We start from the raw sequence: 72,089 nt of genomic DNA on the forward strand, positions 1-72,089 counted from the left end.
TAATTCTGCCTTTCTCACCAGATCTCCTTGTTACCCAGCAGCTACCAATGAGCAGAGTAAGGCAAGGCAAAGTCACAAGTGTTCTTTAAATTACTTTAGGGTCTTCTTGGAATTACTTTCAAAGTTGCTGAGAAAGCAAGGAGCAGTAGTTAATTTGTAGAAAATAAACAGAAGCAAAGGAGCTAATGGGAAAATATATCAAAAAGAAAGGATTAATGGGACTAACTCTTGACAGGGTCCTCTGAGTTTAGTGTGAACCTAGGAATTATGGCTATAAGTGTTTCCATTTGTCTGGGAAGGAAATTACCTTTAGTTACATTTCCTGCACACTAAGGTAACTTCTGACCAGCTATTCGCCTTGATGCCCACATTAACATGAGATTGACTTGTAGATGAAGCCCACTTAAATAGGATGGCCACCATGACAGTTCTGGAGAGGAACAAGTAAGGTCCAAAAGTCCACTGCCCAACAACAAGAAGGAGAAGTCGAACACCTGATTGACCAAGAGTGTGCAGACTGTGGTTCCCAGTTCTCCTTGTAAACATCAAACAGTGATAAATTTGGAGACAGCATCCTCTCCTTTGTCATTCTCTGCTTAGAGACAAGAGACACATGTCTCTCTCTCTCTCTCTCTCTCTCTCTCTCTCTCTCTCTCTCTCTCTCTCTCTCTCTCCTTAAGCCTCACTTTGCTTTTAATTAATTTTCGTTTCTTCTCAAGTTCTCTCTCGTGGCTTATGGTGTCTGACTTTAAATTTTCTTTTGTCAGAACACAGGATTGAGGTTTAGAGTTTCAGCTCCCTGCTTTCCTATGACGTTCTCCCTCTGGATCCCCCAGTGGAACTTTGGCTCCAGGTACTCAGTGTCTCTTTATTTCCTCCCCATTTTTACCTGTTCTGCACATTATCACCAACTTGATATTTCCTATCACTTTTATCATAGATTTCTTCTGCTTAGCATTTTGAATTTCCTACGGTGTTCATATTATAATCTCTACTTGGCTCCTCACGGATCTTTAAAAATATGTCTTCCTTGACTTATCTAAGCCTGTTTACCACTCAAAGTCATGGTAACATAAAACTCTTCATCAAATTCATACACATACTAGACACCAACTATTTGGCCTAGACAGCTGATGTGATGCCCATCATGCCTCTGTCCCCCTGTGATTCCCAGTTTGAACTTCTGTTTTAGTCTACTGAGCCAGTTCTTCAGTGACCAGTCCAGTTCTCCTCTTTAACAGAAGACTTCTGTGGTTGCCAGAGTCCTCAGGATCTTCCTTTCTTATGAACTTCTGCCAGTCTTTTCATCTGGCTCACATAAGCTATTTTATGCCAAGATTTGCTCTTTACTACAAATAGGCACGTTAAACTTGATTCTCTAGTTCTTTGACGGCAGCAACTACATCTCCTATGTCATCATGACACCAATCATACCATATATTTAGCATACATCAAGCACATATCTAGTGCTCAATGAATCCCTAATGATCATGTGTTGAACCCTGGTAGAAATAATACTAGCCAATGATTCATTGTTATTACATGTTTTAAGTTCCAGCATTTCTGAATAGGTAGGCTATGGATCAGCAGTATCAGCATTATCCTGGAATTTTTTTTTAATGTAAATTTTCCGACTCCACCTCAGATCTATTAAATCACAAACTCCAGGAGTGAAGTCCAGAAATATGTTTTTCAAGCTCTGTGCATAAATCTCACTCTACCATTTGAAAACCAATGTTATAGATCTGTTATCTAGAAGTTAAAAAACAATTTATCCAGCTAAAATAGCACTGGCCAACACAAACAGTAAACTCACCAAGCTTTCTTTTCTGAGAATATCCTGACCTTTTTAAAAAGAGACAAATGATGATCACCAATGTATTTTCTGATTCACAAAGCTTAGACAATAAAGAAAAACAGCCTTTTTGAGAAATCTTTCCTTTAAGTGACCCCAAAATGTTTTTCAGTGAAGGCTAATATTCTGCTTTTCTTACCTTGTACCTTGTACCCCCCAAATCTGGCATCTTGTGTGGTTCTGAGATTCTTGAAACCTCAATCTAGCTGCCACTTACTTCTGATATTTGGGAAAGATTTAGGACCCCAATATTAGCTTTAAGTTTCCAATTCACCGTCTTTTATGGACAATTGCAGTTTAGGGACTGTGAATAAGGGTGATATCAGAATTAGAAATTGCAGACTCTGAACCTGAGGACCCCAGAGAGGCCATTATGTGCTCATAAGATCTTCAGGGTAATTCAGGGAACACAATGTTAACCTAGAAACTGTCCATAATCAGAAATTACCCAAGGGGAAGCATGAACTCCAGAGACTGAGCAGTTAACTCTACTTCCATTTAATTGGATGGTGTATCAGTGTTCTCCAGAGAAAAAGAACCAGTAGGATATGTTACACACACACACACACACACACACACACACACAGACACACACATATATTTGTGTATATATATTTATACTTTGTGTATATAAATTTATACTTATATATAAATATAAATCCAATTATATATATATATATTATATATGTATATATAATTATATATAATATATATTTACACCTATAAATATAAATAAGAATATATATTTTTATACAAAAAACATTTATATAGGGGCTGGGGATGTGGCTCAAGCGGTAGCACGCTCGCCTCACATGCGTGCAGCCCGGGTTCGATCCTCAGCACCACATACCAACAAAGATGTTGTGTCCGCCGAGAACTAAAAAATAAATATTAAAAATTCTCTCTCTCTCTCTCCTCTCTCACTCTCTCTTAAAAAAAGACATTTATATATATAAAAATATATTCTGTATATTTATACATAAATTTCATATATAATTTTATGTCTATCTCAAAGACAGAAACAGAGAGTGAAAGATTTGAAGGAAATGGCTCACATGACTCTGGGACTAGCAAGACCCAATCTGTAGAGCAGGCTGGAGACCCAGGGAACAGAGGATACTACAGTTTAATTCTGAAGTCAGATTAAAGGCAGACTTCTCTCTTTCTCTGGTGGAGGTCAGCCTTCTCCCTTAAGGCCTTCAACTGCTTAGATGAGGCTTCCCCATTTTGAAGAAGGTAATATACTTTACTCAAGCATGCTGCTTTAAATGTTAATTTCACCCCCCAAAATACTATCACATAAGACCTAAACTGGTTTGAGCAAACATCTGGGCTCCATGGCCTACACACATTGGCACATAAAACCAGCCAGCCCAGATGGTGAACGGTCTGAGTTCTTAGCAGTGATTGTAAATTCATTCCTCTTCTCTTCCTCCTCGTCATCCTGCTGAGTTTTAAAGTTTGGGGAGTGGTGATGATATTGACTTAGGGTCCTCCACAGAGATTTTACCTTGCTCACTACCTCTAAGTTTTGGAAGAACGGTTGATCCACCCAAAGAGTCAAAGACACTAATGGATGCTGAACTGTAAAGACCCAGGGGAGGAGGGGACTTCAGGGACTTGGGACGCACGTCATTGGGGTGGCAGGAGTGAAAGGGCGTGGAGGTTGGGCAAGACTCAGGCTTCTTGTGGAGCATAGTGTGTTATGTTTGCAGCTTCACAGAGGAGAGGACCATCAAGCATAGTTAGGGAGAGGCAGCATGAGGGTGGTTTGAGAACTTAGGAAAGGCACATCCACACATTTGGAAAAGGGGCCCACCAACATGTGTTTGCCCCAGCAACACCAGATGAGTACCATGTGTGTCTATGATATCTAAGCAACACTGCTATAGAATAAACAGAGAGACCCTGGCTCTCCTTACTTCACCCATTTTTATCTACTTTCTACCCAATTATGTTGATACTTATCTGGTTATATTTATTTACAACCAACTCCCAAGAGAAAAATCATTATTTATTTTCAATATTTTCTAAGTGGTTCATTTAGGTTTTCTGAGTTAAGAGGAAACTCATCTGTAAATTATATTAGTGATATACATTATTTCATTTTATTGCCTTAGGTATAAAAATGGTGATAGTCTACCATCCATGGACATCTAAGGGAATGTTTTAGGGTTTCAACAATAGATTTACTGCTGGAATTTGTTTTGAGAAAAATAAATATTATTCACCAATTTTATCAATAGCATCTTTGTTACAAATAGATGTTGATTTTGATCAAATGTTTTTGCAACATAGATTAATAATTTTCATTTCATTTAAGCTAATTCTATAAATTCAAAATAGGGATTATCCTCATAATTCTATGCTGAATACCACTTAGCCAAGAGATATTTAAAATACTATTACAGCTATATTTAAAATACAACTGAGTTGGGCATTGTAGTCCATACTTATAATCCCAGCAGCTCTGGAGCCTGAGGCAGGAGGATCACAAATTCAAAACCAACTTCATCAACTTAGAAAGGCCATACACAACTCAGTGATACCCTGTCACTAAAAACAATATAAAAAGGGCTGAAGATGTGACACAGTGGTTAAATGCACCCCTGAATTTAATCCCTGGTAAAATAATAATAATAATAATAATAATAATAATAATAATAACAACAACAACAACTGATTTTTTAAAATATTTTATATTTTTGCTTCTATAGTTATACTGAAAATGTTACTTTTGTGCTTGAATTGACAAGTTTTAAAACTTTCTTGCCTTTTTCTTTCATCTGTAGAGTATTCAAACACTTCAGAATTGCCTCTTTCTTTCTTTTCTTGAATACCTTTGAAGCTATCTGGATAGTTTTCAAGGGAAAATGCTGAATAATTTCCTTAAGGATGTCAGAGACACTAAATTATGCATAATTCCTATCTAGTTTAGCAATATAGAATAATTTAGATATTTCCACAAAATAACATATTTTCCTTCCATATTTTAGAACTTTTAACATAAATCAGTATAAAGCATAATAAGTTCAATACATTTAACTTCTATGTCTTCTGACTAAATCATATTTTCTCCTGCTTATGCTTGCTTTGGTCCTTTTATAATTTTTTTGAAATTCAATAGATTTTTTGTCTATTTTCATTCTTACCTAATGACTTATTTTAAAAGGTAAAAAGTGATGAATTCAGTAAACTTCCCACTAAGTATAGCTTTTGCAACATCTCAGAAATGTTTATATGTACTCTTCTAATTTATTGAATTTTATTATAACTTAATAATTTTTCTTCTTTAAATACAAAATTATTTTTATTTTTACCTTCTTTAATATGATCTTATATTTCTAGCTTTATAATAATGTTGTCATTATCTGTAATGTACACTACTTCTACCCTTTGGAAATTAACAGAAGGAAGGAAGGAAGGGAAGGAGCGAAGGAGAGAGGAGAGAGGAAAGCTACTTGTACTGGGTAAAACTTGCATTGGTCATGCCAACTACATTAAGAATAATTTTTAAACTAATGGATAAACCTAAGAAGTTTGCAAGGCCCACAGATTTATGAATATTTGGTTGAGGCACTTTGAGAGAGCAAATATTTCAAATCATATCATGGCCACTTCGATCTTGCTTCATCACCAGTCCAAGTTCTCTCTCTCAGCTATTATTTCTGATCATAAAATCTGCTAATAGTGAAGAATAACACATAGAAAGAAACACTGTTCCTCTGTTTCATGAAGCTGTTATGAGTACAGATGTATGCATGCCTACTTCTAAGAGTCAAGAATTAAATGTAACTGAAATGTTTGAGAATTGATGTTTCCTTTGACCCAAATAAGCAATACTACAGTTGCTTAATTTACAAAAGAAAATCTAAATATTATAATCAATAAATATTCTAATACATAATAAAACAAACTTTCCATTACAAAAGAAATTAGAAAGATTAGAAATCTCATTCTAATCTCCTGTTCTTATGATCACAATAACACAATAGAATCAGCAAATACAAATGTTTGTTCTGAATGCATGAAAATTTCCAAAAATAAAATGTAGAATTTAAACTGTGAAATCTCTTTGTTCATGTATAAATACATAACACTAAAATGTTTGGAAGTGATTGGAATGTTTGGAAGTGTATTGAATAGAAAAATATTTTTATACAAGCACAAAGAAGAAATATTAGAAGATGATGTCAAATAAACGGAATGTGCCAGATGTCGCAATCCAGAAGAAGGATAAATGGCACTTTTGGTTACTAGAACATTTACAGCTAGAGAAGCCAGATATAGGGGCAGCAAAAGAAGACCCCTTGCTGACAGACCTCTCAGGAGCCAGGAATTCTACTACTCCCAGAAGCTCTGCATGAGTGGATCCCTTCCATATCTCCAGTGCAATCAAAGACATAAAAACTGTTGCCTATCTGATACAACAATATTTTTAATTTTTATTTTGAATTTTCCTAACCATTAGTGAATTTATGTACTTGTTATGTGTTTACATATTTGTATTTCTTTTACATGGAGTGTATCTTATATGTGTTTTATGACTAATATTTTTATATAAGTATCTTCACTTTTCCAGATCATACAAGGACATAAACACCAAAACAATTACTTACCATTTCTCGTGTTTGTGCTTATTTTATTTTCTTCTTTCTGTACACTTTATAATAACAATTGCCACATCTGTTTGCTTCCTAATTTTAACTGAAATTGTGTTACTATTGGCTGAAGTATATAAAATGTTTTACTTTTATTTTTGATCAAATGTATTTATTATATTCAAATAGTTTTATTATGTTTTATTTCAGATATTTTCAAGTAAGAATTATTTAATTTCATCATAGACTTTTCTTACCATGGAATATAATTACAGCCAATTTCTGAAAGCTTTTATATCATCAGCATTTTGAGAAAGGTTTGGACACATGAACTTCCTAAAAAGTGTTTGTGTTCTTGTAAAGATTCTCACTTTGATCAAGGATGTCTGAGTTTTGTTTACCATGTAATATTTATTTTCCATATAATATAATACCATACAAAATGTTTGCATTTTTAGCGCAGGAATCTACCTGTCTCAATAATGTCCACATGACAGGTTTTCATGGTAAAATTTGTTAACAATGTTTTAGTATATAATGACACTGATAAAAATACTATTTCATGTCTTTTAACCTTAGAGTAAAATAACTTTATGATTACTGGTGTTGACTCTCCTGTCTTCAAAAGATCCCAAGTAGATTTTTTTTTTACTTATTTTAACTCTTCATCTGTCAGTATTTGCCATAATTTTAAATTTAGAAAATAGCCGATATTTAAGGAATACACTTTTTTTTTTCTATTTTGGTTCTCTTGGTTTTTTTTTTTTTTCAGTTATAATCATTTCCCAATGAGAACTTGCTTCTCCTGCCCATTTCAATATTGCAAAATTAAGTTTTCCTAAATTGGTTTTTCTATTTTCAGGATTCAATTTATTTCTGGAAATTCTAAATTCAAAATTTAAACTAAATCCATCATGACTTTGCATAGCATTTTTGTTAATGTAAAAATTTTTCAAGGTTCTTTAGAGTCACCTTAAATGTAGTTATTTAACTGACAGAAAAAAGCTACAGAAATATTCTTTCATTTGGATCCCATGCTACTTTCTACAGCTAAACTCTAATCAAGTTACTGATTCCTCTTTAAAAACTGGATTAAATTGCTCACTCACAGATTAATTCTTGAATATTTATAATATGTGAAACCTTTTAAATTGGAGAAAACTGGGTCAGAGTCTGGCTTCACAATTTGTACACTCTAAGACTTTAATAAATATTAAGTTAATTGAGTATCAACAGAAAATGCATTTGATGATACTGTGCATGCCACACATTTGCTCAATTTCTACTAATTGAATGTAAGTGAAGTTAATGAAACCAAATCTGGGAAAATTAATTATCCTGATATTAAACTATGCTAAGGAATTTTGTACAATAAATTACTACTTAGAATATTATATCAATTCATGGTATTTGGCACTGTAACATATTTAATTCAGTAATTTTGGATGCATACATCTTCTACCTATAAAATGGTTGTATTGAAAATATTCTATGATTTAAATGTAGAAAGCAATTGTGATACTCATTTCAAATTTGATGCCACCAAAAAGATTTGCATCATAGGAAAGAGATGATCTTGAAAGTGTGCCTCTTTTGAATATATTCAAATTTAAAAGTCTTGCCTCTGGAGAATTAACTGAATATAAATATTAATTATGAAATATCTATCACTAATAAAGGACTACATCTTAGACAGTCATGTGAATAAATATGTTAATTAATCTCTTAAAGTTCTGATTACTGCTTTCCCTTTGCAGACTCCCTCAGTGTAAAAAAATTCATTATTATGACAGGTTCTTACAATGGTTCAGATTAGGCAAATTTCTTTTGTAAACATTACTAAAATGAACCTCCCAACAATATTGGAAAGATATTTCATGCATATTTTTATACGTAAGGAACCTGAATTTTAAGAGACATTGTATTATTCAGCTAAAATTTAAAAAAAAATACTAATAAGTAGCAAGGTACTATATCATTCTCCATATGCACCTGGCAAATGACCATCTCACTGGTCTTTGAACATTTACTCGGACAAGATGGCTATTCCCAAAAGCAACTGAGCTGTTATTGCCATATCACATCTCATCATCTCTCAGCATCTCACAGTATGTAACCCCCAGTGTCTCTCCGGGAACTGACATTGACTCTATTCATTATTGCATCAGTCTGATGACTTCTGTACTGATCTGGGCTCTCTCTGCTTTAAGGCTCATCTTCTGCACAGATTAATAGAAATCCAGAAATATTGACTCTATCTATAGGTATGATGCATTAAAGCTCAGTGTAACTATTATATTATTCTTCCTCATTCTACAGTGAAATTGGGGATCTGTTTTTTGGCTTTCCAAGCCATATTGGTTTTATCCAAGTTACCTAGACTTCATCTTCAGTTATTCTTTACTGATAAAATCACTAAACATCAAAATAAAAGTGAATGATATTGTTCAATTAGTTAAGTCTATGTTCTAGACACATAGATTTATTTAGATTTTTCTAAGTGGCATCCAAACATTTGAATAAATTCATGATAGGGATACCAACAAAATGCCCAATTTCATTTTTTTTCTTTTTCTTTCCTTTTTTTTTTAAATCAGTGTCCTTAGTTCTTGTTTTTTTTTTCTTTTTTGAGCATAATAGTTATACAGTATAGTAGGTTTGATTGTGGCATATTTGAACATGTACATAACATCTTTGATCAGTTTCATTTCTCCAGTAACTCTGCTTTTATAATTCTCCCTCCACTGATCATCTTACTATACCTTTCTGATCTCCTGGTTTATTTGACTTAACCTGATGTCTCCAGTTTCATATATTTTCCTGCAAATGACATAATTTTGTTCTTCTTCATGTCTGAATCAAACTTCAGTCATGAAGCCTGTTTCCATAGTGTGGCTATTATGAATTCTGCTGCTATAAATATAGGGCTGTATGTATCTCTATAGTATTCTGAGTTTAACTCTTTAAGGTAAATCCATCGGGGTGGTATAAATGGATCACATGCTGGTTCCATTCCTCATCTTTTGAAGAAACCCCATACAGATTTTCATATTGGCTATACCATTTTTTTTAAAGAAAAGGGTTTTTTTTTTGAGAGAGAGAGAGAGAGAGAGAGAGAGAGAGAGTTTTTTAATATTTATTTTTCAGTTATTGGCAGACACAACATCTTTGTTTGAATGTGGTGCTGAGGATCGAACCCGGGCCGCACACATGCCAGGCAAGCACGCTACCACTTGAGCCACATCCCCAGCCCTTGGCTATACCAATTTTTATCCCCCAACAACAACACAGGAAAATTCCTTTCTCCCCATTTCCTCATCAGCATTTACTATTATTTGTATTCTTGATGATTTCCATTCTAACTAGAGGTAGATATAATCTCAGTGTAATTTTGATTTGCATTCCTCTCTTGCCCTGCACAAATCAAAACACAAAATAGATTAAAAAATCCAGGAATAAGATCAAAAACATTGCAATTGCTAGAAGAGAACATAGAGGAAACACTCCAACATGTAAGGACAGGCGATTACTTCTTCAGCTCCAGTTCTATAGCTCCAGTAATAATACCAAGAATTAGTAAATGTGACAGCATCAAACTAAATGCCTCTTGCATGGCAAAGAAAACAGCATGAAAAGAGAATCTCTGGAATGGGAGAAAAATTTGCCAACTATTCATTTGACAAAGAATTAACTCAAAAACTCAACACCAAATTTTTAAAAAGAATCATTCAATAAATGATTTAATGAGCTAAATCGACAATTCTTAAAATAATAAGTACAAATGGCCAACAATTACATGAAAAAAATGTTCAACATCTCTAGCTATCAGAGAAATGCCTCTTCCATTTTCATACTCCTCTGACCAGTAGAAAAAAAAAATCTTACCTTATGAACTGTTTATCTTTAAATTGTTCCCTTTGGGTAAAATTCTCCTCAGTGAAAAAACAAAGTAAAATAAACCTAATTGTCTATCACCAGAAAAATTTTCTGAAAAATGTGAAAGATCGTGAATGGAAAGAAAGCTTGGTGATAGTTCAGAAAGAAACTCATGTGATATGAAAATAGCATGACGGCGTTGAAAGTGGCACCACCAGTCCATGACAAAGGCTAGGTCATTTAGTAGGTGGTGTTGGTGAAACCTGACCAATATGGTGAAAAATGAAACTGGAGCACAACATATTAACCTATACTCTAGGTGGACCAATGGCCTAAACATAAAATATAAAGCTTTAATATTAGAAAATGAAAATATAGAATTTCTTTGTCAGAAAGCTAGGATAGATCTTTCTTTAAAAATTGCAAAATCACTGCTGGGGTTGCAGTTCAGTGGTAGAGCACTTACCCAACATGTGTGAGGAACTGGGTTCAATCCTCAGCACCACATAAAAATAAATAAATAGCTGGGTGCAGTGGTGCATGCCTGTAATCCCAGTAACTCAGGAGCCTGAGGCACGAGAGGTGAGAGGGAAAGGGAGAGAGAAGGGAAATTGCATGGAAATGGAAGGAGACCCTCACTTACCTCTTTTTGTTGTTGTTGTTGTTTGGTGTGGGGGGGGGGGGCCTGGAACCTAAGCATGGTGTCGGCCATTCTCAGCAAATCACGTTGAAACCATGATCATGAAAGTCAAAAAAGCAGAGTAAGCTTTATCTACTTACACCATACTATGGTTTGTTTGAATGCTCCCGCTAAAACCTATAATGAAATTCAATTGACATTATAGCAGTATTAAGAGGTGGGACCTTTATAAGATGATTAGGTTATAGAAACTCTGTCCTCAGGGAAGGATTAGTGCCAGTATTATAGCAATGTGTTAGTTATCGTGGGAATGGGTTCTTGATAGCAAGGCATATTCAGTGAGATTTTTCCGTTTCCCAAGTGCTCACTTGTCCTTCCACCATATTATAACACACACCTTCCCTACTTCTCAGCCTCCAAACCATCAATCAAATAAATTTCTTAGTCTGTGGTATTTTGCTACAATAACGGAAAATGGACCAAGACACTAAAAGATTTTCATTTCACTTATGTCAAAAACTGTTAGATTTGGTTTTATTTCATATTTATTAAAACACAAGTTCAGAATCAAATCCGTCACATCTGTACTAGAGCATTAACCTTATGACTAAATTCCCTGTCACACAGTTCTTCCTATTGTAATCCTTTATCCACCAAAGAAATTCTGGGTATGATATATATGGTTATATTTAGGTAGAAATTCAATAAGTTTACATATTAAGAATTAAGAAATGTATAAGATTCAATGTTTGGATTCACTCAATGAAAAACATATTTGTATCCTAATTTGTAGTCAACCAGCTTTTCAGGAGGCCTTGACCCTGAAATCAATGGCAACAGATATAAAAGAGGCCAAATCCTTAAAGAATAAGTTATTTTATTAAGAAACTGATATTTTGGTCCATTTTTTATGATCCAATTATATTGTCTTGTTATGCTCCTGTAGATAGCTACTGCACAGAGAGGGAAAAAGAGAAAAGAATGTATACCTGAACAATGAACCAGACAAGATCTTGTGTCTTCAGTGGCATGACTGACTAGGTAGTCTTCATCAAGTGCCAAGTATTCTTTAATAATAAATCAGATGCCCAGTAAACAATAATTGACTTTTATTTTAGTTTAAAGATAGGGATGAGGGAAGTTATTTCAATTTTACTTAATCTGGGAGGGGTCACATCAATGGCAAAGGATTAGCAGCAAGAGGAATAGCATCTTCTGTAACAAAATGGCAGGCAGCCACAGCAGCCAGAGGTGTATCCACAGCCATAGCGGGAACCACAGCCATATCCACAGCCAGAGCCATATCCATATCTAGAGTCATAGCCACAGCCATATCCATAGCCAGAGCCACAGCCACAGCCAGAGCCACAGCCACAGCCATATCCACAGCCAGAGCCATATCCATATCTAGAGCCATAGCCACAGCCATATCCACAGCCAGAGCCATATCCATAGCCAGAGCTGTATCCACAGCCAGAGCCGCAGCCGCAGCCTCCACAGGAGTCCCCGTAGTAGTTGCTGCACATGGTGTCAGGAGGTGAGGTTTCAGTTGAAGGGTTGGAAGATATTTCTGAAGTTGAATGTCACCCAGTCCTCCAGGTCCTTTATATACTTACAGGGTTGGGTGTGTCATAGCTCACATGGGCTCTCATTTTACAAACATGTGCCTAAAATGAACCTATTCTGTGTACAATCATTTTGCTAGGAATTCATAATTTACTTATTGCTTCCTTAGGAATTTTCACAAGGCTTAAAAGAAAATAAGATACATTAACTAAACACCCAAGCTTAAGTGACCATATGTTACTTTTATAATTGCATTTTATGAACATGACATAGTGCATCACCAAAATATGTTTGGCCTCTAACTATATGTTTACCATTCTGCTCTTTCAAAATCTTGGAAATGGTCTATTATGTAAGATGTAGATACTATTAATATTTTTCTCCTAATACTCTTCTTTTTTTTTTCTTATTCTTACTTTTTCCATTCTTCTTCTTGGTTTCTTTATCTCCTTTCCTAAAACTTTGGTATTTCCATCTCAATCATTCTAAAACACTATTCATAGTCTTCAGGCAAAGAACTGAGTAATTTAACCTGCTCCATTCACCTCCTAAAACATCATTCTTCTCATTGAAGAAGGCCTGTCTATCACATCCTTTTTCTGGCACGTTGTGACCATGCCTGCCTTCTTTAGGAAAAGTGATTTTGTTCACTCCGGATGGATCACTTCTGGAAGAATTATTGTTAAAACAAAAAAACAACAAAAAATGGATTTTCCAAGATTTTTGTGTAGATGCCACAGGCCAAAAGCTTTTTTGTTAAAGTTCAATACTTGAGAGCAAGGGCATTTCTAGTTTAACTCAGAGTACTCAATAGGTCACTCTCATATTTGTGCTGTATAACCATGTTTCCCACTAACATGTAATCAGTCAGTAATTAAGGTGTTCATTCTCCACAATATTTTCTTTATTTGAACGTAACCTATTTTCTCTTAAAAGCATATTAAAATAACATCTACTTGTTATACTTTTTATTGAATTACTTACAATTATAACATTTAATAAAAGTTAGCTTTACTATTTACATTAAAATTTTTCTATAAGCTTTTATTTTGATGTGAATATATTACCTTCAATCTGAACTTCTCCACGTACACAAAAAGAACTTAAACTAAAAATCTCTGAACTAGTCTGTATCCAATCAAGAACTACTGTAAGTTATCATTAAATTCTGTGAGGTATTCTAGAACTGTGGGAGAATCCTCAAGAAAGAACAATCTTGAGTGTCAGACTCACTTGATGATTATGTTGGAAAACTGTTGTGCTATCGTAAACAATAGTGTTATGGTTTAGATCTGGATTATACCTTAAAGGCTCATGTGTTAAGGCTTGGTCCCCAATAAAGCAATATTCAGGGGATGAGGAGGCTTTGGGGAAGTGATTGGATCATAAGGATTCTGACCTTCTCAATGCATTAATCCATTGATAGCTGAATTGACTACAGGGAGGTATGGAGACTGTAGAAGATACAACTTGATCAAAAGGAATGGTTCCTTGGGGTGTGCCCTTGGGGACTGCATCTTGTCCCCATACCCTTTTTATCTCACTCTCTCATTATCTCCCTCTTTCCTGGACACCATGAAGTGAGGAGTTGCTCATTATGCCCTTTTACCATGATTTTCCTGGCCTGGAGCCAGATAACCATGAACTGAAATTTCTGGAACCTCTGAAACTGATCCAACGTTAATCTTTCCTCCTCTAAGTTGCCTTTCTCAGTTATTTGTCAGAGCTATGAAAAGCTGACTAACACAAACACTATATTGTGCACTTAAAAATTTGTGAAGAATGTAGCTATCAGGTTAATTATTTCTACCTCTGGGGGAAAAGCAAATAGAATACTAGGAAACTTTGAAAAGTGATAGATATTTTTATAACCGTGATTGTAGTGATAGATGGTTTCATAGGTATATATTTGAACACAGAAAATTGTATATATTAAACATGGGTACTGTTCTGTATATCAGTGATATCTCATTAAAAAGTTTTTTTTTAAGAAAGAAAGAAGAAAAAAAGAAAGAAAGAAAGAAATCATGTTCTGTGGTCACAGAGAAAGCAGGAGCAATGTTTGGAAGACAGGTGGTAATTAAGAGGTCATCTCCCTCCTCCACGTCCTGCCTCTTCTACCTCCTTCCAGCACTGCCTATGAAAATAACAGAAAATCTTTTAAATTTCACCATTTAAAGTCCTATACCTGTGCCTTCTTCAATGTTCAGGCACATTCTCTAAGGAGAAAGCTGAATCGTGTGCTCACATTTAAGGAGGAATGCTGAAAAAATCTTATCTATTATCACAAGGCACATGTTGAAGGGTGAGTTTGGACCAGAAAGGCAGTAATTTGGTAACTGATACAGTCTATCTTCTAAGTTACAGAGGCTCAGTAGTACAAAAAGCTTTCCCCTGAAAACAGTTTTCATGATATGATTGAGATTTGTACTAATTGTATGAGCATGGACAATGTTCTCAACCTTATGACCCTCAGGTTTTTGTTTCGTTTTGTTTGGTTTGGTTTGTGGTGCTGGGGATTGAGCCCATGGCGTTGTGCATAGGAGGCAAGCACTCTACTAACTGAGCTATAGCAGTTGATACAGCTAGAATTCAGAATTTTTGTCAAGAGGCCCAGAGAGATTACATTCTAAATATAAAGGATGAAACACATATTCTCGTTTATCACTGACAAAACATATTCTATTTCTTTTCCCCCCTTTCATTTATTCAGATATATATATCTCAATACTTTTCATAACAAACTTTCAAAGGTGACCAGATTCCCCCAAACAATGAACTACAATGTTATCGAGCTCATTAAACATTGCTAAACCATTTTATATTATCCAGTGTTTTATAAATATAAATAATCAAGAAATTTGTCTAGGGGTTGGCTCTAGCATATTTTAAAACTTAGTAACCTCATGTAAATCCCTATTACGAACTGAAATTACTATTGAAATTACCTGTAGCTAATTTGAGAACATACCTCCTATTAAATAGAGAGAAAATACTTTTTTTTTGTTTGTTTGTTTCCAGACAGTCACAGAAATGCTATGTAAAAGCTAAGTCAGGCCTTCTTTTCAAGTATGTATACTATGAAGGAGTTCAGTAGAGATAAGTAATAAGTTATTGCAAAGCAGCCCTCCAGAATCACGAGATCATACACTAAAAGTACTCCAAGAATCACACTGATGGCAAATATAGGTTTCCCCTGTTTACTCCCTTTCTGTTTGTAAGATTTTATACTTTAATTCACCATTTAAAATCCTATATATTTATGATGTGCCACATGATCTTATGCTCTATGCATACATTGTAGAAACTCTAGATTAATCTAGTGAACACATGCATCATCTCAAATATTTATCATGTTTTAGTGGTGAGGACACTTACAATCTGCTTTCTTAGCAAATATCCAGTATATAATTCAAGTTGTTAGCTCTATTCACCACACTAATCAATAGATCAGCACAACTTATTCATCTTATGGCTGTTGGTTTATAATCTTTGATCAAAACCTCCTCTTTCTCTTCCAACAGCTCTAATTACCACCATTCTGTTCTCTGTCTCTATGAGTTTGACTTTGTTAGGCTGCACATCTAAGTGAGATCTTGTATGTTTGTCTTTTTTCTCCTGGTTTATTTCACTGAATATTTTTTCAAGTTCATCCATATTACCATAAATAACAGAATATCTTTATTGTTTACAAAACTTGATAAATATTCCACTCTGCACATTTCATTTAGTCGCTCATCTACTGATGGGCATTGAGTTTTACTCCATACCTTAGCTCTCCTGAACATGCTGTAATGAAGAAGGAAGTGCAGATAAACATGCTCTTAGGATCTGTACCCAGAAGCACGCCTCCTCAATCATATTTTAGTTCTATTTTTATTTTCTCATAGAATACCTGCTCTGTTATCCATCATGACTCTTCTAATTTACATCACCATGAACTGTGTAGAGGGTTCCCATTTTTAAATATCTTATATATTTTTTTTCTTTTTCATAATAGTCATTCTAGCAGGTGTAAAGTGATATATCAGTGTTGTTTTAACTTGCCTTTCCCTGAAAACAAGTTATATGTCTATTTACCACTTTTAAAAAAATCATTATGATCCATTGTCCATTTTAATTAGGTTATATTTTTAATATTCACTGATTAAACTTCATGTGTATCTTGGATACCAACCACAAATCAGATGTATAGTTTGCAAACAACCCTCCCAATCATTTGTTGTTATCTTCATATTTTATTTTTTCCTTTGCCATGCAGGAGTTTTTTGGTTTGTTTTGATTAGAAAGTATAATCCATTTACATTTAAGGATTAGGTATGGACTTCCCGGTGGCATTTCTTACATTGTTTTCTGCATCATTTTTGTTCCTTTTATGTCTGTCTTTGTGATGAGATGATTTTCTATGATGGTATGTGAATCCCAGAGTACTTCCTTATATTTCTTTGAGAAATGAAATAGACCCTATTTATTATTGCATTATCCTTGACCACACCCATGAATTTTTCTACCAAGAATTTACTAATCTGGCCTCTCTCTTTCCCTTGCTCAGGGCTTCATTTTTCTACATGCATTCACAGAAATACTAGCTCTGACAGCAGGTAGATTAGATCAAAGCTCACCATGAATGCGATACTCTTCTGTCTGGTGTTACAAAGGATTGGACATTGTTTTCCTGGATTTCCAGGCCATAGTCGAGTTAGGTTCCCTAGACTGTATCTTCATGTATTCTATACTTACAGAATCATTAAATTCCAAAGTAGAGGTGACTGATAAAAATCAGTTAATTCAGCATTTTTTCTGAATGTGTAACTTGGCTCTGTATTCTTCGTTAAGTAGAGATCTCAACTTTTGGACGGTCTTAGACAGTGGAAACAAAGGAAGCCTAGTCCATTTTCACCCTCCTCTAACCATTCTTTTTAATTCTTGCTTTGAAAACGTCTTTTTTCTCTTTAAATTTTTACCCATTTTTTTGTGTGTGTTCTCTCTCTCTCTCTCTCTCTCTCTCTCTCTCTCTCTGAAAGAGAGCTGAACAAACTTAATTCCCTGTTGTATATAACAAGAACATGTTTATGATACACAAAGGGGCATTAGTACAAACAGAAGAACTCAGAAGAGAAGACAGAGACAAGCAAAGGTATTGTGATACTAACATGGAGACGCCACATACAGGCAGCATCACAAAGAGAGGTGGTACAGGAGAGATTTGCTCAAACAATGAAGCAAGAGAACCACATCAAATAGTGGCTTCTAGACGGATTAACATTCCAAAATGAAATGTAAAATTAAACCTTAATAAGTAAAATGTAGAATGTTGACATAAAGCTAGAGTAAGTCTCCTTTTCTGAAAATACATTTAAAAAAACACAAATAAAATTATCAATATTTGTCTTATTTTATGTACACCATGGACCAAGATAAATGACAGCTTAGGAGATAACATTAACAATGTCTAAATATGACAAAGGAGTTTATCAAGAGTATAATATAAACTCCTACTAATCATCAACACAAACAGTCAGAAAAATTTCAAAAGGGGCCAAAGGACATCAAAGAGAAAACTCAGATAGAAACATGTATTTGAAGCAATAAAAAAAGTTTCAACCTATCAAAGCAATATAAATATTAACAAGATTATTCCACTTTTCAATTTTCAAACAAACCATATTAGAAGGTTAGATAATGCCATGTGTTAACAATATTGATGGGAAAATAACTGCAATGGTATAGTCTTCACTGGTGGGGACCCTCCAGCAAGATCTGGCTGTACTCACTGTAGCTGAGTGTACATACACCCTTCATCACAGCAGTTCAGATCTTGGGTTGATACTCACAAAAGTATATAGGGAGCATGTGTTTGTTGCATCAGTGTTACAGTGAAGAGGAGCTGGAGGAACACACATGCCTCACTGTGATAATTAAAGGGGAAAATCTTGTGTACGTGTTTTCAGGAATCTGTAAAGCAACTTGAATTAATATAAAGATAATAAAACTCAATTGTTTTCATCATTTTTTGTTCCTCCTTTTTCATGGCTATAACGTAATCCTTAGAAATAATGACATAAATATACATGTAGTAGGACAGAGGGATCCTCCAACACAAATCATTCTGAGAGGAAAAGGTTTTTTTAAAAAGACATATAATAATAATTTTGTTTCTTTGAATGTATATTATAAGTGGAATATCTCTTATCCTAAATGCTTGGGACCCAAGTGTTGTAGATTACTGATTTTGCAATATTTACATATACTTGATGAGATATCTTGGAAGGGTACCCATGTCTGAACATAAATTTATGTATGTTCCAAACACACCCTTATGGTTTAAATATGAGGTGTGCCCTAAAAGCTCAATAGATAAATCAAAATGATAGAGTTATGAGGGCCTTAATCAGTGTGTTAATCTCCTGATAGGGATTAATTTGATGTTAGCTATAAGCAGGTAGGGTGTGGCTGGAGGAGATAGGTCATGTGGATGTGTCCTTGGGGTTTGTAATTTGTCCATGAGGGGAGCTCTCTTTCTGTCTGCTTCTTAGCAGCCGTGTTCTGACCTGCTTTCCTCTACCATACTCTTCCACCATGATGATCTGCTTCCCCTTGGGTCCCAAGCAGTGCAGTCAGCCATCTATGGTCTAAGACCTCTGAAACCATGAGCCCTCAAATAAACTTTTCCTTCTCTAGCTGGTCCTGTGAGGTCTTGTTTACAGCAGAAAAGTTACTAAAACACTCACCTAATACACATAATCCAAAGCACGTTTTACATATCATTTCTTAAGCTCTTCTGTGAGAAATACATTTTTATTATATAGAATTTTCCAATTGACCAATATCAAAAAGTTTCACACTTAGAAGATTTCAAGTATTGTATTTTGTAATTGGGAGTACACAACTATGTAATGACCCCTCTTGGGACTTCAGTGGGATGAAATGATTTGCCGACATACAAAATAGCACAAATGACAATATGGCTGTGAGTGACAGAAGTAATGAAAATGGGAATAAAAAAGAATTGCAAGAGAATAAATCAAATGACATGTTAAACAATAAGTAAAAATGGAGTAACTCAAATGACATGTTAAACAATAAGTAAAAAATAGTTCCCTGTGTGAACCCAGGATAATGTGAGAGAAATAGTGGAATATATTTAAATAAGTACCTACTGTGGAAGAAAAGTAGATGTGACGACATAAATTGTGCACCATCCACACTAGAATTACTGAAACACATACACCCATGTACTTAAGCTTTTATCCCTCAGGCTTTTATCCTTTCCCTTGGGAGCCAAGACGTATGAAACTTTGGCACAGATTGGGGCTGGCAGGCACACTATCCAGAGGGTCGGGAAATTCCCCTTCTACTCTTCAATTCATGCAGACATGAATTTTTGAGTGTGATATTTATTTTCGTGTAAATTATAGCAGTAATGTAACACTATTGAATTAGAACACATAAGAAAGAGATACTATTTAGATCTAACCATGTATATAAATATATACATACATTTATATTTATGCATATCTGTAGCCAACAGAAGTTGAAAACAAATATGCAAAAATAATTGGTGACACTAATACAAAGGAGGCCAGACATCTTAGTAAATAAATTAATTTATTAGGAAACTGCTATTTTTGTTCCATTTTTTTGTATATGCCAATTATACAATCCTCCTGTGCTTCTGAAGACAGCTACAGTATAGTATACAGAGAAGGATATAAGAATTTATGTTTGAACACTCAAGAAAATACCATCTGTCTTCAGTGATATAAGGAAACTACTCAATCTACTTCAAGTTCAAACAGATATTACGATATTCATTCAGGAGTCCAGCAGACAATGATCAATCATTTCTTCAGTTTGAAGTTAATGGATGGAGAGGATTTCAATTGAACTTGCTTGTGGAGTGGTCATTTCAAGGGCAGAGGATGACTTGTTGCAATGATTAGCAGCAAGAGGAATAGCATCTTCTGTAGCTGCAGCAGCCAGAGCGATATCCACAGCCAGATCCATATCCACAGCCAGAGCTGCAGCCACAGTCAGACTTGTATCCATAGCCAGAGCCATAGCCACAGCCATACCCATATCTAGAGCCATAGCCAGAGCCACAGCCACAGCCAGATCTGTATCCGTAGCCAGAACCACAGCCACAGCCATATCCACAGCCATAGCGAGAGCCACATCCCCATCCAGAGCCATATCCACAGCCAGCATTGTATCCATAGCCAGAGCCACAGCCACAGCCATATCTAGAGCCACAGCCAGAGCTGCAGCCGCAGCCTCCATAGGAGTTCCCATAGTAGTTGCTGCACATGGTGTCAGGAGGTGAGGTTTCAGTGGAGGGGTTGAAGGATGTTTCTAAAGTGTGAATGTCACTCAGTCCCTCAGGACCTTTATATACTAACAGGATTGGATGTGTCATAGCTCACATGGGCTCTATTGTCTCATTTTCCAACCATGTGCCTAAACTGAGTTTATATGTGCACATTCATTTTGATAGGAATCATAATCTAGTGCCTGCTGGTCTAGGTATTTTCACAACCTATAAGGAAATAAAGGTATATTTTCTATACAAACTTATGTAAATATAATTGTGTCGTCCATGATTTATTTCATGACCATGGCATAATGGAACACATCACCAAAATATGTGACCTATAGTTATGTGTTTGATTGTTCTTCACTCATTAAATGGCTTAGAAAATATATATTTTAAAATTCCAGAGAAAGATTTTCTAAAAGATATATAGTAATATTTTTGTTAGTTTAAATATGCAATGCAGGTCAAGTACTAATCTTAAATGCTTGCAAACTAAAGGTTGACTGCTGATTTTGCAACATTGGTGTATGTCTAATGAGATATTTTGGACATGTTACCCATGCCTGAGTACAAAATTCATGTATGTTCCAAACACACCTAATGCACATAACTGGAAGCTAATTTTTTGCATTATATTTTATGCATTTCTGCCTGATTTTCCAATTGACAAAAATAAATGTTTTGAATTTGGAGAAGTTCAAATGGCAGATCTTTCTTCTTTTATTTTTCTCCTTTTTATTGCTCCATATTGACATTACAGAATCCTGGATTTCACTGTGGTATTTCCACCTATACATGAATATCTAATTTATAAATTTCACTAATGAATATCTCCCCCATGTTTTCCTACTCCCTCTCCTTATCCCCTTTCTATACCCTAATAGTCTCACTTTAATTTTCCTGGTGTCCCTGTTGTATTTTTCCCGTTCCTCAAGTTCTTACATATGAGAGAAAATATATACCTTTCTTTCTTACTTCACTTAACTTTTTGGTCTCCAGATCCATCTATTTTCCTGCAAAGACATAATTCCATCCTTCTTTGTAATTGAGTTAAACATCATTGTTTTATAAACATTTTCTTCATCCATTCATCTGTTGGCAGACATCTAGACTGACTCCATAATTTGACTACTGTAAACTGTGCTGTTATAATTATGAGCATGTGTGTATCTCCAATGTATACTGCCTTTAACTCTTTCAGATAAACACTGAAGAGGGGTGTGATTGAATCATATGTTAGTTCTATTTCTAACTCCTAATGGCACTCCACACTGATTTCCACAGTGGCTGTACTAATTTACATTCCCACCAACAGTGTATAAAGTTCCTCCCCAACATCCTCATAAATATCCTTTGTTAATTATTTTTTTAAGTTGTAGATGGACACAATATCCCTATTTTATTCTTTTTTTTAAATGTGGTACTGAGGATCTAACCCAGTATCTTACACATGCCAGGCAAGTGCTCTACCACTGAGCCATGACCCCTGCCCTGTTAATTGAATTGTTGATAACTGCCATTCTAACTGAATTGAGATGGAATCTCATTGTAGTTTTGGTTTGTATTTCCCTGATGGCTACAGATGATGAACATTTTTTGTTCTATTTGTTGACCATTTGTACTTCCTCTTTAGAGAAATATCTGTTCAGCTTACTCTCCAATTCATTGACTTTGTCTTTTGTTTTTTCAATGTTGAATATTTGGGTTCCTTTCATATTCTGGATATTAATCATCTGACAGAAGAATAACTAGCAAAGATTTTCCTTCATTCTATCAATTATCTCTTCACTCTTACCATTAAAGCCAATCACTTTTGTACTAATGCATTAGCTTCATAACTAGATTTCATTTCACACTGATCTTCCTAGTCTAACCCTTTTCATATAATTCAACATTGTCTGTTACCAGTTTTCTGTGCTTTGCAGAAACTTCTTAGTCAATTCATTAAGTCTTGTTCTTATTTCCTTGGTTAGAGGTATCCTATTCAAGAAGTCTTTGCCTTGCCTGAAGATTTTGTGATTGGGAGTACTCAACCTATATAATGACCACTCCTCTTAGGATTCTAGTGGAATAAAATGGTTTGAATGCATATAAAATAGCATAACTAATAATATGGCTGTGAGTGACAGATGATAATGACAATGTGAACAAAAGAGAATTACAAGAGTATAAAACAAATAACATGTTAAATATAAAATAAAAATGGAAAAGATCCCTCTGTGAACCTATAATAATATAATAAAAATAATGGAATATATTGAGGTGACTCTCCCACCCTTGAGGAAATTTTTTATGTAAAAAGACATCAATTTTGCACCAGCTTAAACTATAATTACTGGTGGACAAACATTGTGTACTTAAGTGTTTTCTTCCTTGAACTTTTATCCTTTCCTGTGGGACCCATGACCTATGGAACTTTGGCAAATCCCATAGCAGGACTAGGGAACATGGAGATCCTTGTTCTTTGAGATTTTTTTATGCAAATAAAAAATAAAATAAAAATAAATAATAAAAATAAAAATTCACCCTACGATTTCTTGTCTCATATTTTCTTTAAATTTCATCCTTAAATAAATATCATTAGCTTTACATTAATATCATTACCATGAATCTAAAATAGTATAAAGCCAATCACTTTTGTACTAATGCATTAGCTTCATAACTAGATTTCATTTCTCACTGATCTTCCTATTCTAACCCTTTTCACATAAGTTCAAATTTGGGGTCTGATATTTATTTTTGTATTGAGCTATCAGTGCAATGGATGAACATTAAAATAATTTGGAAATATGTGGAAGGGATAATATTTGGATTCAAGTAATACAAAAACATTTACTTATCATATGCTGTGGTCAACAAACTTGCCAGGAGACAAAATATCCAAAGGCTATAGGCAACACTGATGAAAAGGAGAACAGATTTCTTAGTGAATATATTATTTTTTTAAGAAAGGGCTATATTAGTTCCATTTTAATATATGCCAATTTCAAAGTCATTTTATGCTTCAGAAAATAGCTATGGTACAGAGATAGAAAAACTTACAAGATTTACATTTGAATAGTCAACAGAATAACATCTGCCTTCAGTGATGTGATGAAACTAGTCGGTCTACTTCAAGTAAACACAGAGGTTTTCATGTGAATTCAGAAGCCCAGCAGACAATAACCCATCTTTAGTTTGAAGTTAATCGATGAGAAGATTTCAATTGAACTTGTTCTTTGCCTGGTCTTTGCAAGCAGGAAGGATGAATTATTGTAATAATTAACAGCAAGTGGATTAGTATTTTCTGTAGGAAAATGATAGACAGCAACCCGAGTGGTAACCTCCACCAAAGCGGGAGCCATATCCACAACCATATCCATATCCTGAGCCATATCCACAGCATGAGCTGTATCCGAAGCCTGAACCACAGCCAGAGACACAGCAGAAACCATTATCTACAGCCGGAGCCACAGCCAGGGCGGTATCTACAGCCAGAGCTGTACCCACAGCCTGAACCACAGACTGATCTGTATCCACAGGCAGAGCTGTATCCACAACCTGAGCCGCAGCCACAGCCTCCACAGGAGTTCCCCCAGTAGTTGCTGCACATGGTGTCAGGAAGTGAGGTTTCAGTTGAGGGGCTTAAGGAAACTTCTGAAGTGTAAATGCCATCTAGTCTTCCATGACCTTTACATACTCACAAGGGTAGATGTATCATGTGTTAAGTGGGTTCCCATCTTCCATTTTACAACCAGGCACCTAAAATGAACTCACTCTATGCACAATTTGTTAGGAATTCATGGTTTATTTGTAGCTTGCCTTAAGTTTTCACAAGCTGCAAAGATAATAGGGTTTCATTTTTAAACACCCATGCTTATACATCTATAATTTTATCTTCCATAATTTAATTTCATGGCCATGACAAAACAGAACACAATCCCAAATTATGTCTGACCTATATATGTGTGTTTGCATGCCTATGCTAAATTCTTGGAAATCATCCATTAAAAAATACTATCAATAGCCAATAGTATTATTATCAACAGAAGCAGCAGCAAAACCAGCAAGAACATAAGAATCATCTTGGTCTCTCTTTCCTTTCTTCATCCTTGGTTTTCCCATCAAACGGACTCCAAGTTACTTTTTGTGGATTATAGCCAAAGAATTAATAAATTTAATGAGGTACATCCTCACCCTGAAATATTCAGCTTCTCTCTGAAGGAAACTTTGTCCGATACATCCAACTCCACAGAGTTTATGACCTTTTCCTCCTTTTTGTGCTGGATTTTTGTTAAATACCTCATGGGTCAGTTGTGTAAGGGAATTTATTATTTAAAATTTAAAGCACCAAGTTTTCAAAGAATTATCAAGTGTGGAAAATTTTTTCATTATATAAACTTTTCTTATTGAATCCAATTAAGATCAATTCTTAAGCACAGTCATTTTTAAGATTACTTAAATTACTACAGTCTTTGTGTGTGATATCAGTGATTCCACTAAGATATAATCAATCAATAATTAATATTTACAGGGCTGAGATTGTGGCTTAGAGGTACAGCACTTTCCTCAAACATATGAAGCACTGGGTTCGATCCTCATCACCACATTAAAAAAATAAATAAATAAACAAAATAAATTTGTAAAAAAATACTTAATACTTCCAGATTACTAGGTTCAGTGGGATATTTTAATCCAAGTATACAAAATTTCAATTTCAAGGAAAAATATGAGCAACCTGAAACACAGAAAGGCTATTATAATAAACATTAATTCATTACTAAAAAGAGTGGATGTTAGTGTTTTTAGCACAAAAAAATATGTTTATGAGAGTTCATATATGTGTCATTTAGGTTGTTTTAGTCGTTTCACATAGGTTTCTTCATTTTAGTGTCACCTATCTGCTTCAAAACAATATTTGAATAGGAGATTTACTTATACTACTTTTCTTGGATTCTTCCAATAGTGACATTATTAGTAGTTGACCTTTCATTGAGGTTACTTACTTGCCCTCTCTTTAATTACATATCACTTTTTCCCATTTTTTTTCTGTGACAAATGGATTTATAGTGCATGACCTCTCTCATTCAAACTCTTTCTTAAACTTCCCCAAATTGGGTCCTTTTTTTTTTTTTTTTTTTGGCTATCTAATCCTTCATCTTTACTTCTCTCTTTATCTTCTAGGATATCTTATGCACAGCCTTTGACTTAACTATCACATATATACAAATGACTCCTAAAACTAAAGGATTTTGTCTCAATCTGTGTCCAATCAAGACATATAAACCATGTAGTAGGTCAAATCAAAATGGATCAAAGGCTTAGGAATTAGACCAAAAACTGTGCACGGGGTCCATACTCCATTGTATTGTTACAGACAGCAACTGTCTTAACAAGACCCCTAAATATTAAAAACCCTGAATGAGCTGTGGGCATGTCTGAGCCATCTCTAACAGAGGAGCCCCTCAGAGAACTTTTGGTGTAATCTCAATGATCTGAGATCACTTTGTTGCCTTGGCAAACATCCTGATCAAAGAGAATTCTGTAATACTGAGGAATTCATTGGCTCAGACAGCCCTAGGTTCAAACACAACTCTCTGGAGGTAGAAAGAGATATCAGTGTGCCCAATTAACCTTGTGCAAATGATAAGTCCCCAATCAGACCAACTTCCCTATAGCCTCTTGCTTCTTATTTACCTTGAAGAACCCTTCCTCACCATAAATTCCTTTATTGTGCTTCACTATAAATAAAGCTTTCATAGACAGGCTTTTTCCCTTTGCTAGGACCAGAGCCATCAGGTCTTTTCCACCCGTCAAGTTACTGTTTTCAATGTGTTTCTTGTACTTTGTTTTATTTCTTGATACCACTTTTTCAGCCTTTTATTTCCAGCCAGCCCACATCTTCAAGGGTTACTTACTCCCTCCACGTGCGTGAGACCTGAAGTTGAAGAAATAAAATAAAGAATCCACTTATACAGCTTCTGCGCAGCAGAGGGGATGTCAATGACTGTGAAGAATGGGAGAAAATCTTGGCCAGAAGCAGCAACTCTGGATTATTATCCAGAATTTTTAAAGAACTCAAAATACTTAATACACCCCCCCAAAGAAACAAATAACCCAATCAATAAATGACAAAAGAACAAAACAGCCTCAAAATAGGAAAGACAAATGGCCAACAAATATATGAGAAAAAAAAAGTCCAACTTTTCTATCAATCAGGGAAATTCAAATCAAGACCATACTAAGATTTTACTTCATTCCATTCATAATGGCAATTACAAAGAATATAAATAATAATAAATGCTGGTGAGGATGTTGGTGAAAAGGTACACTCAGACATTGGCAGGAGTGCAAATCAGTACAACCAATCTGGAAAGCAGAAAAAAACTCAAAAAACTAGGAATGGAACCAATTTATGACCCAGTTTCCTACTCCTTGGTGCTTATCCAAAAGAACTAAAATCAGTATATTATAGTGTTATAGACACTTCAATATTTATAGCCGCACAATTTACAATAGCCAAATTATGGAATCAGCCTAGATTTTTGTCAATAGATGAATGAATTAGGAGAATACATGTGTATGTATATCACATAATAACAGAGTTTTTTTATTCAGCCATAAATAAGAGTAAAATTATGGCATGTGCCCGTAAATGGATAGAACTAGAGATCATCGTGCTAAATGAAAAAATACAGACCCAGAAATTTAAGGGTCAAATGTTTTCTCTGATGTGTAGAAGCACAGAGAAAAAATAAAGAAAAAGAAAAAGAAAGGTCAGGGTACCTCCCATGAAAGTAAAGGAAATAAGAGGAATAGAGAATTGAATGGGAAGGAGGAGGGTTGGGAAAAGGGAAAAAACAGTGGAATGAATCTGATATAACTTTCCCATACAATGTGAATATATCACAGAGAATTTTACCTTTATTAATATTCATAATTCTCTAACGTTAAAAAAACTATAAATAAATAGAAGAAAGATTAGTGAAGAAAGGGAACAGGGGAGAGAAGAAGAGATGAGAACAGAAAGTACTAGAGACTAAGCTGAAGCAAATTATGTTTGTATAATTACATCAAAATGAACCTTAACATTTTGTGTAACTAAAATTAACTAATAAAAAAAGAGTGTAGCAAGGATAGGCATTCCTTTGGAAAAATCTTCAGCTATTCTTCATTGAGTATTAAGTTTGGTCTCTATGATCTTTATGGTCTTTATAATATTGAGGTACATTTCTTCTACATCTAAACTGTTGAGATTTTCATATAGTTGATGATGAATTTTGACAAATATCTCTACTGCATCTTTTGAGATGCTTGTATTTTTTTGTCCCTTATACTCTTAATGAGGTGGTTTGACATATCATCCTTGCCTCCCAGAGATTAAGCTCACTTAATCGTGGGAAAAGAACCCTGTGATGTCATGTGGATTTTAGCTTGCTGGTGTGTTGTTGAGGATTTCTGCACGTAGGATCATGAGGGATGCTTCTTTTCCTGTAGTGTTCTGCCTTACTTTGCTTTCACAGTAATACTGGCCTCATAAAACAAATGTGAAAGTATTCCATCTTCTTAAATTTTGGTGAAAGCGTTTGAGGGGGACTTATTTTAGTTCTTTTTAAGTGTTTTGTAGAATTCAGCCATGAATCAATCCATCAGTTCCTGCTTTGATTTGAGGGGGGACTTTATTACTGAAGAATCTCCTTACTATTTATTATGATGTTTATATTTTTAATTTTTTATGAATTAGTTTTGTTAGGTTGTCTCTGTCTCAGAATTTATCCATTTGTACAGAGTATCCAATTTGTTGGCATAAAATTTTACTTCCTATTCTTTTGCATTACTGCAATATCATTTGAAATGTCTCCTCCTCAGCTATGACATCATTATTTAAGTTCTCTCATTTTTCTTAGTCTATATGAAGATTTTAAATTTCATTGATCTTTTCCCAAAATAAACAATTAGCTCCATTGATTAATTTCTATTCTTTTCAAATCCTCATTTCATAAATTTCTGTTCCAGTCTTTAGAATTTTCTTTCCTCTACTAAGTTTGGGTTTAGTCTTTCTTGGTTTTCTACACTAATTAGCTATAAAGTTACATTGAATATTTGGGATGTCTCTCTTTCTTTGCAATGTAGGCAATTGTTTCCATAAATTTCCCTCATAGAGCTGCCTTTGGAGCCTGCCATAATTGTAGTTACATGGTACTTTGATTGCCTCTGTATTTTTAAATTTCCTTTCCATTTCTTCCTCAGCCTATTTATTCTTTACTATATAATGTTACCTAGTTGCCAAATGTTTATGTATTTTTTCAAGAGCTATCATTATTAATTCTTTGTGTCAAGTCATTTAGGTCAGAGGATCCTTGATATGATCTCAACCTTTTTAAATATATTGAGACAAGTTTTCAGGTCTAATGTATGATCTCCCTAGAGAATGATCTGTATGCTTTTCAGAATAATGTGGGTTTTGCAAGAGTTTCTTCAAATGTTCTATTTCTGTATGCTCTGTTTATTTCCTCTAAAGTGCAGTTCATCTCAAAAGGTATTTTGATTTCTGTCCATGTAATCTTTTCATTCTTGGGGATGCTCTACAGTCATTGTGTTACCAACAGCTATCCCTCTCTTCATGTCTATTAGTATTTGCTTGATATATTGTAGGAAATGAGATGTGTTGAGGGCATGTGTATTATAATTATTGCATTCTTGATGAGTTAATTACAACATCATTATATAATGATATTCCTCATTTCATTTTGTTATTTCTGAATTGATGTACATTTTTTTCTGATGTAGGTATGCATATTTCCTTTTGTCTTCCATTATTTAGAATAACATTTTCCATATTCTGCTGAGGGAAGACACATGGGCATAACTAACAGAAAATCCCGCAGAAGTGGCACGTGGAGAACCTTTCAGAAATGAGAAATAGTAATAACAGAAGTAAGAGGTAGATTAATTGATAATTATTCCCTCCTTGTTCATGCCTTTAACGTGGTCATTAGAAATAATGATATAAATGTACATGTAGTAGTATAGGTGGATCTTCCTATGCAGATCATGCTAAAAGAAAACGGTTTTAGAAGATAAGTATTCTTATTATTTACAAAGCAACAGAATATTTAATACAACTCACTGCCCCAAATGCTCAAATCCTGAGACAAAAGAATTACCAATTACTAATTTTTAAAGATTTTTCAGTGTTTGCATACACATAATTAAGATAGCCCATGTCTAAATACAAATTAATTTGTTTCATACCCATAAAATCAACATAAACTAAACATAAGTTTAAATATTATTTTTAATGTTTTAGCATGAAAAAAAGTCTCATGATGTGGAATTTTTCAAGTGTCCTTGTTCAAACAAGATTCAAATTGACAATCCCATATTTTACATTTTTGGATCAGGACTACTCAACATATATAGCAACCACTCTTTTTGAGTCTCTGGTGGGGTGAGATAGGATGATTTCTTATGAATAAGAAGAATCATATAAATGGGTTTGAGTAACATTTGGGAAAGGGAATGCATATAAAAGACAAATGTAGTGAATGCATCAATAATGTGTTAAACAAAATAGTAAAAACAGAAAAAAGGTCAATATGAACAAATGATAATGTAAAAGAAAACATAGGGTAGTGTATTAAGCTGAACCCTCTCCATGTGAGAAAAAAAAATGCATGTGAAGACCTCAATTGTGCTAGTGTCCACGCTGTAATTACTATAAGGCATCTGTCCTTATGCTTTTGCTTTTTTTTTTTTTGGCTTTAATCCTTTCTCTTGGGAGTTAAGACCTGTTGGAGTTTGGCACATGCTACAACTGGTAAGCACCAGCCTCTATCCAAGCCATTTCTCTTTAACACCTTTAGTTAGGAGAAGCCATGTGACAGAGTAAACGCCAAATGGGATGAGGCAAAAGGTCAGGGATTCTTTTCCTAAATATAGAGGCATGATTCTTAGAAAGATCCCTTTGTCTTCATCACTTGCCTTTGCTCTTCTTTCATGCCTGGAATAAGAGCGTGATGTTGGTTATGTTCAACAGCTATTTTGGAAACATGAGTGAAAATGTCAGAGAGCAAAGTTGGAGAACAGGAAGAATGCTGGGCCCTATTCTTTTCAATGAGAAGATTTTATAGTCTTGTCTATTCAATTTAAGATTTCTTGCTTTATATACTTCAAAAAATTTAGCTTCAAATAAATATAGTTTGCAACCAGGCATTGAGGTACATACCTGTAGTTCCACCTGCTAGGGATGCTGAGGCATGAGGATCACTTGAGCACGGAAGTTTGAGACCAACTAGGAATACAGAGCAACGACTAATCACAAAATTCAATCAATAAATAGAATGCAATAAATATATGAAAATTAAATTAATATAGTTTCCACCTCATTACCACAATTGAAAATCACAATTAAATCAATCACCACTGTACATATTCATTAATTTTTATGACTAGATCCCCTTCTCTTTAATCTCCATATTCCAGTCTTTTTTTGTTTGCAAGACATGAAATTCAGTATGTGATATTTGTTCTGTGTTGAAATAGAATTGATGTTATAGTGATTTGGAAAAATGCAAATGAAATATTTGAATCCATCCAATAAAAATTAAATATAATTTATCAGAAGCTGTGGTCAACAAACATTCCAGGAGACCAAAAATCCAAATATTACTAGTGACCCTGATGCAAAGGGGAAGAGACTTCTAAAAGAGTCAATTATTTTATTCAGACTCTGATTTGTGTTCCATCAGTGTATAGGCCATTATACAGTCCTTCTGTGCTTCTGAAGATAGCTAAAGTACAAAGAGAGGTTACATTAGAGCAATTCACAAAATAACATCTGTCTTCATTGACGTGATGGAACTACTCAGACTACATCAAATGCAGATAGAGTCTGTGATGTTAAATCAGGCGCCCAGCAGACAACAGTCAATCTTCACTTCTCTTTGAAGTTACTGGAAAGAGGGGATTTCAGTTGATCTGGACCTTGGAATGATCGTTTCTTGGAGAAAGGATGACTTCTGGTAGTTAGCTGCAAGAGGAGTAACATCTTCTATAGCAAAATGGTCAGCAGCTACAGCAGCTGGAACTGTATCCACAGGCAGAGCCAGAGCCTCATCTGGAGCCACATCCACAGCGAGATTTTTATCCACAGCCAGAGCCACAGCTACAGCCTCCACAGGGGTCCCCATAGTAGTTCCTACACATGGTGTCAGCAGGTGAACTTTCAGTTAAGGGATTGAAGAATATTTCTAAAGTGTGAATGCCATCCAGTCTTCTAGGACCTTTATATACTTACACGGTTGGGTGTGTCATAGCTGTCACGGGCTCTGCTCTCTCATTTTGCAATTCTGTTTCTAAACTGAGCTTATCTGTGTACTCTCATTTTGCTAGTTAGAAATTTTTGCAAACCTTCAAGGAAAAAAAAGCTATATTGTCTAACCACTCAAGCTTATGAAGCCATAATTTATCTTCCATAATTTCACATCCATGACAAGATACAACACTTTCCAAATATGTTATAAATATGTGTTTCCTTGTCCTTCTGTTCTTTCAAGTTCTTGGAAATCATCTTTTAAATAATGTTATTAAGAATCAGTCATACTATTATCAGCAGAAGCAGCAGTCATAGTATTAAAATCAACTTGGTTTCTCTCTTCACTTATTCTTTTTTAATCACTAAATTCTAATATGGAAGCAAATGACGTGAACCAGTTAATTAAACCTATGTTCTGAATGTGCAATTTTACTGTCTTTTCTAATAAGTGGAGATGCAGACTCTTGAAAAATTGATATCAGGGAAACCTGAAAGGGAGTCTATTCCATTTTCAGAGTCATCTAACCAATTTTTTAAAAAAATTCTTATTTTTGTCAAGTCTATTTCTCTTAAAATTCTGCCCATTGGTCTAGTTCTTGATAGTGGAAATGTGGAGTTTTTAATAAATTTCTTTCACATGCAAAAACAAAGTTCATAAAATATGTAGAGACATAAGCGTAAAGAGATCTCAGTGGAAAGTTTGGGGGACAAATTCAAACACACGTAATCATAACTTGGAGGCACCATATAAAGAAGTCACCAGCAGTCAGTTACAAAAGATGCACATCTTAGTGTTGGAGAAATTTGCTCAATTTAGTGAAAATGAAATGAAAGCACCACATAAAAAGGTAGCTTCCAGGTGGATTAAAATCCAAAAGTGAAAGATAAAAGATTTGGCACTGAAGTGAAGCTATAAGAACTGCAGTTTTAGGGTGCAGACTGGTGCAGACATTCTGGATAGTAACCTGCCAGAACTTGGAAAACTGAATATACACTAATCCTGCAATCACTCCAGCAATTCAGACCTTGAACTGACGCTCACAGAAGTCCATAGGGAACATTATTCATTGGAATGGTGTTGTGGTGAAGAGCTGCAGAAAAACAGGTGTGCATCACTGAGAAAGTGAAAGGACACAATCTTGGATAAGTGGCACATGGAGTACCATGCAACAATTAGACATAGTAATACTAGGACCCCATTGTTGTTTGCATCCTTTGTCCTTCTTCCTCATTCATGGCTATCATATGGTCATTAGAAATCTAAATGAACGTGTAATAGTGAAGACAGACTTATCAATACAATTCACAGTGAGTAAAATCCAATTTTAAAAATGGCATAGTTTATTACTGAGTAACTTCATCTACAATTCTTAAAACTGAAGTGTTATGGATCACTGATTTTTTTGCAATATTTGTACATTGAGATATCTTGGGAATAGAACTCAAATCTGAAAGTGAAATCATATGTATTTTATACATGCTTTTCTGCATGAAATAAACTTTAAGAGATAGGATTTTCCACTATTTAGTGTTCAAACAAGATTCTAATGGAAGATTCCTGATTTTAGCTTTTCTGATTAGGAGTATTCAACGTATAAAATGACCATGCTCTGGGACCCTTGTGGATTGAAATGGGATGGTTGCAAAGAAGAAAGAAATAAAATATAAGAAGGCTATGAGTGTCAGATAAGAATGAGAATAGATAAAAGAGAAATAAAAATATATAAAAGAACATGTTAAACAAAATTTAAAATCAGAAAATACCCTGCATGAAAACGATAGAAAAAAAATAGAAACAGGGGAGTATATTGAGATCATCCCCTACACTTGAGGAAAAACGTATGTGAAGACATTAATTGTGCCCCCCACAAGCTAGAAACTACTGAAAGACAAACGTCCACGCACATAAGCTTTTGCTTCAATGGGTTTTTTTATTCTTTCCCCCAGTAGCCAGACCTATGGAACGTTACCACACTCTGTGACTGGGGAGTACGATCCCTGTCCAAAATCTTTTCTCTGTAGCACCTTCATCTAGGAGAAGCCACATACCACAGTAAAGGTCAAGAGGAGTAAGATAAATGAAAAGGATTCCATTCCAAATCTAAAGACAGTTCTTAATAATGTTTTATTGGCTTTGACGTTTGCCCATATGTTTTTGTTTGTTTGTTTGTTTGTTTAATGCCAGGAACATGAGCATGATGTTGGTTAGACTCAGCAACCACTTTGACCACCAAGAGTATAAAAAATCACAGGAAGATTGGGGACCAGGAAGAACAATGGATTCTACTCTTTTTTCTTTTCACTGAGCAGTTTTTGCAATCTCATCTAAACACTCTAGAATTCTTGTTTCACACATTTTTACATTTTTTTAGCTTCAAATCCACCTACTTGCAACTAGACAGGGAGGCAGTCCAGTAGTATTCCTGTACTCCCAGTTATGGGGGAAGGGGAGGCAGGAGGATCACTGGAGCCCAGGAGTTTGAGACCATCCTGGGCAACATGATAAGACCCTATCTTTAATTAATTAACACTAAAATTAAATGCATTAATATAATCCCAACTTTATTACCATGATCTAAAACCAGAAATAAATAAATCACTTCTATAATAATCTGTGAATTCATCCTAGATTTCCTTATTCTGAACCTTCATTCATGTAAGACAAGAAATTTTTAGTGTGATATTTGTGTGTTTGTGTTGAGATACAAGGGTAATGAGTGGATATTATATTAACTTGGAAATATGTAAATTAGATAACATTTTAATATAAACTATCTAAAACATTATTATTATTATTATTATTATTATTATTATTATTATTATTATTATTTGTATGATGCTGGAGATCTAACCCAGGGCCTTGCGCATGCAAGGCAAGCACTCTACCAACTGAGTTGTATCCCTTAAAAATACTGTATTTATCCCAAGTAGAATTTAACAAACATTCCAGGAAATCAAAAACATCGTTAGTGACACTGATGGAAGGAGACCATACTTTTTAGTAAATAAATACTTTTATTAAGAAAATGCTATTAGAATTACATTTAGTATATACTTATCATACAGTCTTTCTGCTGATAGGATAAAGAAAGAGATAAAGTTGTAAGAATTTACATTCAAATATTTAACAAAATTCACAATGTCTTCAGTGATGTGATGCAACTACTCAGTCTACTTCAAGAGCTAACAGAGGTTTTGATGTTAATTCAGGTGCCTAACAGAAATTAATCAATCTTCAGTTTGAAGTTAATGGATGCAGAGGTTTCAATTGAACTTGCTGTGGAGTGGTCATTTCAAGGGCAAAGGATGGCTTGTTGCAATGATTAGCAGCAAGAGGAATAACATCTTCTGTAGCTGCAGCAGCCAGAGCCATATCCATAGCTGTGGCGGGAGCCATATCCCCATCCAGAGCCATAGCCACAGCCACAGTCACATCCAGAGCCATAGCCACAGCCAGAGCCAAAGCCACAGCCACAGCCACAGCCATATCCACAGCCAGAGCCACATCCATACCTAGAGCCACAGCCAAAGCCAGATCTGTATCCACAGCCATATCCACAGCCAGAGCTGCATCCACAGCCAGAGCCACAGCCAGAGCCAGAGCCGCATCCATACCTAGAGCCACAGCCAAAGCCAGATCTGTATCCACAGCCATATCCACAGCCAGAGCCACATCCACAACCAGATCTGTATCCCCAGCCAGAGCCGAATCCATAGCCAGAGCCAGAGCCACAGCCACAGCCACAGCCACAGCCATATCCACAGCCAGAGCCGCATCCATAGCCAGAGCCACAGCCGCAGCCTCCACAGGAGTTCCCGTAGTAGTTGCTGCACATGGTGTCAGGAGGTGAGGTTTCAGTGGAGGGGTTGAAGGATGTTTCTAAAGTGCGAATGTCACCCAGTCCTCCAGGACCTTTATATACTTACAGGTTGGATGTGTCATAGCTCACATGGGCTCCGTTCTCTCATTTTACAAACATGTGCCTAAAATCGAGACCATTCCATGCACACTCATTTTGCTAGGAATTTGTGATTTACTTCCTGCTGCCCTAAGAATTTTCATAACCCTTAAAGAAATGAAGGTACATGTTCTAAAACACAAAGTAATAACAGTATAATTTTTTATCTTCCTACATTTTATTTCATAATCATAACATAATAGGATATATCCTCAGAACATGTTTTTACCTAAATGTGTTTGCTTTCAAGATCATGGAAATTCTCAAATAAATAATAAGATATAGCAATTAATATAATCATCACCAGTAGTAGCAGCAGCAGCAGCAACAGCACCTTACGTTCTTTCTTTCCTAATACTTTCCTGTTTGAAAATAAATTATTATGTTACTTTTTTATGAATTTTTAGACAAAGAAGTGAATATTTCAACACGCTACCTAAGGGCCCCAGCCATCTGTACCTACTTGATGTCTGGTAGCTAGTTTGGGGTTCTTGTCTCTTCTCTTCTTTGTATTAAAGTATCATTGAAACTTGAACACAGTAATTTTGTATTTGGAGCCAGGTGCTGTCTCTTGGCTGGCTTTCAGCAGTAGAGTCTCTACCCCTGAACTTGCAGTATCCCAGTAGATTCCTAGCACTTCACAGAAGAGGGGGAAACAAGCAATAGCAATGCCCTAGCTGTGTGCATGTGTCCAGTCATCGTCAAAATCCAATTACAAATCTATAAAGAAATTTATTGTCCATTAGTCAGTTTTGTGAATATGTGATTCCAAAGACATATTAGCAAAGCTCCGTGGAGGACCAAGAAGTGTATGTTTGGAAATGCAACATTTAGAATGAACTTGACTGATTGCTTCAAATAGTTCACTAATTACTGGATAATCACTGAAGGTGATTTTATTTGCACATTACTCTGCCCTATCCATAAACTCAATATTTCATATTTTTATGAATATACTTGTGAATATGACATTCTGCTAATGTTCTTTCATGCTTCGAGTCATTCCTCAATAATTTTTATCAACACATTTGGACAAAGTGGAATAAAAATGAATATCCTTTGCCAAACAAAGCTGTCAAGTGTTTTATAAATTCCTTCAGCCCTTTTGTCTATTTGATCACAATGAAATTGTGAAATACGTAAGTAGCTTATAAAACAGAAATGCTAATACAAAATGGTTAGGAAACTTAACTGAATCCACAGGGCTAATATACTACCAAGTTCAAGAATGTGATCTTCCTTGTTAGGCTGCATTAAAAAAAAAACTCATTTCTGATCAATGAATACTTGAAAACTTGCTGTGAATGGAATTTTACATTTTATGTGGTAACATTTTTCACAGTATGATCATTATAAAATCCCCACTCATATTAGGTTCTCATTATTCTAAAAGCCACAGAGAATCCTACATACAATTTATTTCACAGTTTTGTTCCCAAGCTATTCCAACAAGTATGGCAGATGCAATTTCAAAATTATGACTGTCACTCCAAAATGCTCTATGGCTGAAACCTGCTGGTATGACGGATTCCCTAATATCTGTTGACATGAGAAAAATGTTGTTCTGGTCATCCACAGCAGCCAAACTTTACCAGGTAGTTTAGAGAACAGAAGAGGAAGCCAACTGTAATTGTTTTCTATTCAACAGACTACCATGTCTGACAATCTTTCTGTATCCCAAATGAACACGGTTTGTAAAGTCTAATATGGAAATATTTTCTACTTTCCTAGAATAGAAGGAAGGAAAGAAATGGATATGTGGGATCAACTCCTTCAATCCCTCTTTCTCAGTTTGCAATTTCACCCTCAAATAACCCTCAGATTGAGTGAGTCCACCTGGGTTTAAACACAGCTAGTGGTAAAGCACCTGATGAGGAAGTCAATCTTCTTTCAGATGGTGTCATATGTGAGAAAGAGCTCTTGTTGTGAGGAATTTATGTGTCATGATCATCTATTTGCTTCAACATAATTATTGTCCACAATGACACAGAGTATATCCATAATACTAATCTTACTAGTATTCCAATATCTCTTTCAGATTTGAAACTGAACATACCACCCTCAACTTCCTACAATTCTAAGTGCTAAAAGGAAATATGTGTTACTAAAGACATGATCTTCTTTGGGTTTTCTAACTTCTCCAACACTGTTGTTTAAGGTCTTCAGGGTCCTCCCTCCAAAAGTTCCCGATGTTCCTCTGTTCCTTTATCTATTTCAACACCCAAAAGCAAGCCCAAATTGAACCTGTCTGCAAATTTTTACAGATGTAATTTTTGAGCCTCTGTCACTCCCCTGCCGACCCACTTTTGCATGGTTAGCAGTTTCCTGAAGCAGACTTTCCAGTAACATCCTGTGTGTGTACACGTGTGTGCACATATTGATGAATGAAGAGCACTGATTGATAGAGAAAGAAAGAAATGGATAAACCCAAGTCATGAGACTCAAACGCTTAAGAACAAACCCATGAGTGAAACGAATTGGAGAACACAAGACTCGGCTCGTGGGGGACGGCTTCTTCAGGGTCAGTATTCAAGATTTGAGACATTAGGAGTGTCGTGGGCACTGATGGACCAAAATGGATGCCAGGCGCACACAGTTGGTAAAGCAGCTGCATATTAACCCTCCCAGTCCCTGAAAAGGTCAGAGAAATATAGAAACAGAACACAAGTAAAGTGAATAGCAAGTCTGTGTTAGGCAGACATGTGTTACTATATTGAAATGGATGAGATAATTTGTCAAGAGAAGAGGTTTATTTGGCTCCCAGGTTTTGGAAGTCCAATCCATGATTGCTGCACTCTGTTTGGGGCCTCTGAGGAGACAGCCATCATGTGGAGCACAGGGTGCAGTCTCACCACTCTCGTCATGAACAGAGCACAGTGGAAGAGGATGAGGACGTGCCTGGGAAGCCATTGTTCATTTCAAGGGTACCCCACTATGACCCAAGGACCCCTGTATGGTTTGGATATGAAATAAACCCCAAAAGCTCATGATTAAATTATCAGAGCTGTTGCCTAATCAGTGGATTAATCCACTTGATGCATTAATATTTTGAAAGTACTTCTCTACTGAGGGGTGTCTGTAGTTGGATGGGACATGGCCTGAGGAAGTATGTGACTGGGGCATGTCCTTGGGGGTCACAGCTTGTTTCCTGGTTCCTTCCTCCTCTCTCTCTCTCTCTCTCTCTCTCTCTCTCTCTCTCTCTCTCTCTCTCTTCCTCTCTCCCTCTCTCCCCCTCCTCCTCCTCCTCTTCCTCCTCCTCCTCCTCTTCTTCTTCTTCTTCTTCTTCTTCTTCTTCTTCTTCTTCTTCTTCTTCTTCTTCTTCTTCTTCTCTCTCTCTCTCTCTCTCTCTCTCTCTCTCTCTCTCTCTCTCTCTCTCTCTCTCTTTCCTGGTTACCATTAGGTGAGCAGATCTCTGTCATGTCCTTCTGTCATGATGCTCTGCCTCCTGTTGGACAAGAGAAATTGGGCCAGAGGACCATGGGCTGAATTTCTGAAACTGTGAACACAAAACAAACATTTTTACCTATAAATTGTCCTAGACTGGGAATTTGGGAATAGAAACAAAAACAATGAACACTACCTCCACTACCCTCCACTTCCTAGTCTGCCCCCTGCCAATAGTGCCAACTTGGGTCACAGCCTTAAGCAGGGGAAATTTTGGAAGAAAATAATACAAATAATTTAGCTTAATTAAAAAAATACTAAAATTAAATAAATTAATTCTCTTACAACTTTATTACCATTTTCTTAAATCAGAATTAAATCAACCAGTTCTACACTAAGCCATTACTTCAGACTAAGTTTCCTTTCTCATTGAGCTCCTCATTCTGATCCTTATTCTTGAGAGACATGAAATTTATAGTGTGATATTTGTTTCTGTGTTGAAGATATAAAGGTAATAAATCAACATTGTATGAATTAAGAATATAGATATAAGATAATATTTGTATCCAACCAATAAAACTCATTGTATTAGTCCCAAGTTGAGTTGCACAAACTTTAGAGGAGACCAAAATTCCAACCATTAACAGTGACACTTACAGAAGGGAAACAACTCTTTTTAGTAAATATATTCTTTTATTAAGAAACAGCTATTTTGTTCCACTTTAGTATAAACCAATTATACTTCTGCTGATAGCTACAGAACAAATACAAGAAGTTGTTAGAGTTTATATTTTAGTATTCAACAAAATAATATCTGTTTTCAGAGACGTGATGAAACTTCTTAATCTAATTCAACTGCTAACATGGGTTGTGATGTCAAGTCAAGTGCCCAGCAGAACTTCATCTTTTCTTCAGTTTGAAGTGAACGGATGGGAGGATTTCAACTGAACTTGCTGGTAGAATAGTATTTTAAAGAGAAAAGGATGATTTGTTGAAGTGATCAGCAGCACGAAGAAGAGCATCTTCTGTAGCTGCAGCAGCCAGAGCGGTATCCACAGCCATAACGGGAGCCATATCCACAGCCAGAGCCATATCTACAGCCATATCCACTGCCAGAGCCATAACCACAGACAGAGCCGCAGCCACAGCCGGATCTGTTTCCACAGCCCGATCCATATCCACAGCCAGAGCTGTATCCACAGTTGGAGCCGTATCCACAGCCAGAGCCATATCCACAGCCAGAGCCATATCCACATCCTGAGCCATATCCACAGCCAGAGCCATAGCCACAGCTAGAGCCATAGCCACAGCCAGATTTGTATCCACAGCTCAGGCCATATCCACAGCCAGAGCTATATCCACAGCCAGAGCCATATCCACAGCCAGAGCCATATCCATAGCCAGAGCCGTAACCACAGCCAGAGCCGCAGCCGCAGCCTCCACAGGAGTTCCCATAGTAGTTGCTGCACATTGTGTCAGGAGGTGAGGTCTCAGTGGAGGGGTTGAAGGATGTTTCTAAAGTGTGAATGTCACCCAGTCCTCCAGGATCTTTATATACTTACAGGTTGGATGTGTCATAGCTCACATGGCTCTGTTCTCTCATTTTACAAACATGTGCCTGAACTGAGTTCAATCTGTGTACAATCATGTTATTAGAAGTTCAGCATTTCCTTAAAGCTTCCCTAGGAATTTTCACAACCCTTCAATAAACAGGTCTATTTTCTAAACACACAGTTGCATAGCACTATTATTTAATCTTATACAATTTCCTTTCATAACCATATCATGACAGAACATACCCTCAAACACATATCTGACTTATAAATATGTGTTTGTTTGTCAGTCTGTTCTTCAAGATTATGAAAACTCCCAATTAAAAACCAGGATCTTGTCATGAAATTATCATCGCCAGCAACATGTTCAGGGTCTATCTTTCCTGCCTTTTCTAATAACTTGTTTTTCAAACATAATTCACAATAGTTACTTTTCATGGATTTTGGAAAATGTAATGAATATTTCAACATGCTAACTATAATACCTTGGTTATTATGAAATAAATAATATTTATTTCTGAAGGAAATGTTTCCTCCCCTCCTGGAAATGCATGTACTTCTCTTCCTTTTCTGTTGCTAGAATTTTTCTTAAAATCGTGATAAGCCCAAATGATTTATAACTGAAAAGAAATAGGAAGAGTTTCCATTTTGAAGTATGAAAATGTGTTGACCCAGTACGTTCTTTCTTCCTGCAGTCCAATTGTTCCACCTCTTAAAAACAAGACTGTGTGTGTTTACTCAGACTACAGTCATGTTGGTGCTCTCCATCAATGCTGCCCTCTCAGTGGAGTTAACCACCAGTGAATACTTCGACAGGTGGAATAGATGAGAACAGGAGATACTGTAGTCAAAGCTACCACATTCGAATTAGACTGGAGGGACAATTTTTAGTGTGCAATAACACAGAATGGTGACTTGAAGAAACAATGCACACTTTTGAACACATTTAAAAGAATGGATTGACGTGCTTGCAGCAGAAACACAGGATGTTTACGTGAGGTGATGATCATACCAATTTTCTTGATTAAATAATTCCACATACTTTCTTCATTTTAGTCTCACCTGTCTTCTCCAAAGTATAATTTTAATAAATATATATACTTGTACTACTTTTTTGCTCCTTTCAATTATGCCTATAGTAAAACTGACCTTCAAAGCAATTTCTTTGTGCTTCACATCACCTTCTTCCCTAGTTTCTATGATAAATGGGGTGCTAGTCCATGGCCATTCTTCTGTTCACAACTCTTTCATGATTTTTTCCTAAATCTTGGGCTTCCTATAGATATTTTACCCTAAATCTCAACTTCTTATCTTACACACTAATAAGATTTTAAAGATGCAACTGACCTCCACCAGATACACACAAATTCTTCCTAAACCTAAACATTTCTGTGTTTATCCAGGATATATAAGCCACACAGCAGTTCAGTTGAGAAAAGTTTAATATCAGAAACAACTACACTATGATAAACAGCAATGATAATATATGAGGAGACTCTGTATGAACTTCCGTCTATGAGATAATGCTCAAGGAAGGAAAAATTTAGAAGGAATATTGTTCAAGGAAGGAAAAATTTATAAGGGATATTGTTCCCAATGATTGAGTAGACAGATAAATTACTGTGCTGCAGTCAAAAATACTGTAGTGTGCACTTAAAAACTGGTGAATGGTTCTATCAGGTCAAGTATTACTATCACTAAAAGAAAGAAAAAACAGAACATAAGGAAAGTTTTGGAGATGATAAATGTGTTTATTACCTTGGTTGTGATGATGAACTCATAGATGTACGCATTTTTCCATATTAATGAAACCACAGGCATTGCATGTGTCAAGCACTTTATGTCAATCAAAACTTGATCAAGCTGAGGGTAAAATGAATAAGCTAACCAGAAAAACACAGACTTTCCACTCAGGTCACTTGACAAATATGACCAACCCTCTGGAATTGTGAACAAGAGATCTTTAGCCGGTGATGTGGATATGTAGATTTACAGAAGACTGCACCACAGAGAGATCCTGGGGAGGGAAAGAAGGATAGACTTCAGGGATGTCTGTTAGGAAGCAGACAAAACTACAGACACTAAGGCATGAGAAGTATTCAAGGTGCCAGTTCCTGTGTTTGGTGTCTCAATAAAGATTACTGACAGGATGATGTCTTTTAGCATCTAGCACATTGTGACCCCAGGCAAAGGTAGGCTTCACCATACATATGTCCTCACACCCACTCTGCTCACATCCTGTGCGTCTCTCCTGTGCCTCAGCCAAAAGCCAGAAGAACCAGTGCCTCCTTCAAGGTCCATATGCATCCTCTACTAAAGTACCTCTTCCATGTTCCTTAGACTCAGTAGTAAGAATAGCATTCCCTGGAAAAGAGAGTGAGCACTTTCCTGGCAGAAATATTCACTAATCATATGACCTTGGAAAATGTCTTCAACCTGGAAGAACCTCAATTTTTGTAATTGCTGATTGGGAAGAAATTTAAGTATATGTATACAAATTTTGCTAAGAGACCCATGAAAAATCTGTAGCAAATATAAAGGGCAAAGTTATAGATGCTCACTCATAACAAACAAAATATATTTTAATCTTTATTCGCTTTCCTGCATTCTAATAAAAGGATTCAACAAAATGACAAATTTTTATACTGACATATGTGTTCTAAAATAGCAATGTTTTCTTTAATGTTGTTATGGTTTATGAATGATGTATATATACATACCCACAGAATAATGCAAATACATTTTGTATATGTTTATACATTATTGATAAGATCTACTTCTCAATATTTGCCATAATTAATTTTCTAAAGTGGACAAACCTTCAAAACACAGACTACAAAGTGATGGACCTCACTGTACTCTACTGAAGCATTTTATACAATAAAGATTTTTTTAAATATAAAATCAAGCAATATGCCACAGGGCTTGCTTCATAGACAATTTCAAAACTCCATAATCAATAAAACCTACTGAAATTGTACCAACACCTCACTGGGGAAGCATGAGGAGAAAATCAATTTCTGCTGATTTAGATAGTCACTGGATTGCTATGTAAAACCAGCCTCTGAATACCAATGTATATTTAAACATTTCAGTAGAGATGACTTAAATGGAATTACAAAGGACCCACTTCAAGTTCATGAGACCAAACTCTGGAAGTTCTATCAGAATCCCCCTGTAAATATATATGAACACCTTTACCTTATTTTTACTTCAGAGATAATTCAGTCTGAATCAACATAGGGTTTCTCCAAAATCCCAATTAGCTAGATGGTTTTATCTATACCGATGAAATGCCTTTTATTCTGCAAAATTTTAAAATTATTTTTAGTTGTAGGTGGATACAATGCCTTTATTCTTATTTATTTGTTTTTATGTGGTGCTGAGGCTCAAACCCAGTGTCTCACCCATGCTAGGTGAGCACTCTACCACTGAGTCCCAGCCTCAAACCCTGCAAATATTTTTTAAGGTAGATTTGAGATTTCAACTCATTTTTGGAAACTAGAAGATTACATCACTTTAACAAAGGGTTAGGCTAAGGCACAAAAGGGTTATATTCCAACTCAAATTCTCATTGTGAAAATATCTATTTATTAAAAGTTCCAATATAAACTAAATATCTTATATTTCTTAATGAAACATACCAAATATAAACTTACATTACCCCATGCACATTTTCCCCCCAATTCCTCCCTATTTTGTTCCCCATGAAACTCTAATTATGTATTTGGTTAAAATAGAATATTTATCTTCTGCCTTCTCTTTTAGTTTAAGCTTCTTTGGATATTCAGAAAAGCTTGAAGACCTTTCTTACTTTGTTAATATAATTATTACTAGCTCTCATCAATCATCCGTTCTTGTCTGTCTCCTAGAGGAAGAGATATTAAAAATATCCTCCTCTCTCTGGCTACCTTCCACACTATAAAAAGTTGTTTCTTTTCACCTTTCCTATTGCTCCTAAGAACATCCAACTTTGACTGTATGCCTCATGGGCATTTCTTTAAATCATAGAATCAACACTTCTTAAATCTTAGAGTCACAAAAAGAGTTGAGATGATGATAAATATAGCTGAGCCTATATGTTTGAATTTCCCCATAAAATGCAGAATAAATTATAATCGAGCTCCTACACAGACACACCCAAAGCTGGAGAACCCGTCTGAGCTCCGATTTCCTTTGGCACTTAGTGTTTAGAAAATGGCCATATCTTGAGAAGTCCTCCTCCCTGAAATTCCTATAAGCCCATCTGATTCTGGACTCTGGAACTAGACAAACAATCTTAAAAGTTCTTCCACGTAATAATTCTCTACACGTGTGGGGGAGAACAGCCCTCTGCTCTTCTCATCACAAGGTGCTCTGAAGCCCATGCTCTATCCGAGTCTTCTCTCTCATAGTCTCCCTGCCCCTTCCTCTCACTCTCTGAACTGCCTTTGAAATGTTCCAAGTCTCTGCCACAGCACATGTTCTCTCCGCTTTTCTTGTGTCCTGTTAATAAGAAATGTTTCTTTCTCCCACAGTCCAATTCCCATGCAGACACTATGAGAATGGCCTAGAAATGGCATGAATTTGTGTCTTTGTGTTCTTATAAAGTGTGATACACTTGGATATGGTAAAGAAGTGGCACAAACTTGTGTTTTAATGTTTATATGAAATGTCATAAGGATGCAAAAAATTAATTGATAATTTACATATGCAAGGACAAATGGCTGCAGTACCAAGAAATACCTTAAAATGAAATCCCAGCAAACCTGAACACCTAACATCACAAGGCGCTGTGGGATGTGGCCCCTGTCCCCCTCTTCATCCTTGCTCCTTTTGCTCTCCTGTTCATGTCATAAATGCACTAACAAAAAATAATGTAAACACAGAAACTCCAGCCACATGGTTCCCTTTAGAGCCATAACCACCGTAACTTCTGTCACCTCAGGGCCTTTGCAAACATTCTTCCCTCTGCCTCCGTCAATTTCCCCGATTCTGACACTTACATATTTTGAGATTTTTCAGATCCCACCTTAGTTGTCACTTCTGCAAACGTGCTTAGCTGATCTTCCTGTCAGAGTGCCATATGAGTTTTCAAAACAAAACAGTATTTTTTTATTAATGTAGATGCAAACTGTTGAGAGTGTTGTTTGTTTAATTTCATTTTGTTTAAACTTAATTTCATTAAGTTTTGGGTGATGTTTTGAATGCTTTCCATCCCCTCCACCAGGATACACCTTCTGTGAGTCAAAGAAAACCATTCTTGTCCAATGATGCTTTCAAGTCCAATGCAGAAATCAAAGAAGGCCTAAATTTATGCAGACATAGACCATTTTCATGTGTTGGACTTAGAATTTTTCAAATGTCTATTCTCTCATAATACCTGTATATTCAATGCAATTACTATCAAAATACCAGTAGGATATATTGTAGATATCAACAAATTAGTTAGAACATTTAAATAAGAAGAAAGAAGAACAAGAAGAACCAAAATAATGTTGAAAAACAATATTGGAAGCATCTACACAATCAAGCCTTAAGAATAACTACAAACCTGTAGTAAATGTTTTTTTTTTTTTTTACACTAACACGAGTTTCCACTAACACAGTATTTACCTGACATTCTAGAAAGGAAAAAAATGACTAATAACAGTGTTGATTCTGACACAAAGAATACACAGTCTTGGCAAAAATCAATTGAATCCATTTATGAACAACTATGATTTCATCCAACAGTGGAATGTTTATGTTTCTTGATCAAATAAAAAACAGGGAATAAGAGAACCAATAATTTACATTTTAAATATAATCAGAATTGATCTCCTGTATTAAGCAAATGAAATGGGAATATTCATGTAATCTCAGCTATAAATAGATTCTGTGAAATAACCACAGGTGATATTCAATTCTTGTGTAAATAGACAAATGAGAAAATAGGGAATTTTTTTAAGGAGTAGTATAAGTCATGAAATATTTCAGAGTTACATTCTGGAATGATGTTCTAACAGCAAAAGGAATAGCATTTTCTGTAGCAAAATGTATGGTAGGCATGGCATCCAAAGCCATAGGCAGACCCAATCCAACAGCCACAAATGCAAGGACAGTCATAGCAACAGCCACAGCACCATAGTTTTCCCCACAGTAGTTACTCTACATAATGCCAGAGGTTAAGATTCAGTTGAGGTACAAAAGCATGTTTCAAAACTTTTGATGTTACCGACTGCCTGTTACCTTTGTCAGTGTATAAGTTGACAGGAAAGGCCAGAGCAGACGGTCAATATTTTTATTCATGAAAAAAAAATTTATGTAATGTCTAGCATATAATCAATAATCTCTAGAAGAGCAGAAGAACCAACAGAACGCACATGTAATTATAAAATGGAAAATATTTGATTGGACTCCATGATCATGGGCCAGGTGGTCCCACAATGGCTGTCTGGATGCTGAAGAGTCAAAGAAACCAGTAGCTGTTCAGTTCAAGTAGCTGCAGCCTTTGAACCTGAAGGACCATTGATGCACCACCAGCATGAAGCTGAAGACCTAGAAGCTCCCTGGAGAGTCTCTGTTTTGATTTCATGTTTGAAGACTGTAGCTCTAGAGGCTAATATTCATGTAAAATGGAAGCAGAATAAAACATAACCCACTAAAAGAAAATTCAAGCTTCTACACATGGATGGGCTTTTCCATCCTGCTTTTCATTCCATCTAGACCACATCCAATTGCCCAAGGCTGCCTATATTCTTGAGTGGTATTGCCCACTCAGTACCTTGACCCATATGCCAATCATCTGGACACACCTTCGCAGACACACCCAAAAATGTGCTTTACTGATTAGTTTTCCATGTGTCAATCCACTCAGTAGATAACCAAATCACAAGCTATATGTGCAAGTCACTCCACTCAGTTAATAATGAAAAGACCTGGTCTTTTTAAAGCTATGACAACTACTCTAACAAACACATTATTATTTGTTCTCCAGTTTTATAGAGTTCCATGCTTGTTTGTTGTCATCCACTCATTGTCTTAAACTACTTACAAATATGTAAGGAAAGTTCCAGTCCTTTAGCGAGTCATCCGAACACATGGTTCCAAAGATACATAGCAAGGCTCTGTGGAGGACTGGGAAGTGTATGCATGGAAATGCAACTATTAAAATGAGTTGGACTAATTACTTTGACTAATTCACTAGTTGCTAAATAATTTCTAGGTGATTTCATTGACATCTAAGACTGCCCTATGCAGAAACTCAATATTTATTATTCTTATTAACCAAAATACTCAAGGATATGACATTCTGAAAATATATGTTTACTTCAAGAATCATTCTTCAATACATTTTTATCAATTATAGGTGTTGTCCATTAGGTTTTAGACCAGTATAATGCAAATTTTGTTTCTCTAGCTCTACAGTATGATTTGAAGTCAGGTATTACAACTTCTCCAGTATTGCTTTGTTGGTTGAGAATTGTTTGGCTATTCTGCATCTTTTATTCTTCCAAGTGAACTTTAGGATTATTTTTCTAGCTCTGTGAAGAATGTAATTGGTATTTTGATGGAAATTGCATTGAATCTATGTATTGCTTTTGATAATATGGACATTTTAATATAATTAATTCTGCATATCCTTGAATATGGGAATTCTTTTCATATTCCTGTGTCTTCTTCAATTTATTTCTTAAGTGTCCTATAGTTTTCATTTCAAATGTTTTCTACTGCCTTTCGTAGATTTATTCCTATATATTTAAATTTTTTTCAGACTACTGTGAATGGTATTATTTTCCTGATTTCTTTCTCAGAAAAATTATTACTCATGTATAGGAAGCTACTGATGTTTGTTTAAAATTATAATTTTTCAACCTGTGTCTTTGTTGAATATGTTCATTTGCTCTAGCAGCCATCGGGTGGAGTTCTTTTGGAATTTGTAACTGTTAAGCATATAATCTGGAAACTGATAATTTGAATTCTTCCCTTCCTATTTTTATCCCTTTTATTTCCTTCTCATGCCTAATTGCTCTGGCTAAAATTTATATTAGTATATTTAACAGGAGTAGTGAGACTGTACATCCTTGCCTTGTTCTAGATTTTAAACGAAGTTGTTTCAGTTTTTCCCCGTTAACTACACTGCTGGCTTTAGGTCTTTCAGGAACAACCTTTGTGAAATTGAGATAATTACCTTTTGTCCCTAGATTATAAGTGCTTTTTAAATCATGAATATGTGCTGGATTTGTCCAAAAGCTTTTTCTGCATTCACTGAGATGGCGTCATGTGATGAATTACATCTATTGACTTGCATATGTTCAACCTTACTCGAAACCCTGGAGTAAAACTACCTTGATCATTATATGCAGCATTTTTTAATATGATGTTAAGTATAATTTGCTAATATTTTTTTCATAATTTTTGTAATTAAGTTGCTCAAGAATATTGCTTTGTAGTTTTCTGTCCTTGGTGTGTCTTTATCTGGTTTTGGTATAACGGCTTCACAGAAAAGAGTTGTAAGCATTCCATCTCTTTCTGTTTTATGAAATAATTTGTGGTAAGTTGGCATCATTTCCTCTTTAAAGGTTTGGAAGAATTAAGCTGAAAACCCATTGTTATTTTTTTTTTTGTTGTTGTTGTTGGAAGAATTTTTATTATGGCTTCTATCCTACTTCTAGATATCATTATCTTTAGATTTTCTATATCTTTTTGATTCAGTTTTGGCAGGTTATACAAGTCTAGGTTTCAATTTTTTATGGGAGTCTATGTTTTCACAATAGTCCATAATGATCCTATATTTCTGTAATATCTGTGGTGATTTCTCCTTTTTCATTGAAAATTTTAATAATTTGATTCTTCTCTCTTTTTCTTTTGGTTAGTTTGGCTTAGGACTTCTGAAAATAGTTAATATTTTCAAAGAACTAACTCTTTGTTTCATTGATCCTTGGTATTGCTTTTTTATTCTCAATTTCATTGATTTTGGCTCTGATCTTCATTATTTCCTCCCTTCTATTTGTATTGGAATTACTATGTTCTTGTTTTTTTCAAGGAACTTGGGATGCATCATCATGTTGTTTATATGGAAGCGCTCTGATTTTCTTCTGAATGCACACATAGTCATAAGCTTTCCTCTTAGAATGCGCTTCACAGTATCACACTGTTTTGGGTATGCTATATTGCTATTTTCATTTCATCCTAAGAATTTTCAAAATGTCTCCTCTGTTTTGTTATACCACCCATTCATCATTCAAAAGTGCACTGTTCAATCTCCATGTGTTTATATACTTTCTGTAGTTTTTAGTGTTAACTTCCATTTTTATTCAATCCAGTTCACATAAGATGAAAGGAATTATACCAATTGTTTGTATTTTTTAAGAGTTTCATTATGTCCTAAAATATGGTCTATTTTAGAGAACATTTCATGAGCAGCTTAGAAGAAAGTAAATCAGCTGTTGTTAGATGAAATATTATATACTTATCTATTAAGTGTGTTTGCTTTATGTTTTTGGGGTATGAAGAGTATTTGCTGAATGGGTCTGGATGACCTATCTATTGGTGAGAGAAGTATGTAGTAATCACCTAGTACTTTGTTACTGGGGTCTATTTAATTATATTTAGTGTTGATTTTGTATAATTATATGCACCAAAGATTGGGGTATTACTATTGTAATACCTTCTCTTGGATTGTTCCCTTTACCTTTTAGAAGTGACTGTCTTTTTCTCTTCTTATAATTTTTACTTGAAGGAGCTTCTTCAGATATGAAAGTGTTTGTTTGGGGGCTCCATTTGCTTGGTGTCTTAATTTCTTGCATCCTTTCACTCTCTGCCTATGGCTATCTTTTCCTGTAAGGTGGGCATTCATGTACATGCAATGTTATTACAGGAATATTTTCTAAACTACTGACACATTTGTTTTTAATGTGTTCCTATTTTTTATTTGCTTAGATACCCCTCAAAGGGGATTTGTCTATTTGTAAGTTCTGGAGATTGTTTTTGATTTCTTCTGTGTACACTGTTCTTTAAATGTTTTCTGTAGCACCAGCTTAGTAGTCCTTGCTTATCCTGGAAGGTTTTTATTTCCTTTTTGACATTCAGAAAGATATCCTTGTTGGATATTGCAATCTTAGAAAGTTACAATTTCTAAACCAACTTTCTTTCGGAAATTGGAACTCATCGTTCCAAGGCCTCCTGGATTTTAAAGATTGTGCTGAGAAATCATAAATAATTCTGATTGGTTTGCATCTAAATGTGACCTAACACATTTCTCTTAAGGATTTATAAAATCTAGCCTTGCTCTATATGTTATGCATTTAAAACAATGTGTTATGGAGAGAGATTTCTTTTTTGTTCTTGTCTATTTGAAGTTCTGAATGACTCCTTATCTGGATGTCCATGTCATTCTACAGAGGTAGTAAATTCTCCTTTCATTTCCCTGAATAGGTTAGCCCACATCTCACAACCATCTTCAATTCTAATGATTCTACAATTTGGACTCTTAATTTTGTCCCAGAATTCTAGCACATTTTGGTCATACTTACTTACTTTATGTTCTTTAATACTGTCTGAATATTTAAGCCAACTCACTTTGTCCTCCAGCACTGACAATATGTTTGATTCTATTAGAGTGACTTTCAACTGAATATTTTGTTGTATTTCTTGAGCCTTTCATTTTCAAGATTTCTGCTTGGTACTTTTTCAATATCTCTATCATATTATTAAGTTTCTCATTTGTGTTGTATACTACTTCCTGAGTTGATTCACTTCTTCTCTTTTGTTGCCTTGGAAATCATTGATCATATAATCAATTTTTAAATTATTTATCTGGTATTTCTTCTACTTCAATATTTTTGGAGTCTTATGAACTTTAGGAGACATAATGTGATCTTGTTTTTTTATGCTCCTTATAGTCCTGCATTGGTTTATATGTATTTGTTAGGGTGGTCTTCTCTTCCTCTCTTATATATCTTCTAAGGGCATAGACTTTTCATTCAAAACTATTCTGGATAATAGGTTTTTTATGAATTTTCCAATGAATTTCCAAATGAGTTTTATAATATAGTTTCCCTGCTAGTTCCTTGATAGTTATTAGTCTACTTTGATATAGTGTGTATTGTGTCAAAGATTGGGGATTCCACTTTCCCTGTAGGTCTCACGAGAACGGAGTCCTCTTTGTAGATCTGGCAGTGATGATACATATAGGGTATATGGTATATGCCTACTATGATTGTTTTTCTCTTCTTAAGAACACTGTATACTCTAAAGGTGTATGGATGTGATCTATATGTGGTGTCCACAGTCTTTGTATTAATTGTCTCTGTTTTTTTTCTGGAAGAGTGGACATCCATTTGTAGAATCTGATGTCCTCATTAGCTTTTTCTACTTGAAATCTGGTTAGTATTTTGTAGGTTTTATATCTGTTTCTTAAAAGTTTCCATCCCTAGTTATTCCTCTGAACACATGATTCCAAAGATATAGCAATATATCTGTGAAGAGCTGGGAAGTGTATGTTTGGAAATGAAACTCTTAGAATGAGCTTTTTTAATTACTTGGACAAGTGCACTAATTATCAATTGATTAATAGGTGCAATTATTTCTAACTAAGTCTGTCATATTTGGAAATTTAATATTTCGTATTCTGATGAAGAAAAATACACATGAATATGACATTCTGATGATTTTTTTAAATCCCAGAGCCAACACTTGATAAAATATCAACTATAGATACTCATTTGTAAAAAAAAAATGATGAATATTCTTCACCAAAGAAAAAGCTAATGAATATCATGTAAATTACAAATTCCATTGTACATTTTGTCTGTTTGATTCCAATGAAATTGTGAAATAGTTAGGTGGCCTATAAGTCAGAAATAGCAGTACAAAAGAGTTAGAAAACTTTACTGATATCACAAGAATAATACATTACCAAGTTCAACTTTGTGTTCTCCCCTGTTATCCTACATAAAAGCCTTCCTTTATAAACAACAAATACTTGGACAATTAATTACACTGAAGTAAATTTTACTAATTCATGTGGTGACCCTTGACTCTGTGATTATTCTCTTATAAAATCCTCATTCACATTAGGGTCTCCTTATTCCCAGAGTTATTCAGAATCCTAGATAAAATTTATTTCATAGTTTTCTTCCCAAGCTCTGCCATCAAGTATGGCTGATGCCATTTTTAACCTATTCACCTTCACTCCTGAATGATCTATCCTTGAAACCCATTGGTACAACTGGCTCCATAATTTCTGCTCAGATGCAAAGAAGTTGTCCTTGTCACCCATGGCAGCCAATTACCAGATAATGTAGAAAACAAAAGGAGAAAACTGTTGTACTTGTTTTATATGAGCATATAGCAAATTATAAAAAGAGCAGCATAGAACTTTGCCTATGCCTTGTTATTTCAGTCTTTGTGGATCAGAAGACTAAGTTAAATCTAGCTGGGATTTCTGTCAAAGATCTTAAAATATTGCAATCAAGATGTCAATTAGGACAACTACCTCATTTCTTTATCATACATCTTAATTAGAATTGCCAAATCTAGTAAGCATGTCCCCCAAAAGTGTATGAAACATAGTAACAGTCATGATTTTATCTGAAATTCAAATTCAGCCCTCTTGTGTTTTATCCACTCACCTAAAACATAACAATATCATAAAAGTGACATCTTATCATCTTTGACAGGGTTAGAGGCAAGTCACACATACTTCCCACACATAGGGCAGGGGATCATATAAGGTTGTAGGTCATTGGGGCTTATCTTTACATTCTGCCTACAAACAACTATGAATTTATGCCCTTTACCCAGTTCATAGTTGAATTTCTGTCAATAAGATTACAGTTTATGGATATTTCAAAAATGTACTTTGTCTTCTCTCCCATTCTACCCTATCTAAAGAATTTATCTCTTCATATCGGATTGACAAGCTCCTATTCATACTTTATGTTAGAGCTAGAAATTTGCCTATTTTTAGAAATTCCCACAACTCTTCACTCTACCTGTTCTTCGCTTGGACCAAACTTCTGTTTTATTTATTTCTTTTGTTTTTGGTTGGAGGGTTTTTTTTGTTTGTTTCATTTGTGTGTGTGTGTGTGTGTGTGTGTGTGTGTGTGTACACTTCCCAAACACTCATGTATATAACTATATTATAGCAACACTTTTGAAGCTTGCAGTTTTTCATGTTTTCTCCATGTTTGGAAAGCAAAGATTAAGTATTTTAGTTTACTAGTAATAGCATATACTGAAAGGTGTTTTATTAGTAGTAATTAGTAAATATTTGATCAATGAGACTACCTATAAAATCTGTAAAAAGTGGTTCTATGCCGCTAAGAATAACAATATAGCACCCAACCATTTTGACTCTTCCACGGCTCAAGACAGATTCCTTACAAGAGTCAAGGGCTCTAGAAACATACAAGTAGTTGAATCTTGACTATACTTCTGAAAGTCTTTGTATCCCAAATTAACATTGAATTTCTACAGTATGAGGAAGAAATAATTTGAACTTTCCTGGATTTCATATCACCATTTTCACAGAATCAAAGCTCAAATGGACTGAACCTATAATATCCTAGAATAGAAAGAGAAACAGAAATGGATATATGAGATCAACTCATTCCATCCATCTTTCTCAGTTTGCAATTTCACCCTCAAATAACCCTCAGATTGAGTGAGTCCACCTGACTTTAAACACAGCTAGTGGTAAAGCACCTGATGAGGAAGTCAGTCTTCTTTCAGATGGTGTCATATGTGAGAAAGAGCTCTTGTTGTGAGGAATTTATGTGTCATGATCATCTATTTGCTTCAACATAATTATTGTCCACAATGACACAGAGTATATCCATAATACTAATCTTACTAGTATTCCAATATCTCTTTCAGATTTGAAACTGAACATACCACCCTCAACTTCCTACAATTCTAAGTGCTAAAAGGAAATACATGTTACTAAAGACATGATCTTCTTTGGGTTTTCTAACTTCTCCAACACTGTTGTTTAAGGTCTTCTGGGTCCTCCCTCCAAAAGTTCCCGATGTTCCTCTGTTCCTTTATCTATTTCAACACCCAAAAGCAAGCCCAAATTGAACCTGTCTGCAAATTTTTACGGATGTATTTTTGAGCCTCTGTCACTCCCCTGCCAACCCACTTTTGCATGGTTAGCAGTTTCCTGAAGCAGACTTTCCAGTAACATCCTGTGTGTGTACACGTGTGTGCACATATTGATGAATGAAGAGTACTGATTGATAGAGAAAGAAAGAAATGGATAAACCCAAGTCATGAGACTCAAACGCTTAAGAACAAACCCATGAGTGAAACGAATTGGAGAACACAAGACTTGGCTCGTGAGGGACGGCTTCTTCAGGGTCAGTATTCAAGATTTGAGACATTAGGAGTGTCGTGGGCACTGATGGACCAAAATGGATGCAGGCACACACAGTTGGTAAAGCAGCTGCATATTAACCCTCCCAGTCCCTGAAAAGGTCAGAGAAATATAGAAACAGAACACAAGTAAAGTGAATAGCAAGTCTGTGTTAGTCAGACGTGTGTTACTATATTGAAATGGATGAGATAATTTGTCAAGAGAAGAGGTTTATTTGGCTCCCAGGTTTTGGAAGTCCAATCCATGATTGCTGCACTCTGTTTGGGGCCTCTGAGGAGACAGCCATCATGTGGAGCACAGGGTGCAGTCACACCACTCTCGTCATGAACAGAGCACAGTGGAAGAGGATGAGGACGTGCCTGGGAAGCCATTGTTCATTTCAAGGGTACCCCACTATGACCCAAGGACCCCTGTATGGTTTGGATATGAAATAAACCCCAAAAGCTCATGATTAAATTATCAGAGCTGTTGCCCAATCAGTGGATTAATCCACTTGATGCATTAATAATTTGAAAGTACTTCTCTACTGAGGGGTGTCTATAAGCAGATGGGACATGGCCTGAGGAAGTATGTGACTGGGGCATGTCCTTGGGGGTTACAGCTTGTTTCCTGGTTCCTTCCTCCCTCTCTCTCTCTCTCTTCCTCTCTCCTTCTCTCTTCTCTCTTTTCTCTTCTCCATTCTTCTCTTCTCTTCTCTTCTCTTCTTCTTCTTCTTCTTCTTCTTCTTCTTCTTCTTCTTCTTCTCTCTCTCTCTCTCTCTCTCTCTCTCTCTCTCTCTCTCTCTCTCTCATTCCTGGCTACCATTAGGTGAGCAGCTCTCCTATGTCATGTCCTTCTGCCATGATGCTCCGCCGCCTGTTGGGCAAGAGACATTGGGCCAGAGGACCATGGAGTGAATGTCTGAAACCGTGAACACAAAACAAACGTTTTTCCCTCTAAGGTGTCCTGGACAGGTAATTTGGTAGTAGAAACAAAAACACTGAACACAACCTTCACTACACCCCACTTCCTAGTCTTCCCCGCCAATAATGCCAACTTGGATCACAGCTTTAAGCATGGGAAACTTTGGAGGAAAATAATACAAATAATTTAGCTTAATTAAACAAACATACTAAAATTTAATACATTAATGCTCTTACAACTTTATTACCATGATATTAAATCAGAGTTAAATCAACCAGTTCTACACTAAGCCATTACTTCAGACTAAATTTCCTTTCTCATTGAGCTCCTCATTCTGGTCCTTATTCTTGAGAGACATGAAATTTATAGTGTGATATTTGTTTCTGTGTTGAAGATATAAAGGTAATAAATCAACATTGTATAAATTAAGAATACAGAAATAAGATGATATTTGGATCAAACCAATAAATATCTTTATATTAGTCCCAACTTGAATTCCACAAACTTTACAGGACACCAAAAATCCCAACCATTAATAGTGACACTCATAGAATAAAGACAATGCTTCTTAGTAAATAAATTTCTTTATTAAGAAACAGCTATTTTGTTCCACTTTACTATACACCAGTTATACAGTGCTTCTGCTGGTAGCTATAGCACAAATACAAGAAGAAAGTTTGAGAGTTTACATTGAAGTATTCAACAAAATAATAGCTGTTTTCAGAGACGTGATGAAACTTCTTAGACTACTTCAACTGCTAACATGGGTTGTGATGTCAAGCAGGTGCCCAGCAGAACTTCATCTTTTCTTCAGTTTGAAGTTAATGGATGGGAGGATTTCAACTGAACTTGCTGGCGGAGTGGTCATTTCAAGGACAAAGGATGGCTTGTTGAAATGATTAGCAGCAAGAAGAGCATCTTCTGTAGCTGCAGCAGCCGGAGCGGTATCCACAGCCATAGTTGGAACCATATCCACAGCCAGAGCCATATCCACAGCCATAGCCTGAGCCATAGCCACAGCCAGAGCCATAGCCACAGCCAGAGCCATATCCACAGCCTAAGCCATATCCACAGCCTAAGCCATATCGACAGCCAGAGCCATATCCACAGCCACAGAGGGAGCCATAACCACATCCAGAGCCACAGCCACAGTGAGATCTATATACATTGATAGAGCCACAGCCACATCCACAGCCAGAGCCATATCCACAGCCTGAGCTATAGCCACAGCCAGAGCCATATCCACAGCCAGAGCTATATCCACAGCCAGAGCCATATCCACAGCCTGAGCTATATCCACAGCCAGAGCCATATCCACAGCCTGAGCCATATCCACAGCCAGAGCCATATCCACAGCCTGAGCCACAGCCACAGCAAGAGCCACAGCCGCAGCCAGAGCCACAGCCGCAGCCTCCACAGGAGTTCCCGTAGTAGTTGCTGCACATGGTGTCAGGAGGTGAGGTTTCAGTGGAGGGGTTGAAGGGTGTTTCTAAAGTGTGAATGTCACCCAGTCCCTCAGGACCTTTATATACTTACAGGTTGGATGTGTCATAGCTCACATGACTCTGTTCTCTCATTCTACAAACATGTGCCTGAACTGAGTTCAATCTGTGTACAATCATGTTATTAGAAGTTCAGCATTTCCTTAAAGCTTCCCTAGGAATTTTCCCTAGGAATTTTCCCAACCCTTCAATAAACGGGTCTATTTTCTAAACACACAATTTCATGCCACTATAATTTAAATATATACAATTTCCTTTCATGACCATATTATGACAGAACATACCCACGAAGTGTGTTTGACTTATAAATATGTGTCTTTTTGTTATTCTGTTCTTTGAAGGTTATGAAAACTCTCTATTAAAGAACAAGATCTTGTCATTAAATTATCATCATCAGGAATAGAATCAGTGCCTATCTTTTCGGCTTTTTCTAATAACTTAGGTTTCAAACATAAATCAAAATAGTTACTTTTCATGGATTTTGGACAATGTAATGAATATTTCAATATGCTAACCATAATATATTCCTAAAACATTATCTTCTCTCTGAAGGGAATGTTTCCTCCCATTTTTTTTCCTGGAAAGGAATTAATTTCTCTTTCTTTCCTGATGCTAGAATTTTTCTTAAAATCGTGATAAGCCCAAATGATTTATAACTGAAAAGAAATAGGAAGAGTTTCCATTTTGAAGTATGAAAATATGTTGACCCAGTACGTTCTTTCTTGCTGCAGTCCAATTGTTCCACCTCTTAAAACCAAGACTGTGTGTGTTTACTCAGACTGCAGTCATGTTAGTGCTCTCCATCAATGCTGCCCACTCAACAGAGTTAACCACCAGTGAATACTTCGACAGGTGGAATAGATGAGAACAGGAGATACTGTAGTCAAAGCTACCACATTCGAATTAGACTGGAGGGACAATTTTTAGTGTTCACAGAATGGAAATCCAAATAATTCATGTCTTTGAACATTGTTAAAGAATGGATTGATAGGTTTTCAGCAGAAACACAGGATGTTTGTGTGAAGTGAAGATCATTCCAATTGACTTGATTAAATAATTCCACATATTTTCTTCATTTTAGTCTCATCTGTCTTCTCCAGAGTATAATTTTAACAAGTACATATACTTGTACTACTTTCTTTGATCATTTCAATTATGCCTACAGTAAAACTGACCTTCAAAGCAATTTCTTTGAACTTCACATCACCTTCTTCCATAGTCCCTATGGTAAATGGGCGCTAGTCCATAGCCATTCTTCTGTTCACAACTTTTTAATGATTTTTCCCAAATTTGGGGCCTCCTATAGATATTTTACCCTAAATTTTAACTTCTCATCTTATACACTAATAAGATTTAAAAGATGCAAGTGACCTCCACTCTATACACACAAATCTTCCTAAACCTAAACATCTCTGTATCAGTATGTGTTTAACCAGGATATGTGAACCACACAGCAGTTCAATTGGGAAAAGTTTAATCTCAGAAACAACTAGACTATGATAAACAGCAATGATAATTTATGAGGAAACTCCTTATGGAACTCTCTGTCTATGAGGGAATGCTGGAAAAAAGAAAAATTTAGAAGGAATATTGTACCCAATGATAGAGTAGATAGAGAAATTACTGTGCTGTATTCAGAAATACTGTAGTGTGCACTTCAAAACTGGTAAAGATGGTTCTATGAGGTCAAATATTACTATCACTAGAAAAAGAAAACTGAACATGAGGAAAGTTTTGGAGGTGATAAATATATTTGTTACCTTGATTGTTATGATGAACTCATGGGTGTACACATTTATCCACATTCATGAAACCACAGACATGGCATGTTTCAGGTCCTTTATATCAATCAAAAGTTGATCAGGCCATTGAGAAAATGAATAAGCTAACAAACAAGCACTTAGAACCTACACTCTAGTCACTGGATAAAGAAGACCAGCCTTCTGGAGTGTATTTAGTGAACAAGTGATCATTAGCCAGAGGTGTGGACATGTGGAGTTATAAAGGGCTGGACCACAGCAAGATACTGGGGAGGGAAGGAAGGACAGACTTTATAGGTGTCTGTTAGGAAGCAGACTAATGTACAGACACCAATACCTGAGAAGTATTCAAGGTGCCAATTTCCGTGTTTAGAGTCTAAATAAAGATTACTGGCAGAATTATGTCTTTTAGCATCTAGCACTTTTTGACCCCAGGCTAAGGTAGGCTTCACCATATGACCTTAAACCCACTCTGCCTACAACCTGTCCCTCTTTCTTGTGCCTCAGCCAAAAAAAACAGAAAAACCAGTGTCTCCTTGGATGTCCATATGCATCCTCTACTGAGCAAGCTAAAGATGTACACTAATTTAAATTAAATGCTCAAAGAAATCTCATCTACCATCATAGAACACATTGAAGTTTGAGTTTGAGATTGAAAGGCAGTAAATTGACACATGGTTCAGTCTTTTCTATGTTCCATGGTTCAGTAGTAAGAATAGCATTCCCTGGTAAAGTGAGTGAGTAATTTCCTGGTGGAGAATTGGAAAATACCTTCAACCTGGAAGGACCTCAATTTCTGTAACTGCTGAATGATAAGACATTTAAGTATATGTATATAAATTTTGAGACCCATGAAAAATATATAGTAAATATAAAGAACCAAGGAATAGAAGCTCATTCATAACAAAGGCAATATATTTTCCTCTTTATTTACTTTTCTTTATTGCAATATACGGATTCGGGAGAGAGAAGGGAAATTGCATGGAAATGGAAGGAGACCCTCATTGTTATACAAAATTACATATAAGAGGAAGTGAGGGGAAAAGGAAAAAAACAAGGGGGAGAAATTAATTACAGTAGATGGGCAGAGAGAGAAGAGGGGAGGGGAGGGGAGGGGAGAGGGGATAGTAGAGGATAGGATAGGCAACAGAACACAACAGACACTAGTATGGCAGTATGTAAAAATGTGGATATGTAACCGATGTGATTCTGCAATCTGTATACAGGGTAAAAATGGGAGTTCATAACCCACTTGAATCAAATGTATGAAATATGATATGTCAAGAACTATGTAATGTTTTGAACAACTAATAATAAAAATTTAAAAATAAATAAATAAAATAAAAATTAAAAAATTAAAAAAGTAATAGGAAATTTTTTTTAAAAAAGTAATATACGGATTCACCAAAAATTGTAAATTTTGTACTGATATATGCATTTTAAAATAGCAATGCTTGCTTAAATGTTGTTATGTTTTATGCATGATATATGTATATATACATATACAAAATAATGCAAATATATTTTGTATATGCTTTATATTTTTTGTAAGATCTACATATCAGTATTTGCCATAATTATTTCTAAAATGGACAAACCTTCGAAACACAGATTACAATGGGATTGACCTCACTGCACTCTACTGAATAATTTTATACAATAAAGATTTTTTAATATAAAATCAAGCAATATGTCACAAGGCTTACTTCATAGAATATTTTGAAACTCCATAATCAAGAAGCCCCACTGAAAATGTACTAAAACCTAACTTGGGAACAATGAGGACAAAACTGATTTCTCTAGATTCAAATAGTCATTGAATTGCTGTGTAAAATCAGCCTCTTTAAGACTATTTTATATTTGAAGATTTCAACAGAGATGAGTTAGGTGTCATTAGGAAGGACCCTCTTCAGGTTCATGAGATCAAACTCTGAAACATCTGATAGAATCTTGCTATAAGTAAATATATAAACCCTCTCTTTAGCCTATTTCTATTTCAGAGCTAATTCAATCTGAATCAACCTAGGGTTTGTCTGAATCCTCAGCCAACTGGATGGTTTCATGTACACCTATAAAATTCCTTTTCTTGTACAAGTATTTTTAAAACTATTTTTGAGATTTCAAATCATTCTTGGAAACTAGATTATAAATTATACCTTTTTTAATATTCTTAATTACTTATTTTTTATTTTTTTTAAATTTCCAATTAATTTGTTATTATTAGATAAGTTTGTAAGAGACCAGTGTATAAAACTTCAGTTTGAAGAGCATCAGCTTAGTAAAATGTTCTCTCAAACCTTATACCTTCAAGACTTATACATTTAGGAAACAGAATTGATACATAAAAGTTAATAATATTATCATAATTACATTGACTTTTTAAACTTTTTAATTATTTTTTTATTTTATATGACAGAAGAATGCATTACAATTCATATTACACATACGGAGCACAAATTTTTCATATCTCTGGTTGTATACAAAGTATATTCACACCAATTCATGTCTTCATACACGTTCTTTGGATACTAATGTCCATCACACTCCACCATCATTTCTAACCCCATTACCACTCCCTTCTCCTCACACTCCTCTGCCTTATCTAGAGTTTGTCTATTCCTCCCATGCTTCTCCTCCCTACCCCACTATGAATCAGCTTCTTTATATCAGAGAAAATATTCAGCATTTGGGTTTTGGGGATTGGCTAACTTCACTTAGCATTATCTTCCCTAACTCCATCTATTTACCTGCAAATGCCATGACTTGATTCTCTTTTATTGCTGATAGTACTCCATTGTGAAGCTATGCCACATGGTATTGGAATCAAAACAGACTGTTAGACCAATGGTATAGAATACAGGACACAGAGACTAACCCTCAAAATTACAATTATCTTATATTAGACAAAGGTGCCAAAACATGCATTGGAGGAAAGATAGCCTCTTCAACAAATGGTGCTAGGAAACTAGAAATTCATATGCAAAAAAAATGAAATTAAACCCCTGTCTCTCACCATGCACCATGCACAGGACACAGAGACTAACCCTCAAAATTACAATTATCTTATATTAGACAAAGGTGCCAAAACATGCATTGGAGGAAAGATAGCCTCTTCAACAAATGGTGCTAGGAAACTAGAAATTCATATGCAAAAAAAAATGAAATTAAACCCCTGTCTCTCACCATGCACAAAACTTAACTCAAAATGGATCAAGGACTTAGGATTTAAACCAGAAACCTTGTGTCTAATAGAAAAAAAAAGTAGGACCTAATTTTCATCATGTTAGATTAGGCCCCAACTTCTAATAAGACACTTATAGCATAAGAATTAAAAGCAAGAATCAATAAATGGGATTGATTCAAACTAAAAAGTTTCTTCTTAGCAAAAGAAACAAGCAGTGAGGTGAATAGAGCCTACATCTTAGGAGAAATTTTTACCCCTCACACATCAGATAGAGCACTAATCTCTAGGGTATATAAAGAACTCAAAAAGCTAAACACCAAAAAAACAAATAAACTAATCAATAAATGGGCCAAAGACCTGAACAGACTCTTCTCAGAAGGTGATATACAATCAGTCAACAAATATATAAAAAAATTTTCATCATTGCTAACAATTAGAGAAATGCAAATCAAAACCACTCTAAAATTTCATCTCACTCCAGTCAGAATGGCAGCTATTAAGAATACAAACAATAAGTGTTTTGTGAGGATGTAGGGGAAAATGTACACTCACACGCTGCTGGTAGGACTGCAAATTGATGCAGCCAATATGGAAAGCAGTTTGGAGGTTTCTTGGAAAATTGGGAATGGAACCACCATTTGACTCAACTATATCCCTCTCCTCAGTCTATACCCAAAGGACTTAAAAACAGCATACTACAGGGACACAGCCACATCAGTGTTTATAACAGCACAATTCCCAATAGCTAAACTGTGGAACCAACCTAGATGCCTTCAGTAGATGAATGATTTAATTTTTAAAAATATTTATTTTTTTAATCATAGCTGGACACAATGCCTTTATTTATTTATTTATTTTTGTGTGGTGCCGAGAATCAAATCCAGAGCCTTGCATGTCGTGCTAGGCTAGTGCTCTACCACTGAGCCACAAGCCCAGCCCTGATTTTAGTATTTTTTAATTATTATTCTAATTAGTTATACATGACAGTAGAATGTATTTTGACACACTGTACACAAATGGAGCACAATTTCTCCTTCCTCTGGCTGAAAATGGTGCAAAGTCCCATGAGTAGTGTAATCATACATGCATGTAGGGTAATAATGTCTGTCTCTATCCACCGTCCTTTATATCCTCACATCCTTTCCCCTCCCCTCATTACCCTCTGCACAATCCAAAGTTTCTTCATTCTTCCCCACCCCACCCCAATTATGGATTAGCATCCACTTATCAGAGAAAACATTCACCTTTGTTTTTTGAGGTTTGGGTATTTAGCTTAACATGATATTCTCCAAGTCCACCCATTCATTGGTAAATGCCATAATTTCACTCTTACTTAAGGCTGAGTAACATTACATTGTGTATATGCAACACATTTTCCTCATCTATTCACCTTTTGAAGGGCATTTAGGTTGGTTCCATAGTTTAGCTATGGTGAATTGAGCTGCTGTAAACAAGGATGTGGCTACATCACTATAGTGTGTTTATTTTAACTCCTTTGGGTATATAATGAGGAGTGACATAACTGGGTCAGATGGTGGTTCCATTCCAAGTTTTCTGAGGGATCTCTATAGTGTTTTCCATAGTGGTTGCATCAATTTGTGGTCCCACCAGCAATGAATGAGTGTAACTTTTTTCTTCACATTCTCACCAACACTTATTGTTGCTTGTATTCTTGATAACTGCCATTTTGACTGGAGTGAGATGAAATCTTAGAGTAACTTTGGTTTGCATTTCTCTAATCACTAGACATGCTAAACATTTTTTCATATGCTTGTTGTTCGTTTGTATTTGTTCTTCTGTGAAGTGTCTGCTCAGTTCCTTAGCTCACTTATTGATTGAGTTATTTGTTTTTTGGTGTAAGATTTTTGAGTTCTTTACTTTTTATCCTGCAGATTAATGCTCTATCTGAGGTATGTGTGGTAAAGATTTTCTCCAATTCTGTAATCTCTCTCCTCATGTTATTGAGTGTTTCCTTTGCAGAGAAGAAGAGTTTTAGTTTAATTACATCCCATTTATTGATCTCAATTTTACTTCTTGCACTTTAAAAGTCTGGTAAAGAAAGACAGTTCCTAAGACAACATGGTGGAGATTTGGTCCTACTTTTTCTTCTATTATGTGCAGGGTTTCTGTGCTAGTGCATAAGTCTTTGATCTACTTTGAGTTGATTTTTGTGGAGGGTGAGAGATAGGGGTTTAATTTCAATTTGCTACATATGGATTTCCATTTTCCTAGTACCATTGGATGAATAGACTATCTTTTCTCCAATGAACATTTTTGCATCTTACCATATTTATGTGGGTTTATCTCTGTGTCTTATATTATGCACCATTGGTCTACATGTCTATTTTGATGCCAATACCATGCTGTTTTTGTTACTATTACTCTGTAGTATAATTTAAGGTCCGGTATTATGATGCCTCCTGCTTCACTCTTCTTGCTAAGGATTGCCTTGGCTATTCTGGGTCTCTTATTTTTCCAAATGAATCTTGTGATTGCTTTTTCTAATTGTATGAAGAATGTCATTGGGATTTTAATAGGAATTGAATTAAATCTTTCAGGTACACCACTTTAACAAAGGGTTAGGCTAAGTCTCAAAGGGGTTATATTCCAACTCAATATTTTATTGTGAAAATGTCTATTTGTTAAAAGTTCCAATATAATCTAAATATCTCATATATCCTTATGAGCATACCAAATGTAAACTTAGATCACTCCATATACAGTTTTTTTTCCTTAATTCCTCACTATTATGTTCCCGATAAAACTCTAATTGTATATTTAGTTAAAGTGGAATATTGTTATCTTCTTCCTTCTCTTTTAGTTTAAGCTTCTGTGGATATTTCAGAAAAGTATTGAAGACTTTTCTTACTTTGTTAATATAATTATTACTAGCTCTCATCAATCATCCATTCTTGTCTGATATTAAAAATATCCTCCTCTCTCTGGCTACCTTCCACACTATAAAAAGTTGTTTCTTTTCACCTTTCCTATTGCTCCTAAGAACATCCAACTTTGTATGCCTCATGGGCATTGTTTAAATCATAGAATCAACACTTTCTAAATCGTAGAGTCACAAAAGGGGTTGAGATGATGATAAATATATCTGGGCCTTTATGTTTTAATTTCCCCATAAAATGCAGAATAAATTATAATCAAGCTCCTACACAGACACACCCAAAGCTAGGGAAGCCGTCTGGGCTCCGATTTCCTTTGGCACTTAGTGTTTAGAAAATGGCCATATCTTGAGAAGTCCTCCTCCTTGAAATTCCTATAGGCCCATCTGATTCTGGACTCTGGAACTAGACAAACAATCTTAAAAGTTCTTCCACGTAATAATTCTCTACACGTGTGGGGGAGAACAGCCCTCTGCTCTTCTCATCACAAGGTGCTCTGAAGCCCATGCTCTATCCGAGTCTTCTCTCTCATAGTCTCCCTGCCCCTTCCTCTCACTCTCTGAACTGCCTTTGAAATGTTCCAAGTCTCTGCCACAGCACATGTTCTCTCCGCTTTTCTTGTGTCCTGTTAATAAGAAATGTTTCTTTCTCCCACAGTCCAATTCCCATGCAGACACTATGAGAATGGCCTAGAAATGGCATGAATTTGTGTCTTTGTGTTCTTATAAAGTGTGATACACTTGGATATGGTAAAGAAGTGGCACAAACTTGTGTTTTAATGTTTATATGAAATGTCATAAGGATGCAAAAAATTAATTGATAATTTACATGTGCAAGGACAAATGGCTGCAGTACCAAGAAATACCTTAAAATGAAATCCCAGCAAACCTGAACACCTAACATCACAAGGCGCTGTGGGATGTGGCCCCTGTCCCCCTCTTCATCCTTGCTCCTTTTGCTCTCCTGTTCATGTCATAAATGCACTAACAAAAAATAATGTAAACACAGAAACTCCAGCCACATGGTTCCCTTTAGAGCCATAACCACCGTAACTTCTGTCACCTCAGGGCCTTTGCAAACATTCTTCCCTCTGCCTCTGTCATTTCCCCCCATTTCTGACACCTATGTGTTTTGATTTATTTTGAGATTTTTCAAATCCCATCTTAGTTGTCACTTCTTTAAAGAGGTCAGGCTCATATCCAACAGCCATACATGGAAGGACAGTGACAGGCATAGCCACAGGCCCACAGTAATTACTCAACATAATACTTGAGGTGGAAATCTGCCTCTTTTCAGAAATACAATCATTCACTCTATATATTCTTAGTTTAGGCCCCTCTTTTGTTTAGTTCATTTATTTTGCTTTTGGTTTGTGGCATTTGTTTTTGTATGTTTGTTTGCTTTTGTTTGTGTTTGTGTGTGTATGTGTGTGTGTGTGTGTGTGTGTGTGTGTACTTCCCAAACACTCGTGCATATAACTATATTATAGCAACACTTTTGAAGCTTACAGTTTTTCATGTTTTTCTCACGTTTTGAAAGCTGAGATGAAATAGTTTAGTTTTCTATTAATAGCTCATAATGAAACGTTTTATTAGTGGCTTAGTGAATATTTGATGAATAAGTCAACTTACCTAATCCATAAGAAGTGGTTCTATGCCTCTAAAAATGACAATTTAGCCACCCAACCATTTTGTTGTTCCACTGCTCAAGTCTGTTATTCCTTTTAGTATTCAAGGGCTCTAGGAATGTGTGAGTAGTTGAATCTCCTCTATATTTCTAATAGTCCTTCTGTATCTCAAATGAACATTGCGTTTCTACCACCTGATGTATAAATATTTTGTACTTTCCTGGCATTAATGTCACCATTTTCACAGAATTCAAAGTTCACATGGACTCATAGCCTATAATATCCTAGAATATCCTAGAATAGAAGGAGAAACAGAAATGGGTATGTGAGATCGACTCCTTCCATCCCTCTTTCTCAGTTTGCAATTTCACCCTCAAATAACCCTCAGAATGAGTGAGTCCACCTGGCTTTAAACACAGCTAGTGGTAAAGCACCTGATGAGGAAGTCAGTCTTCTTTCAGATGGTGTCATATGTGAGAAAGAGCTCTTGTTGTGAGGAATTTATGTGTCATGATCTTCCATTTGCTTCAAACTAATTATTGTCTAGAAAGATAGAGTATATCCATAATGATAATCCAATATCTCTTTCAGATTTAAAACTATACATATCACCCCAAATTTCCTACAATTCTAAGTGCTAAAAAGAAATACATGTTGCTGAAGATATGACCTTCTTTGGATTTTCTAACTTCTCCAACACTGTTATCCAAGGTCTTCTGGGTCCTGCCTTCTCAAAGTTCCTTATGTTCCTCTGTTCCTTTTTCTTATCTGTTTCAACCCAAATGCAAGCCCAAATTTTCTGCAGTCCGGCTTCAGCAAAATAACTGGGGGTGTGACGAACAACTTGTGTACATTGATACAGCAGGAGTGGGAGCCGTTTATTGTAGGACAGGAGGGGTATTTATACATTCCACACTGCTTATCTTAATTAACATAAACTAGATACAGCAGTCAACCAATAAGGAATCTCCACACTTAATGGCTCACTGGTGCCACCTCACAAACCACTCCCCCTGGCAAAATGCCAGGCGCCATCTTGACTTGTTTACAGACCCTAACACAAATTTAACCAGTCTGCAAGTTTTTACATACCTAACTTTTGAGCCTCTGTCAATCCTCTGCCAACCCACCTTTTGCATGGTTAGCAGTTTCCTGAAACAAACTTTTCTGTAACATCCTGTGTGTGTACACGTGTGTGTGTGCATGTGTGTTCATGTGTGTATATGTGGGCATGAATTGAAGAGCTCCAATTAATATAGAAAGAAAGAAATTTATAAACCCAAATCATGAAGCACAAATGCTTAATAACAAACTCATGAGTGAAATGAATTCAGAATACATGACTTTGCCAATGATGGATTGCTTCTTAGGGCCAATATTCAAGATATGAGACATTCAGGGTATTATGGACACTAATGGATCAAAATGAGTGTCAGACATTAGACACAGCTGATATAAGTAGCTGATTAGTAACCATCCCAATCCCTGAGAAAGTCACAGAAATATAGAAATATAAGACAAAAGTTAACTCAAAATGGATCAAGGAGCTTGCTATCAAATCAGAGACTCTGCGTCTGATAGAAGAAAAAGTTGGCTCTGATCTACATATTGTGGGGTCGGGCTCCAAATTCCTTAATAGGACACCCATAACACAAGAATTAGTATCTAGAATCAACAAATGGGACTTGCTCAAACTAAAAAGTTTTTTCTCAGCAAAAGAAACAATAAGAGAGGTAAATAGGGAGCCTACATCATGGGAACAAATCTTTACTCCTCACACTTCAGATAGAGCCCTAATATCCAGAGTATACAAAGAACTCAAAAAATTAGACAATAAGATAACAAATAACCCAATCAACAAATGGGCCAAGGACCTAAACAGACACTTCTCAGAGGAGGACATACAGTCAATCAACAAGTACATGAAAAAGTGCTCACCATCGCTAGCAGTCAGAGAAATGCAAATCAAAACCACCCTAAGATATCATCTCACTCCAGTAAGATTGGCAGCCATTATGAAGTCAAACAACAACAAGTGCTGGCAAGGATGTGGGGAAAAGGGTACACTTGTACATTGTTGGTGGGACTGCAAATTGGTGCAACCAATTTGGAAAGCAGTATGCAGATTTCTTGGAAAGCTGGGAATGGAACCACCATTTGACCCTGCTATTGCCCTTCTCGGACTATTCCCTGAAGACCTTAAAAGAGCATGCTACAGGGATACTGCCACATTGATGTTCATAGCAGCACAATTCACAATAGCTAGACTGTGGAACCAACCCAGATGCCCTTCAATAGATGAATGGATAAAAAAAATGTGGCATCTATACACAATGGAGTACTATGCAGCAATAAAAAATGACAAAATCATAGAATTTGCAGGGAAATGGATGGCACTAGAGCAGATTATGCTTAGTGAAGCTAGCCAATCCCTAAAAAACAAATACCAAATGTATTCTTTGATATAATGAGAGCAACTATGAACAGAGCAGGGAGGAAGAGCAGGAAGAAAAGATTAACATTAAACAGAGACATGAGATGGGAGGGAAAGGGAGAGAAAACGGAAATTGCATGGTAATGGGGGGAGACCCTCATTGTTATAAAAAATTACATATAAGAGGTTGTGAGGGGAATGGGAAAATAAACAAGGAGAGAAATGAATTACAGTAGATGGGGTAGAGAGAGAAGATGGGAGGGGAGGGGAGGGGGGATAGTAGGGGATAGGAAAGGTAGCAGAATACAACAGTTACTAATAGGGCATTATGTAAAATTGTGGATGTGTAACCGACGTGATTCTACAATCTGCATTTGGGGTAAAATTGGGAGTTCATAACCCACTTGATTCTAATGTATGAAATATGATATGTCAAGAGCTTTGTAATGTTGTGAACAACCAATAAAAAAATTAAAAAAATAGAAATATAAGACAAAATATAAACAATTAGCAAGTCTGTATTAGTCAGCTTTATGTATTTTTAACAAAATACTTCAGATATTAATTTGTCAAGGGAAAAGGTTTATTTTGGCTCACAGTTTTTGGAGGTTCTAGTCCCTGATCACTACATATTGTTTTGGACCTCTGACAAGATAACACATCATGGCAGGATCATTTGGTAAAGTAATGCCATTTGTTTCATGAACCAAGGAGAACAGAGAAAGCAAAAGGGTTTGAGGACCCAATGTCTCCTTCAAGTTCACACTCCCAATGACCCAAGGACTTCTGTTATGCATTGGATATAAAATGTGCATGAAACTCATGCATGGTATATAAGAGCTGTAGCCTAATCACTGGATTAATCCATTTGATGAATTAATAGTTTGGAAGTACTGTTCCACTGATTGCTAACCTAGGCAGGTCAGCATAGCTAGAGGAATTAGGTCACGGGAGCATGGGTGTGTGGATTACATCTTGTCCCCTGGCTTCTCTCTCTCTCTCTCTCTCTCCCTCTGTACTTTCTGACAACAAGGAGGAAAGCAGTTTGCTTCCACCATGCTTTCCTGCCTTGATGCTCTGCCTCACCTTGGGGCCTAGAGCAATGGGTTTGGCCAACTATGAACAACCTATGAAACCATTAGCTCAAAATAAACTTTCCTGTTCTCAGTACTTCTGATCAGGTATTTTGGTCACAGGGGTTGAAATCTTCTTAACAAAACCTCCCACTCTGCCCCACTTCCTAATGGTTCCACCACCTGCCAATGGCATCATCTTGGGGAACAAAGTTTTAAAGGGGGATACTTTTAGGACATTTATTCAAGTCATAACAGTATCTGAAACAAAAAAAAATTACAGAAACACATGAGGAGCATCAAAACATTGTTTATTAGAAAATAGTCATAAAACAGAAGCATAAAATACAAAGGTAATGAGTTTATACTTGTACTATGACTAAAATGAGGTCTACTGTCTTGCAGAAACATCGTAGAGTAACTCAGGTCTATAACTCAAGTCCTCAAAACAGCAAGAAGAACCTTCAAAAAGATCACGCATGATGGCGCTGTCTTCTCTCTATTCAGTGGATTTTGATTGGCTTGTGAGACATTGAAACAGAAATGGCCTCAAATTGGTCATTTTAGAAAAAAAAAGTGAGATACAGTCATGTTCTAGCAGCAAGAAGAGTACCATCTTCTATAGAAACATGGCTGATAGCAACAGCAGCCTGAACCATATCCACAGCCATAACTGGAGCCATATCCAGAGCCAGAACCATATCCACAACCATAGCTGGAGCCATATCCACAGCCATAGCCAGAGCCATATCCACAGCCACAGCCAGAGCTGTATCCACAGCCATATCCACAGCCATAGCCAGAGCCATATCCACAGCCACAGCCAGAGCCGTATCCACAGCCATATCCACAGCCACAGCCAGAGCCATATCCACAGCCACAGCCAGAGCCATATCCACAGCCATATCCACAGCCATAGCCAGAGCCATAGCCACAGCCACAGCCATAACAGGAGCTACCACATGAGTTGTAGCACATGATGTCTAGCGATGGAAGGTCAGTAGTTCAGTGGAGAAACAGGTAGAAGGTTCTGAAGTCTGAATGCCATCCCCTGTCCTGAGATCTTTATATATACGACCAGAAATGGGTGGAACATCTGACATTGACTCTGTGGCCTCATTACCAAAGCAATTTTCATTTTTAAAAAGCTCATCATTCTAACAACAAAAACTTTTCATATAGTTATGTCTAGAATTTGGCTCCTGTCTATAGTCATGTGAATTGTAAGAAAACACCTGTAACCTACACATAAAGCAGGTATGTCCTGCAGAATGCAATCACGCCTAATTTAGATTTTTTTTTTTACTCCAGATCATTAACTGTTCTT

The 72,089-nt window shown here is 35.8% G+C and overlaps 5 protein-coding genes across 5 annotated transcripts; all 5 read right to left on the reverse strand.

Moving 5' to 3' along the window:
• Positions 1-12,162: 12,162 nt before the first annotated feature.
• On the reverse strand, positions 12,163-12,498 carry LOC308653261 (uncharacterized protein; the record flags this gene model as incomplete). Its single annotated transcript, XM_081301852.1, has 1 exon — positions 12,163-12,498. One exon carries the CDS (start codon positions 12,496-12,498, stop codon positions 12,163-12,165), a length of 336 nt encoding a protein of 111 aa, XP_081157978.1.
• A 22,973-nt stretch (positions 12,499-35,471) lies between these two features.
• LOC308653426 (uncharacterized protein) lies at positions 35,472-35,984 on the reverse strand (the record flags this gene model as incomplete). The annotated part of the gene is made up of 1 exon (XM_081301986.1): positions 35,472-35,984. The coding sequence occupies one exon, from the start codon at positions 35,982-35,984 to the stop codon at positions 35,472-35,474; it is 513 nt and encodes a 170-aa protein (XP_081158112.1).
• A 4,507-nt stretch (positions 35,985-40,491) lies between these two features.
• LOC308653427 (uncharacterized protein) lies at positions 40,492-40,962 on the reverse strand (the record flags this gene model as incomplete). The annotated part of the gene is made up of 1 exon (XM_081301987.1): positions 40,492-40,962. The coding sequence occupies one exon, from the start codon at positions 40,960-40,962 to the stop codon at positions 40,492-40,494; it is 471 nt and encodes a 156-aa protein (XP_081158113.1).
• A 16,225-nt stretch (positions 40,963-57,187) lies between these two features.
• On the reverse strand, positions 57,188-57,733 carry LOC308653258 (uncharacterized protein; the record flags this gene model as incomplete). Its single annotated transcript, XM_081301849.1, has 1 exon — positions 57,188-57,733. The coding sequence occupies one exon, from the start codon at positions 57,731-57,733 to the stop codon at positions 57,188-57,190; it is 546 nt and encodes a 181-aa protein (XP_081157975.1).
• A 13,623-nt stretch (positions 57,734-71,356) lies between these two features.
• LOC308653260 (uncharacterized protein) lies at positions 71,357-71,740 on the reverse strand (the record flags this gene model as incomplete). The annotated part of the gene is made up of 1 exon (XM_081301851.1): positions 71,357-71,740. One exon carries the CDS (start codon positions 71,738-71,740, stop codon positions 71,357-71,359), a length of 384 nt encoding a protein of 127 aa, XP_081157977.1.
• Between the last annotated feature and the right edge of the window lie 349 nt (positions 71,741-72,089).

This window comes from Spermophilus citellus (genome assembly GCF_964194105.1).
Source record: "Spermophilus citellus genome assembly, chromosome: 7".
Taxonomy (NCBI): Eukaryota; Metazoa; Chordata; class Mammalia; order Rodentia; family Sciuridae; genus Spermophilus; species Spermophilus citellus.